Source organism: Cnephaeus nilssonii (assembly GCF_951640355.1).
Source record: "Cnephaeus nilssonii genome assembly, chromosome: 10".
Lineage (NCBI taxonomy): Eukaryota > Metazoa > Chordata > Mammalia > Chiroptera > Vespertilionidae > Cnephaeus > Cnephaeus nilssonii.
The window spans coordinates 93,200,947-93,273,035 of record NC_137081.1 but is presented as its reverse complement, the minus strand read 5'-3'; the positions used below and the strand labels follow the sequence as shown (position 1 = coordinate 93,273,035).

The window sequence follows — 72,089 nt, the reverse complement described above, 5'->3', positions numbered from 1 at the left end:
TGCCCATGCCCTGTCCCTGCCCTGCCCCTGCTCCCTGGTGGAAGGATCAGGAGGGCCTTGCAGATTCCATCTGGCAATGTTTTGGAAACAAACAGGGCAGGACAGAGAGGAAGCAGACATGCTTGAAATTCCAAAAATGCAACCCTATCTCACCTCCAGGACTCCGGGGCTGGAAGAACAAACCAACAATCTCCCATCCCTCCCAAAGGCAGGTGGGAGCCACCCAGCACCCTGCCCGCCTGGGCTGCCTCTCCAGGTCCCCGGCAGCCTGTGAGCCAGTGGCCACACCAGGGTACCCGGGCTGTCTCTAAGACGCAGCCTCGGGGAGCCCACCCCAGGGCCGTCATCTCCAGGAGGGCCCCTGCCCCCGCTCTCACCCAGACACAAGGAACCAGGAGGCAGCTCTCCCCAGGCCCCTCCCGGTGACACCTGACCAACCCTGCTGAACCCACCTCCTCCCTAAAGAAGGCCCATGACGGCCACAGGAGCCACAGCAGTGGGAGGGCTCACCGCCAGGAGACACCTGTCTGTGTGCGGTGGGAGGGCTGTCTCTAAGACCCTGCTGGACCACAGTGCAGCGGACCTGGGCTCGCAATAGTAGGAGGAAGGCAGACAGAATGACAGACAGGAGCAACGGACAGGACATGCAGGCAGGACCCCACAGGGTGGCAGCTGGACACAGCCATCCTCTGTGCCCCCGCTGTGGAGCCCTCAGCACTTTCGCCTCGGCTGGGGATGTGAGAAGCAAAAGACATGTGTTGACCTCACCTCCAAGTCTGATGGCGGTGGTTCCAACTATAAAGGTAAAATAAAATGTCTTTATTTTCCTCTACTCACTACTCTCAGCCTCTTCGTCAAATCTCTTTGAGGCACAGCTAAGCACTCAAAACCCCAGTCACACTGCACAGTGTCCATGCCCGCTCACTCTGCGGTGCATGTCCCACCTGGCAGGGCAGGGTAGGGGGGAGCCCTGCTCCCCAGGCACAGCTCCCCCTGCAGAGGCCAGGCAGCCTCCTTCCTGGGTGAGGGGCACTCGGGGGGGGAGGGGTTCCCACCACCCTTGTGGGCAGCAGCTGCTCCCCCGCACTCAGCCCTCCTGGGGGTCCACAGCATTCTCGGCCACTGATGGCTAAGGAGAGGTACATTGTGTATTTTATGTTTTGAAGTTTTTAAATATATTTTTATTGATTTCAGAGAGAAAGGGAGAGGGAGAGAGAGATAGAAACATCAATGATAAGAGAGAATCATGGATCGGCTGCTTCTTGCTCGCTCCACACTGGGGATTGAGCTCACAACCCAGGCATGTGCCCTTGACCGGAATCAAACCTGGAACACTTCAGTCCAACGCTCTATCCACTAAGCCAAATGGGCTAGGGATATATATTTCTTAATTTAAAATTGTGAGATAGTGGACATTGATAAGATATAACCATGGTATGCTGGTAAATGTTAAACAACCAAGTCTCCATCAATAAAGCTGAAATGTAGTACTTGCCAATTTCCATGGTGTAAATATTCTCACAATGGCCAGTTTAAAGCTACCAACATCATGTCCTGAACATAGAGCTGGGGGTGGGGGGGTCGTGCACAATTAGCTCTCACCAGCAGGTGAGAGACATGGCAGCCCAGCTCAGCACACCACTGGGAGAGCACCATAAAAGGTTCTCAGCAAGTTTTAAGAGAATAACAGAATCCTAAAGTCAAAAAGTCTGAGAACCACTGCTCTACATCACCCCCGACTTAAAATATGCAAATATCCAACAGCACAGGACAGAGAGGCAGAGGACCTGGTCCTTCCCGTCCCAAAGCTCCGGCCTCACAGGATCCGCATGGAAGACTCTAGAAAGTGATATGGGAGTTTTGGACTGGAACACAGGGTGTTCCCCTGGGCAGGATGGCTTCCCTGGGTTCTTTATCCACAGGAGTTGAAGAATGAAACCACGGCCATGGATGGAAGATGGTATAGCAAAGGTGGAAACTCATTGAAGAACTGGTAGCCCTGCGCACGAATCCGTACGCCAGTAGGTTGCTGCTGCCCTCCTGTAGCTCTCCCCTTCCCCCTCCCTCATAGCTTGCTGCCCTGCCCCCTCCTGTAGCTCTCGGCTGCCCGCTTATAGTTCACTGCCCCACCCTCCTGCAGATCCGTGATCTGGTCGTTACACGGTTGGTCATTATGCCTCAAGGCGTAACAGATAATTAGCATATTCCTCTCTTATTATATAGGACTAGAGGCCTGGTGCACAAAATTCATGCACGGGGGGGTGTCCCTCAGCCTGACCTGCACCCTCTCCAATCCGGAAGCCCTCAGGGGATGTCCTACTGACGGCTTAGGCCTGCTCCCCGTACTTCTCTGCTGTCTGCAGGGCCTGCCTGCTCCACACCGCGGCGAAGGTCAAGCAGGCCATGTTGGGTGCTGCCTTCGGGCTGCACTTCACTGTTCTCCAGTTGCTGAGGCTTTGCTGGGTACTGCCTGAGGCTGCACTTGCCTGCTCCACAGTTGCCACGGTGAAGGCCAAGCAGGCCATGCTGGGAGCTGCCTGCCCTGAGGTCGCCTTGGCGACAGCCAAGTAGGCTGTGCTGGGAGCTGCCTCCTCTCTGCTGTCTCCAAGGAGATGATGAAGTTAATCTGCATACTCACTCCTGATTGGCTGGTGGGCATCGTGAAGTGATGGAAATTTGCATATTTCTCTTTTATTAGTGTAGATAAGTACAGACTCCCATATGGGGAGGGGAAAAGAGTCCCACTGAGTTCCTTTTCCACAGCTTATAAAGGCTGCAGTTTTTGTGCCTCGTATCCCCTCTGATTGGTCAATATTCCCTTTGATTTTGTCATTATAGCAACTCCTGAGTTCAAAGGTCAAACATGACATGGGACATGTGAGGCCCTCCTTCTTTATTTTGTAAATATAGACCTTTTGCTACTCCCAGTTCCCTTGTCTTATGGAAATGTAACTTCTGCCTCTCCAAACTTCCCTGTCTTATGCAAATGTGCCCTTTTGCAACTCTGTAGCCATGTTTTTTCCATGGACCCCCTTAATTTTAAAAATTCCCTAAACCTGTCTATTTAACCCAAAAAATTCCTATTTCAATCCCCACTCCAAATAGGAAACCCCAACTACCACTGGGGACAGGGGATGCCAGGTCTTTCTGGCTGCTTCCTGCTGGCAAAGGGGTTGTTTGGGGGCGGCAGTCAGGGTCCCATTGGAAGCGGGCGGTCTAAGGGTCCAAGGAAGATGGATGTAGCGATTCCATGCAGAAGACTAGTTGTAGCTTTAGGGCTTCTAGATGGGAGGATATGAGACAACAAAGGTTAAACAGGCAATGGTTACAGAGGAGTAATAACAAGCAGTATAAGCAAGGTCTGAGAAGGGAGCTAGCTAAGAGGGATGCATTATGTCTTTAATTGTTGTGAGGCCTTTTCCTTTAGCAGAGCTGCTTGTAGCAAGAAGTGTTCGTTATGGTGCAGACTGTGCCCTGCTCGATCGACGGCTTCTCTGTGAGTCAGTCTTGGATATCTGAGAAGTGGTCCTGATTTGATGGGTGGTAGTGGCAGCATAAACTGTCCTATGGACTATGATTCAGCCCATTTTACTCTAGGAGGAAAGTGGGATGTATATACCAGAGGCCTGGTGCATGAAATTCGTGCATGGGGGGTCCCTCAGCCTCGCCTGCACCCTGTCCAATTCGGGACCCCTCGGACATCCCTCTTGCAATTCAAGACTGCTGGCTCCTAACCGCTCACCTGCCTGCCTGATTGCCCCTAACCACTCTGCATGCCTGCCTGATCATCCCTAACTGCCCTCACCTGCAGGCATGATCACCCCTATCCACTTCTGCCTCGACCCCCACCACTGTAGCTTTGTCCGGAAGGACATCCAGAAGATGTCCAGTCTAATTAGCATATTACCTTTTTATTAGTGTGTATATATATATATATATATATATATATATATATATATATATATACTAGAGGCCCGGTGCACGAAATTCATGCACGGAGGGGGGGTTCCCCCAGCTCTGCCTGCACCCTCTGCAATTTGGGTCCCCTACACCTTTTTCTTATCTAGCTAACCTATTCACATTTTTTAAAATTAACTGAAATATCACCTACTCTAGGAAATCCTTGAACAAATGTCTTTACAATCTGTATTAAGCATTTTCATAGTATACCATTCTTTTTCTTTAACAGCTCCTTAGAGTGGATGCAATGTGGTTTTCATTCTTTCATCTGAATTTTTTCTTCTTGCTCTTGTAATAGCAAAGTTTATCCAATTTACATTTTGCCTTCAAGGATTTGTATTTGGTTCAGTTTCTAGTTGGCTCTCTGCTTTTTTTTTAAGCAATACATTTGGGTTGTGATAGTAAGCCTCACTTGTAATCAAGCCTGTAGGTCTCTCTATCTGAATATTTCTATAATACCTATCACTTTAGCATACCAGAGATTGTGTTCATTTATAGAAAATAACAATAAATGTCACCTGATCATTTGATCTTCTAGTAATATTTTATAGCAAGATGTATTATTCTAGTAATTTAACTATTACAAAACTGAGGCGTACAGAAATAAATCACTTTGAACAATAAAGAATGACTCAAATATCAAAGCCTGGTACACTTAGGGCCTCCCTTGTCCTGTGCCTCAGATATCATAGCATAGTACACAGTTCACGTGGAACTCAGCTTCCTTTAAAATAGGAAGGGATGCCATACTCATGAAGCAGCTGATTTTTATTTAAGGGCCTCACTTGTTCTGCGCCTTTACAGAGGGGTGAGTAAGGGCTGAGGGAATTTGAGGAAACCCAGACAGAATTCTCCTCCTAAAAGATTTTGCTGCCAAAACCGGTTTGGCTCAGTGGATAGAGCGTCAGCCTGCGGACTGAAAGGTCCCAGGTTCGATTCTGGTCAAGGGCATGTACCTTGGTTGCGGGCACATTCCCAGTAGGGGGTGTGCAGGAGGCAGCTGGTCGATGTTCCTCTCTCATCGATGTTTCTAGCTTTCTATCCCTCACCCTTCCTCTCTGTAAAAAATCAATAAAATATTTAAAAAAAAAAGATTTTGCTAAGCTGGCCACCGGGTCTGCCGGGCATTTGTCCAATTAAAACCCGGACACACGGCAATAACAAAGGCACTGGTCTCCTACTGCTAATGCGTGGGGATCAAACCCCAGCCTGCAGGAACTCACCCCCGCAGTCAGGACCAGGCCGCTGGGTAGACCTGGGCTGGTGATCCTAACTCTGGGGAGAGGGAGACTTCCCGTGGCTGCAGGCTAGAGGGGAACAGGTCCCTAGAGCAGGTTGGTCAGCAGAGCGGCTTCTTCGCCTGGGATTGCAGGGTAGCTTGGCCAGGCTCTGCCTGGCCTGTTCTCCCCATGATCACGGGGTCAGCTTGTCTTGGCCTGTTCGCCCCATGATCATGGGGGTCAGCACGGCCTGGCCTGTTCTGTTCTCCCCATGATTGTGGGTCAGCTCGGCCTGGCCTGTTCACCCTGCAATCGCGGGGCTGCTTGGACCTGGGCTCTTGGCCCCATGATCGCAGGGCGGCTCAGCTTGTCCTGTTCGCCCCATGATCGTAATCGCAGGGCGGCTTGGACCCGGGCAGGTGGTGTGGCTGCCTGCCCCGGTCCCCATCTCAGCTTGGATCCACCGGTGGCTTCAGGCGCTGCCCCCCGCTGCCTGGCCCTGTCCCCAACTCCATCAGCCGCATAGGGCCTCTGCCTCCACCGCCTGCATATGCACATTTACCCGCCATCTTTGCTGGGTTAATTTGCATATCACTCCTGAATGGCTGTGGGTGTAGCGAAGGTACGGTCAATTAGCATTTTTCTCTTTTATTAGTGTAGATCCTAATATATTTAAAAACCCTGGGTCCATCACATCCACAACGACTGGGAGGCTGAGGGAGCGGGAGCTGACCAATCAGTGGAAGCAGGGACTGGCAAGCAGCTGGAAGGCAGGCCTCTTGGTCCCTCCTCCCGGCCCTCAGACTCCAATCAGTCGGTGGTGGAGGCGGGAGGAACTGGGGACGGCTCCCTTAGCAGTCCTGCAGGCGCAACCTCAAGAGGACAGGACAGGCACCAACAGACCAGCGCCGCCGGCAGGATCCCAACAGCGCTGCCCGCCTCGTGGAGCTCGGCCTCGGGCACTGCAGCTGCTTCCCCTCCCTAGACGCTCCATAAGGTCACTGGAGCCCACCCGCCAAGGCGAAGTGTGATCACTGCACACGGAAGAAACGTAGTAAATTAATAAAAAACGATGACCAAGGGCCCGCCTCCACGAGCTCACGGGAGCCTCTGAGCACTGGGCACCCCGACTATTTTAGGGGCTTCAAGTGAGCAGGGGACACAGAGGGGTCAGGAAACCTCCCTGGAGGTCGGGCTGTCGGTCTGATGGGATCCATCCGTCCTGCTGTCTGCCAACAGCCGCCTCCGCGGAGAGTGGGAGAACAAAGGGAGGGGCGGTTCTGCAAACCCCCGAGGGAATTAGGGCCCCAGGTGCTCTGCCCCGACCGCTGACACTTTCGGTTTCTCCCCCAGTCAGAGGTCCCCACCCCACACACAGACCCTGGGCGGGCGCCTGGCGCAGCCGCCTCTCCATGTATGCCTGTTCGTCTTTGTGTCTGTCTGTGTCTGTCAGCCTGTCCCCGAGCTTGCCTCCACTTCTAGAGCTAAGCTTCTGGTATAGCGACAACCCGCGAACCCTCATCCCTTTCCTGTGGCAGGATACTTGCCCCCACAGACTACACCTCTTCCACCCTCCTCCCTACCCTGTGACCGCTGGGTACCTGGCGCCAGTGCCGCCCACATGCCTGCCCCTGTGCCCGGCTTCGCTCTCTTCCCTCGCCCGGCCCGTGCCCTGGGGCCTGCTGCTGGACCTGCTGCCCCCTCTTGCCACTGCCCGGGGTACCTCTGGCCTTGAATCTTTGGTGCCGATGGATCAGATTCTGATTCACCAGAGGGCTGCGTGAGTGGAAACGCTCCTAGGCTGGGAGACATGTAATCGGTATGAACTGCACTGGGGGGCTGGACAGCCCAGGGTCAGGCGGCTAAAGAGAGCAACTGTAGCTGAAACCGGTTTGGCTCAGTGGATAGAGCGTCGGCCTTCAGACTCAAGGGTCCCAGGTTCGATTCCGGTCAAGGGCATGTACCTTGGTTGCGGGAACATCCCCAGTAGGGGGTGGGTGTGCAAGAGGCAGCTGATCGATGTTTCTCTCTCATCGATGTTTCTAACTCTCTATCCCTCTCTCTTCCTCTCTGTAAAAAAATCAATAAAATATATTTTTTTTAAAAAAGAGCAACTGTGTGCACAGCTGTGCTGCGGGCCGCCGGCCCCTTCCCATCTGTCTGGTGGACTCTGGAGACTGAGAGATGGAAGTGCAGTCGCCACGAGGCAACACCATTGGCCATGTGCTGCAGACCTGGCATCCCTTCCTCCCAAGTTCTCCATTCAAGATACGGATCGCCATAGGATCCTGTGAGTGGTGGGGCCCTGCTGGACCTGTGGCTGTGGCACAGAAACCAACTTTGAGGTGAAGACTCCAGGTGCTCCAAGAAGCCCTCCTGTATCAGATGGCTTTGGCTTGCAGTTTCCCTGGATCTGGATGTGAAAGTGAAGGCTGTACTGCTAGGAGCCACATTCCTCATTGACTACATGTTCTTTGAGAAGCGAGGAGGCACTGGGCCCTCTGCCATCACCAGTTAGGCGGCATCTCAGGGTGAGGACCATCACCACAGCCAGACCTCAAGATGGTCACCTGGCCTGGCCTGGCCCCTCCTCAGAGGCAGCCCTTTCCTCCATGTGCACTGCAGAGGACAGACAGGGGTGCCTAAGAGGCTGGGGCCATGGTGCCCCATCCCTACCCTTCTCCCCTGGCCTCCTTCACTGTGGCCCCCACAGAAGGGTGTGTATGAGAGCCCTTCCCTGGATACCTCTCACCTCTGTCTCTGCCATCCCTCAGCACACAGGCATATCGGCTTTCAAACTGGCCCTACTCACTTCCTCTCACCCCCTTCCAGGGCCTCTGCTCTGGATGGGGCCTTTGGAATCCAGGGCTCTGGGGTTTTACAATGGAGCTGGGGTGGGAAAGGGTAAACAGCACCAAAGATGGCTGACACGGCCACCCACCTCTGCATCAGCTGGACCAATTAGTTCAGCCTCAGAACGTGACACTCAGAGGGGATCCCTGCTTCCAGCAACAGCTCTAGGGCCTCGGCCGCAGTTCCAACCTCCACTCCCCCTTAGACCCCCCAACAGCTGGTACTTTCTGCAGCTGTGTGCCTTACTTAACCACCCCTTCCTCCCTGTTCCTACAGAGGAGGCTGCATCTTTGTATGTTATCCTATGTAATAAAAGAGTAATATGCAAATTGACTGTCACTCCAACACACAAGATGGCCGCCCCCATGTGGTCAAAGATGGCTGCCCCCATGTGGACACAAGATGGCCACCACAAGATAGCCAGCAGGGGAGGGCAGTTGGGGGGGGGACCAGACCAGCAGGGGAGAGCAGTTAGGGGTGATGAAACTGGCAGGGGAGGACAGTTAGGGGTGACCAGGTCAGCAGGAGAGGGCAGTTGGGGGTGACCAGTCTGGCAGGGGAGGTCAGTTAGGGTCAATCTGGCTGGCAGGGGAGCAGTTAGGCATCAATCAGGCTGGCAGGGGAATGGTTAGAGGGTGATCAGGCTGGCAGGCAGAAGCGGTTAAGGGCAATCAGGAAGGCAGACAAGTGAGCAGTTGGGAGCCAGCAGTCCTGGATTGTGAAAGGGATGTCTGACTGCCCATTTAGGTAGGATGGGGCCTAAACGGGCAGTCAGACATCCCTCGAGGGGTCCCAGATTGGAGAGGGAGCAGGCTGGGCTGAGGGATGCATGCACGAATTTCATGCTTCGGGCCTCTAGTATTCATATAAACTTTGGTAACATTTTGGGCGGGGGAGGGGAACGATGACCAAGACAATGCCGCAGTCAACATCCGGAGTCCGGCTCAGGACAATGGAGAGAAGGGAGAATTCCATAAGTTGGCCGATGCCAAGATATTTCTGAGTGACAGCCTGGCGTGTGACAGTTGTGTGACCTCAGAGGAAGGAGTCCAAGTTTCTCAGCAGTAGTAAGGACAAGTGAGCAGTGGGCAGTAAGGAGCAAGGGGTTCTGGACTGTGAGAGGGATTTCCAACTATCAGCTAAGGCCCATTCCTGGGAATGGGCCTAAGCTGGCAGGCGGACATCCCCTGAGGGGTCCCGGACTGCTAGAGGGTGCAGGCTGGGCTGAGGGACACTCACCTCCAGTGCACAAATTTTGTGCACTGGGCCTCTAGTGTGTGTGTGTGTGTGTGTGTGTATATATATATATATATATATATATATATATATATATACACACACATATACAATTGAGATTATTTGACCCTGAATTGGGCTGCTTATAACATACTTAGTAGTTAGGGATTTGGGGAGCCAGTATAGTTGAGAAAGTTGCTATGCCAGAGATACAGAAAAAGGGCTATAAGTAGGAGCATCTTATGGTTTCTGGGTCTCAGCAAGGGCAGAGAAGGTCTCCTTCAGGTACCAGCCTAGGGTTCAGGTGACACTTATAAAAAGACAGAATAAGAATTATTAAAAAGATAAAAACACTGATTATCTAGAAATACCAGAGTATGTTACTTATCTGGCACTTATTAACTCTTCAGAATCCCTTCAAAAGAGAAGTTTCAGATCCTTTAGAGACTCACATGAGTAGAAATCTAGTGATTCAGTTGATGGCAATGCAGCTTTGTCCTCCTCCTGTGCTGGCATTCAAGGCCCACTCGAGTCAGACGGATCTAGGAGTCGATGCTGCTGACCTGTGGGGAGACGTGAAGCCAGTGCCTGTAAAAAGCCCTTTTGGGCTGTTCAAAGGCCTGCCCAAATAAATGAGGGCTATCCCAAAAATCCTGGGGCAGGACTGTCCATGTTAGCTGACGGCTTTGATTATTGGGATCTTTTACGGCGAACAGGGACTATGAGTTACTATAAACCACTCTGTGTCCTCTGGAGGCTGGGCAAGTAAAGTATGAGGGTTAGAGACATTGGCTGGGTAGGAATCACTGCCTTATTTACTAGTTACTAGTCCTGAACTAGTCCTCCCCCTCTGTTAGGCTCTTGTACTCCTAAGATGGGGCTATTGTAAGGACTATGACAAGGTTTCAACAAACCTTGGGCTTCTAAAACAGATGGCCTATTAGAATATTGAGTCCTTCTAGAGTCTCAGGGTTGAGGGGACAGTGTTTCTGGTGTGAATGTGAGGCTTTTTGCAGGGTCAGGAAGGCGTGGGAAAGGAACCACGTACCCCAGCTGTGCCCTAAAGGCTGAGAAAAAGATCTCTTTCTTGGCTTCCCTACCTGCCTGTAAGGGCTACAGCCCCTGAGGGTGGTTCACCAGGGTTTGGGAGGAGTACAGAGAAGGTGGCTCCAGCATCGGGGAGGAAATTAATTTCCTTGCCCCCCCCCCCCCACTGTCAGGCTTCCCCGGGGCTCCTGGGGGGAGGCGCCAGTCCTCTGATGAGCCGGGTTGGGAGACCCCGGGCCGAGTCAGTCCTATTGGGCCAACTGGGTCGCCAGCCCCACCCCAATAGACCTCCGTCTCCAGGGGCAGTCCGACCTCCAGTGGTTTCCTTGGCCGGCAGGACAGGGCTTCGGGGCCCTAATATGCCCCTTGGGGCAATTCCGGCACATAAGTCCAACCTGTCTACAGTTGTAGCAGGTGACCGGGACTGACCATTCGCCTCCGGCTCAGACTGGGGGCTCCTGCTCTCCCGAAGCGCGGCTATTATGATTGTCTCTGTTTCTGTAGCCTTAGCCTGGTCTCTCCTCCTGGCCTCTGTTATAGAACACAGAGGTGGCAATCTTCAGGAGATTCTCTAAAGTATGCTCAGGACTAACAGCCAATTTCTGCAATTTTCTCCTGATGTCTGGGACAACCTGGGTAATAAATTTGTCCTTTGAAATTAGTTGTCTCAATTCTGAATCTGGGGTGATGTTGGTACGCTTAGCCAATGCCTCCCTGAGCCTTTCTAGAAAAGCTGAGGGGTTTTCGTCAGCCCCTTGATTCATGGTGGTTAGTTTAGAGTAGTTGACAGGCTTTGTTTGACTACATTTGAGGCCCTCTGTAACACAGAACTGGTAGTGCTTTATTTTCAACCTCTCAGTTTCAGGGTTCAATTGAAGGTCCACAGGGGGAACTGCCTCTTGTCCTGTTAAGAAATCCCTGTTTCTTTCCTCAGAGTCCCCTGTTCCCCCAGCATAAATAAGAAAATGGTCATTCCCAAATTCTCTTGCTTTTTCTAGTATGTTTTGCTTTTCAGTGGCTGAGAGGGTCAGGTTTAATATGAGCATGATGTCTCTATATGAGAGATCAAATACTTGAATGAGGTTTTGGAAGACCTCAATATATTTGTCAGGGTCTCCTGAGAACTTTCCTAGACCACTTTTTTTTTTAATATATTTTATTGATTTTTTACAGAGAGGAAGAGAGAGGGATAGAGAGTTAGAAACATCGATGAGAGAGAAACATCGATCAGCTGCCTCTTGCACACCCCCTACTGGGGATGTGCCTACAACCAAGGTACATGCCCTTGACTGGAATTGAACCTGGGACCCTTGAGTCCGAAGGCCGACGCTCTATCCACTGAGCCACACCGGTTTCGGCCCTAGACCACTTTTAATTTGTCTCATGTTCTGGGGTTAGAAGGGGATCTGGGGGGGGGGGGGAATGGCGGCAGAATAGATTGATAAGTCCTTAGCCTTGTCCCAGAACAAATAGAAAGAACAGCAGTGGGTCGCATGGGGAGTGTTTGTTGGTGAGTTAAGGGACAGCTATACTCCAGGAGAAGGTGGGGGACTGCTGAAGGAGGCTCCCCTGACCGGGCAGCCCCCACTGCTGCTGGGTTCCCTCCAGGAGCCACCGGCTCCGACAAGGAGACCGCGCCATCTTGAAGGGAAAAGTGGATGTTATCGGAAGCCTGAAAATCTACAACTATGGCACCCAACAAACAGCTGCGAACCTCAGAACACCGATACCCAATTGGCACAAACATGCAGATACAGAGGAGCTCTACACTCCACCACGGAAAGGTCAGATTTCTCCTGGGAGAAGGTGAGGTCTCTGCTCCTGTCAGGAGAGAGAAATGCATGCACTGCGGGAGCTGGAGGACCGGGGGAAGTCTGCGCCTAGAAAAATCCGTGCCAGTTGGGGCTGGCGTGATCCGTAAATGTGGAAGGGGGTCCTCAGAGAGGCTAACAGGAGGGATCTCTAAAAAGCAACCCATTTTGATATGACGCAAAAGGACAGCCTAAAAGTTTTAACAGTGGGCCGGCTGCTTAGACCCATCTTTTACTCAAGAAACTAATTTTTTTCTTTTTTCCTCACTTGATTTTACCTTTTAAATTATTACATTTTTATTTTCAATCAGTATTATTACTACTACTATTTTAACTGTTTTTTAAAGTGTTATTTTATTTTCTCTTTATTTTACTTGGGGATTAGTGTTCTACATTCTATTTTCATCTTTCCTTTAGCATCGTTTTATTCTAACTCAACTTTACCTTTATGCCATCACTCTCTTCCTAACTTTCCCCTTTTGTTGTCCTGTTTCCCTTACCCTTTTCCTGCTTTAGATTTTCCCTATTCTTTCTTTTTACCCCCTGTTAAAATTTCACCCTACTTATATATCTAATTTCCAATCCCCTGCTCCAAGTCCATACACACCTCTCTCTTCTCTGTCTTCACTATTAAAAAAATTGTTTTTCTCTCTGTCCTTTTGTTGTTGTTTGAATGTTGATTATATTGATTTTTTATGCTTGTTTGTGAGATTGTTTTGCTTATTGTTTTTTGTTTTGTTTTGTTTTGTTTTGTTTTTCTTTGTTTTTTGCTTCTGTTTTACCTCGCCTCACTTGATATTAGTTGTTGTTTGTAGTTTGTATTCATCTCCAGGTATATGTTGCTGGCATTTGTTGGGATTAGTGGCTGTTTTATTGGAGTTCTCTCCCCATATATCTAGTTTGTTTCCCTCTTCTTTCTTATTCTCTTTCTTTTCTCTCTTACTTTTTTTTCCTTTTCCCAATTTCATTTTTGCACTCCTTTTTTTTTCTTTTCTCCTCTTCTTTCTCTCCTATCCCCTAATTTGTCATTCTCTGGTGGTCACCTTTATTTGGGGTTATTAATATCGTGAATACATTTCTGTTCAGTGCCTTGTGCGTTGTACCTGGTTGTGTTGTATTTTGTACCTTTAAATCAATGCAGGAGAGAGAGAACTACATAACCAGACATCCGGAGAAGAGAGACTATGGGGAGACAAAGAAGCAGCCTGCATATGAAAGAAAACAGGCATCACCAGAAGAGGAAGTAAATGAAATGGAGGCAAGCAACCTGTCAGAGAAAGAATTCAGAGAAATTGTAATAAGGTGGTTGAAAAGAATGGAAGACAAATTCGACAATATGAGTAAGAACCAAGAGGAAATGAAGAAGAACCAAGAAGAAATGAAAAATGACATTGCTGCTGTAAAGAACTCAATAGAAAGTATCAAGAGTATACTAAAAGAAGCAGAGGACCGCATCAGTGAGCTAGAAGACAAGGTAAGAAAAAATACCCAAGTAGAGCAGCTTCTAGAAAAAAAAATTAAAAAGCAGGAGGAGAGCATAAGGATACTTTGGGACAACACGAAACAAAACAACATCCGCATAATAGGGGTTTCAGAAGGAAAGGAAACTGAGCAAGGAATAGAAAACCTGTTTGAAGAAATAATGACAGAAAACTTCCCTGATATAGGGAAGAAAAAACCCACACAAATCCAAGAAGCTCACAGAGTCCAAAGCAAAATGAACCTCAGAAGACTGACGCCAAGGCACATTATAATTAAATTAGCAAACACCAACAACAAAGTAAAAATCTTAAAAGTGGCCAGAGAGAGACAGAAAGTTACCTACAAAGGAACCCCCATTAGACTAGTGACTGATTTCACAAGAGAAAATTATCAGGGGGTCCCCTCCGGAGCTATGGGCATGGACAGCGAAATCTCGCCATCTTGAAAGGGAAGGTGGACTTTGTCTGAGGCCTGAAAATCAACAACTGCGGCAACCGCCCAACAACTGTTTGCCCCAGAGCACCAATCCCAGGAGGCACGAATGCTTGGACTCAAAGGCACTCTTCACTCTACCACGGAAAAGTCAGATTTCTCCAGGGATAGGGTGAGGTTCTAGTCCCTGCCGTAGAGAGAAACGCCCGTGCACACGCACACGGTGGGAGCTGGATGACCAGAAAGGTCTGAGCCGGGAGAGGTCTGTGGCTGTTGGGGCCGGTGTGATCCGTGATTGTGGAAGGGGGCCTCAGAGCTGCTAACAGGGGGGAATCTCTAAAGAGCAACTGGTTTTGATCTGATGCGGAGGGATAGACTGGGAGTTTCAGGGGTGTGCAGTCGGCTTGAACTTGCCCACCAGCCTCTGCAAACTGGTATTGAGTGCCATAGAGGTAAAAAGGCTAGAGAGGCCTTAGAGTCCTGGAAGTCAACCCTGAAACACTGCCACCCAGAGGCTGAATTACAAATTGACTCTGGTCTAATCCTACATAATAAAAAGGTACTATGCAAATTACATCACTCCGCTACGCCCACGATTGGGCCGGCTGGAGGCGTGGGGGGCGGGACTCAGAGTGGCCGATTGGCTGGCAGGAGGAGCGGGGGGGGGCGGGGACTCGTGAGTCCCCGCCCCCCCCCCCCCCCCCCGCTCCTCCCGCCGGCCTAAACAGCCGGCGCTGAGGAAGGACCTATGGGGCTGGTAGAAGGAGCGGGTGGTAGTTGACCACCGAGGGCATCTTCAGCAGCCGGATGCAGAGCTCGGGGTCCGTGCTCTCCAGGTTGGCCTCCGTGGGGTCCGCGTCGCACCCATAGTGGCCGTGTGGGGACGCTGGCATCGTAGCCCCAGCAAGGAGGCCAGCTTCCCAAGCCAGGCTGCGGAGGGAGGGAGGGCCTCTGGGCTGGGAGCACTCCCCCACCCCAGCGGACAGGGCTCGGCAGCAAGCAAGCAGCAGAGAGCTACCAGCGGTGGTGGGTGTGGTGGCCTGGCTTCCAAGAGGCTGGCTTCAGCTGCTGTGGCCTGCGCTGAGGTGGCTGGTGGTGGGGGCAACTGCGGGGGCGAATCCGAGGCTGGGGCACTGGGAGACGTGGGACTGCAGCCCAGAAGGCGAGGCTCCGAAGGACCTGGTCACCGACCCTGGCATTGAAGCCGCCTCCTACAAGGTGTATCCTAGCCTAGGTGTGTGGGAAGCAGGTTCAGGAACCTCTCCCTTTGCGGCGCCAGAGCCCAGGCCTGCCAGCGCCCCAGAGGAGACCCCCACCAGGATCGGGGGCGTGACCAGTCTCCAAACCAAGGTGGCCATTAGCCCAGGCCTGCCAGCACCCCAGAGGAGACCCCCGCCAGGATTGGGGGCGTGACCGGCCTCCAAACCGCCAGTGACCCTAACCCAGGCCTGCCAGCACCCCAGAGGAGACCCCCGCCAGGATCGGGGGCGTGACCGGCCTCCAAACCTCCAGTGACCCTAACCCAGGCCGGCCAGCACCCCAGAGGAGACCCCCGCCAGGATCGGGGGCGTGACCGGCCTCCAAACCGCCAGTGACCCTAACCCAGGCCGGCCAGCTCCCCAGAGGAGACACCCCGCCAGGATCGGGGGCATGACCGGCCTCCAAACCACCCGCAGCCCTAGCCCAGGCCTGCCAGCACCCCAGAGGAGACCCCTACCAGGATTGGGGTCATGGCCAGCCTTCAAACTGTGGCGGCCCCTAACCCAAGGAGGCCTCCTGGCCGAGGACACCCAAGTCTGTTCTTGACCTAGAGCCGGGCTCTCCCTGCAAGGGACTCAGAAGCCGCCAGAGCCCAACTGCCAGTCTCGGGGAGGTGGGAGTGCGTCCACTGTTCACCAAAAAGTAGGACCATCAAACCGTTCAGTCTCAGTGCAGGCACAGGTCCGTGGCTGACGGGGTGGAGGCCAGACCAAAACAAAACAGCAGAAACACCCTGCCCACCTGGGCGGGTGCAGCTGCAGTCCACGTGGCCTGAGCAGTGTAGAAAGCACTACCTTCTCCCAGGTCCTGCGCTGGCACCACCGCCTCGCTCACCCTCAAGCCCCCCTGAGTCCTGACAGCGAAGTGTGCAGGGCATCCTGCAGGAGTTGTGCTGTTCTGGGTGCTTTTGCCCAAAGACACACTTTGGGATGAATTCAGAGCCACATCTCACTTCCCATGAGACTGGAAGAACCATGTAAAAGGATTTTGACAAAAGCTTTCCACATCTCTGTTTATTCTTTTGAATCCATAAAACGACCTTAAAAAAAGCATTCGGGCCACCTAAGAGAGAATGCACTTTCTGGCCAGAGCACGCAGGATTCTTTTGCCCAACAGGTTAAAGGAAGCAGAGAGCTGGCACAGTGGAAATGGCCCTGGTGCCCTGAGGAGACCTGGGAATGGGGTTGCAAAAATTCCTTAAGCCTCTTGCCACCTTCTCCTTTGCAAACCACACCATCCAGATCCACCAGGACTGGAGGCAACTGGGAATCACAGCCGTGATTTGGGACGTGGTAAGCAAATCTTGAGGGGCCTCTGAAAACATCTGCAATTCATTATAAGACTGGTCTTCATTTAAAAAGAAATAAAAGAACAGCTTTGTTGAGATATAACCCATATTCTGTACATGTCACCTAAAGTGTACAATGAACTGGTTTTTTAAAGGAAATTAATTCAGAGTGGTACAACCATCACCATGCTCAATTTTCAAATATCTTCATAACCCATCCCCTCCAAAAAAAACTGCTACCCACTGGAATCACTTTCCTGATCATCTTCCCCAAAATAGATTGCCTTTTAAGGGTGGGTAAAGGAAAGTTGAGGGAAGTTAAAACACTGCACAAAGGATATTGTAAGATGACAAAGCCCAAAGTGAAGATCATGTGTTTTCTTTAAAAATATATATTTTTTTTAAATTTCAGAAAGGGAGAGGGAGAGAGAGATAGAAACATCAATGATAAGAATCACTGATCAGCCGAAACCGGTTTGGCTCAGTGGATAGAGCGTCAGTCTGCGGACTGGAAGGTCCCAGGTTCAATTCCAGTCAAGGGCATGTACATTGGTTGCGGGCACATCCCCCGGTGGGGGTGTGCAGGAGGCAGCTGGTCGATGTCTCTCTCTCATCGATGTTTCTAGCTCTCTATCCCTCTCCCTTCTCTCTGTGAAAAATCAATAAAATAAAAAAATAAAAAGAATCACTGATCAGCTGCCGCCCACAGGCCCCGTACTGGAGATTGAGCCCGAAACCCAGGCATGTGTGCCCTTGACCAGAATCAAACCTGGACTCTTCAGTCCACAGGCTGATGCTCTCTCCATTAAGCCAAACTGAACAGGGCCATGTGTTTTCTTCAAGTTCTGCGTGGTTGTAATGGTCCCCAAATCTATACTAATAAAAGGGTAATATGCTAATTAGAGTGGTTGTCTTCCAGACATCCTTCCAGACAAAGCCGCAGTGCCTACAAGGGCCGAGGCTCAGGCAGCCATTATCAGCTGCGAAGCGCTGAGGCTCAGGCCAGCAGTGGCAGCAGCATTGGGGTTATGGGGGTGGTGCCCCCAGAGGGAGGCCAGACTGGGGCCAAGGCACAGGCAGTGTGGGGTGATCAGGCTGATAGGGGAGGGCAAGGTAGGGGCAATCAGGCTGGCAGGAGATCAAGGTAGGGGTGAGCAGGCAGGCAGGCAGTGGGGTTAGGGGCAATCAGGCAGGCAGGCAGGCAGGTGAGTGGTTAGGAGCCAGTGGTTCCGGATTGTGAGAGGTATGTCCAACTGCTGGAAGTTGGACATCCCCTGAGGGGTCCCAGATTGAAGAGGGTGCAGATTGGGCTGAGGGGCACCCCCCCCCCAGTGCACGAATTTCGTGCACCGGGCCTCTAGTAAAAAATAAAGGAACACCAGAAATTAAGACACCTCCTGCTTAAAAATCAAGACTGAATTACAGAGGAACCAAGATGGCGGCAAAGTTAAACAACTAATCTGCTGCCTCGCACAACAATTTCAAAAATACAACTAAAAGACAAAACGTCTACTACCCAGAACCACGGGAAAGCTGGATGAGTGGTAGATTTACAACTAAGGAGAGAAAGGAGCACAAATGTTGAAAAGCTGAGGTAGGGAGGCGTGCGAATCGGGCTGGCGGCGGGAGACTGGGCGCGCAGCTTTTCTTCAACCCGCAGGGAGACAAGCTCCCGATCACTCTGAAATCCAGTTTCTGGGGACTCGCAGGGGACCCAGACACCTACGGAGAGAAGCTGGACTCTCAGCCATCGGGTCAGAAAGTGAGAGTGACTTTTTTGCAGAGGTGCGCCCAGCAATCATTGTTTTACTGCGCTGGAGCGCGGGGTGCAGGGACTTGGAAACACGGAAAGGCAGAGACGGCTGACGCCAGCCATCGCCATTTGCCATGCCCTAGCCTAGTGACGCCCTGAGACCCCGCCCAGCCCTGAGGCCCCGCCCAGCACATTCTACAAACCCGCCCAGGCTCCACACAGCAGCTTTTGCATACAAATGGCCTGTTCTGTGGCAGCTTAACCAAATAAACTGCAGCTCCAGTCAGACTGCTCCAAAACCACCCAAGCAAAGGAGGAGAAAACTAGTTCTTGCTGTAGCTCCTGCTGGGGGACACACAGTTCACAAGGGTACACCAAGAGTGTCCACCTCAAGTAACTGGGAGGCTGACCCATTGAACCAATAGGTCATCTAGTACACAAAGCCACCCTACCAACTCAGGGAAGCAGTGAAAATGAGGAGACAAGGAAACAGATCACAAACCAAAGAAACGGAGGAGAACAAGCAATTGGACATAGAGTTCAAAACCACGGTTATAAGGTTTTTCAAGAATTTCATGGAAAAAGCTGATAAATTCAATGAGACCCTCGAGGATATGAAAAAGGACCAACTAGAAATTAAACATACACTGACTGAGATAAAAATAATATTATACAGAGACCCAACAGCAGACTAGAGGATCGCAAGAATCAACTCAAAGATTTGGAATACAAAGATGCCAAGGACACTCCTCCAGATAATCAAGAAGAGAAGAGAAGAGAATTCAGAAAGTTGAAGATAGTGTAAGAAGCCTCTGGGACAACTTCAAGCGAACCAACATCAGAATTATGGGGGTACCAGAAGAAGAGAGAGAGCAAGATGCTGAAAACCTATTTGAAGAAATAATGAATGAAAACTTCCCCCACCTGATGAAAGAAATAGACTTACAAGTACAGGAAGCACACAGAACCCCAAACAAAAGGAATCTAAAGAGGACCACACCAAGATACATCATAATTAAAATGCCAAGGGCAAAAGATAAAGAGAGAATCTTATGAGCAGCAAGAGAAAAACAGTTATTTACCTACAAGGGAGCACCCATATGATTATCAGCTAATTTCTCAACAGAAACCATGCAGGCCAGACGGGAGTGGCAAGAAATATTCAAAGTGATGAATAGCAGGAACCTACAACCAAGACTACTCTACCCAGCAAAGTTATTCAGAATTGAAGGGCAGATAAAGAGCTTCACAGATAAGAAAAAGCTAAAGGAGTTCATCACCACAAAACCAGTATTATATGAAATGCTGAAAGGTATTCTTTAAGAAGAGGAAAAAGAAGAAGAAAGATAAAAATTATGAACAACAAATACATATCTATCAACAAGTGAATCTAAAAGTCAAGTGAATTAAAAATCTGAGGAATAGGATAAACTGGTGAACTTAATAGAATCAGAGGCATAGAATGGGGGTGTATTGATAATTCTCAGGGGGAAAGGGGTGTCTGTGTGGGGAATACGGGAAGAGACTGGACAAAAATCATACACCTATGATAAGGACAGCGGGGGGTAGGTAAGGGCAGAGGGGGGGTGGGAACTGGGTGGTGGGGAGATATGGGGGGGAAGGAGAAACAATTGTAATCTGAACAATAAAGATTCATTTAAAAAATTAATAAATAAATAAATAAATAAATAAATAAATAAATAAAAGACTGAATTACAACACTGAGGAGCAGTGAAACGCAGGGAACTGCAACACTGTCCGGACTGGGAAACAGGCCAAACAGAACAACAGAGGAAGTGAATGACCTTAACTACTGCACATTTTTTTATTTTATTACATTTTTAATTTTTTATTTTCATTTTTTGCATCATTTACTTAAGAAACTATTTTTTTCTTTTTTCCCCACTTGATTTTACCTTTTTAATTATTACACTTTTATTTGCAATCACCATTATTACTACTACTATTTTACCTTTTTTATTATATTTATTTTTGGGTCTTTTTTATTATTATTTTTAAGTGTCATTTTATTTTCTCTTTATTTTACTTTGGGATTAGTGTTCTACAGTCTATTTCCACCTTTCCTTCACCATCGTTTTATTCTACCTCAAGTCTACCTTTATGCCATCACTCTCTGCCTAACCTTTCCCCTTTTGGTGTCCTGTTTATCTTAACCCTTTCCTGCTCTAGATTTTCCCTATTCTTTCTGTTTACCCCCAGCTAAAATTTCACCCTACCTATATATCTAATCTCCAATCCTCTGCTTCAAGTCCATACACATGTCTCTCTTCACTGTTTTAACTAAAAAAAAAAAAAATGTTTTTCTCTCTGTCCTTTAGTTGTTGTTTGCTTCAATGTTGATTATATCGAATTTTTATGCTTTTTTGTGAGATTGTTTTGCTTATTCTTTTTTTGTTTGCTGTGTTTTTGTTTGTTTTTTACTTCTGTTATCCCTTAGCTCGCTTGATCTTAGTTGGTATTGTAGGTTGTATTAATCACCAGGTACTTGTTGCTGGCATTTGCTGTGACCAGTGGTTGTTCTATTGGAGCTTTCTCCCCATATATATAGTTTGTTCCTCTTTTCTCTCTTAGTCTCATTCTAGTCTCTCTTATTCTTTTTTCTCATTTCCCCAATTTCATTTTCAACACTCCTTTTTTCCCCCCTTACTTTCTTTTTACTCTTCTTTCTTTCCTATCCCCTAATCTACCTTTCTCTGGTGGTCACCTTTATTGGAGATTATCAATATCGTGAATACATCACTGTTCAGTGCCTTGTGTGTTGTACTGGGTTGTGTTGTATTTTGTGTCTTTAAATCAACGCAGGAGAGAGAGAACTATATAACCAGACATCTGGGGAAGAGAGACCATAGGGAGACAAAGAAACAGCCCACATAAGAAAGAAAAGCAGGCATCACCAGAAAAGGAAGTAAACGAATTAGAGGCCAGCAACCTATCAGAGAAAGAATTCAGAGAAATGGTCATAAGGTGGCTGAAAAGAATGGAGGACAAATTCGACAATATGAGTAAGAACCAAGAGGAAATGAAGAAGAACCAAGAAGAAATGAAAAATGACATCGCTGCTGTAAAGAACTCAATAGAAAGCATCAAGAGTAGACTAGAAGAAGCAGAGGACCGCATCAGTGAGCTAGAAGACAAGATGAAAAAAAATAGCCAAGTAGAGCAGCTTCTAGAAAAGAAAATGAAAAAGCAGGAGGAGAGCCTAAGGGAACTTTGGGACAACACAAAACAAAACAACATCCGCATAATAGGGGTTACAGAAGGAAAGGAAACTGAGCAAGGAATAGAAAACCTGTTTGAAGAAATAATGACAGAAAACTTCCCTGATATAGGGAAGAAAAAACCCACACAAATCCAAGAAGCCCACAAGTCCCAAGCAAAATGAACCCCAAAAGACCGATGCCAAGGCACATTATAATTAAACTACAGGCCTGATGCATGAAATTCATGCAAGGGGCTCAGCCCTTGCAGCCATAGTGGCTTACCTCGGCCCTGGCAGTCTCAGCTTTGGAAGGTTATCCGAAAGTCGTTTGGCTGTCTGGTCTAATTAGCATATTACGCTTTTATTATTATAGATTGGCAAACACCAACGACAAAGTAAGAATCTTAAAAGCGGCCAGAGAGAGACATAAAGTTGCATACAAAGGAAACCCCATCAGACTAGCAACTGATTTCTCAAAAGAAACTTATCAGGCCAGAAGGGAATGGAATAAAATATACAAAGTCATGCAAGGGAAGGGTCTCAATCCAAGAATACTGTACCCAGCAAGGCTATCAATCAAAATTAAAGGTGAAATCAGAAGCTTCACAGACAAAAAATAGCTAAGGGAATTTATCACCACCAAACCAGCAATGCAAGAAATGCTAAAGGGTCTGTTGAAAAAAAAACTAGAAAACGAAGAAGAAACACAGGAGTATAGAATAAAAATGGTGACAAATAAGTACCTATCAATAATAACTTTAAATGTAAATGGAGTAATGCCCCAATCAAAAGACATAGGGTAACAGATTGGATAAGAAAACAAGACCCATATATCTGCTGTCTGCAAGAAACCCACCTCAGAAAAAAAGACGCACACAGGCTGAGGGTGAAAGGATGGAAAAAGGTTTTACACATGAATGGAAATGAAAAAGTAGCTGGGGTAGCAATATTTACATCTGACAAATTAGTTCTCAAAGTGAAAGACATAACAAGAGATAAGGAAGGCCACTTCATAATACTAAAGGGAGAAATCCAACAAGAAGAAATAACTCTGGTAAACATATACACACCCAAAACAGGAGCACCCAAATACATAAAAAATACTCCTGGAGGATATCAAGGGAGAGATTGACAGCAATGCAATCATAGTAGGAGACTTTAATACCCCACTATCACCATTGGACAAATCCTCTAAACAAAAAAAACAGCAAAGAAACATCAATCCTAAATGACTCACTAGACCAGGTGGAATTAATTGACATCTTCAGAACATTTCACCCCAACGCCACAGAATATACATTCTTCTCAAGTGCACATGGGTCATTTTCAAAGACAAATCACATATTGGGTCACAGGCAAAGTCTCTTCAAATTCAAGAAGATAGAAACCATATCAAGCATCTTCTCAGATCACTGTGGCATAAAACTGGAAATCAACTACAATAAAAACACTCCAAAAAAATCAAACACATGCAGACTAAACAGCATGATATTAAACAAGGACTGGGTTACCAGAGAGATCAAGGAAGAAACAAAAAACATCATGGCAACAAATGACAATGAAAACACAACAATCCAAAATCTATGGGACACAATGAAAGCAGTCTTGAGAGGGAAGTTCATAGCTCTACATGCCTACTGCAAAAAAAACAAAAAACAATGGTAATAAATTACCTAACCCTACAACTCAAAGTATAAGAAAGAGAGCAACAAGAAAAGCCCAGTGTAAGCAGAAGGAAGAAAATAATAAAGATCAGAGTGGAGATAAACGACATTGAGACCAAAAGAATATATACAAAAGATCAACAAAACCAAGAGATGGTTCTTTAAAAGGATAAACAAGATTGATGAACCTCTAGCCAGGATCACCAAGAAACAAAGAGAGAGGACCCAAATATAATCAGAAATGAAAAAGGAGAAATAACAACAGACCCTGCCGAAATACAAAGGATTGTTAAAAAATACAATGAACAACTCTATTCCAACAAACTGGACAACCTGGAGGAAATGGACATATTCCTAGAAAAATATAACCTTCCAAAACTCAATCAGGAAGAATCTAAACAGCTCAATAGCCCAGTAACTATGGAAGAAATTGAAGCAGTCATCAAAAGGCTTCCGGCAAACAAAAACCTGGGGCCAGACGGATTCACAGGGTTTTACCAAACATTCAAGGAAGAACTAAACCTATCCACCTCAGACTATTCAAAAAAATTCAAGAGGAAGGAACACTTACAAGCTCCTTCTATGAAGCCAGCATCACCCTAATACCAAAACCAGATAAAGACACCACAATGAAAGAGAATTACAGGCCAATATCCCTCATAAACATAGATGCCAAAATCCTCAACAAAATTCTAGCAAATCGGCTCCAGCAGTACATCAGAAAGATCATACACCATGACCAAGTAGGATATATCCCAGAGATGCAAGGATGGTACAATATCCGCAAATCAATAAACGTGATACATCACATAAACAAATTGAGAGATAAAAATCACAGTCATATCAATTGATGCAGAAAAAGCATTTGACAAAATCCAACACCCTTTCATGATAAAAGCTCTCAACAAGGTGGGAATAGAAGGATCATACCTCAACATAATAAAAGCCATATATGATAAACCCAGAAGCTAACATCATACTCAATGGGCAAAAACTAAAACCATTTCCCCTAAGAAAAGGAACAAGACAAGGATGCCCACTCTCACCACTCCTGTTCGACATAGTACTGGAAGTATTAGCCATTGCAATTAGACAAGAAGAAGAAATAAAAGGCATCCAAATTGGAAAAGAAGAAGTAAAGCTGTCCTTATTTGCAGATGACATGATATTGTACATAAAAAAACCAAAAGACTCCATCAAAAAACTATTAGATTTAATAAATGAATTTGGCAATATAGGAGGATACAAAATTAATGCCAAGAAATCTATGGCATTTCTATACACCAATAGTGAACTTACAGAAAGAGAAAATAAAAAGCAATCCATTTACCATCACCAAAAAAATTAAGATACCTAGGAATAAACTTAACTAAGGAGATAAAAGACTTACACGCAGAAAACTACAGGACACTGTAAAAAGAGATAGAGGAAGACGAAAACAGATGGAAGAACATACCATGTTCATGGATTGGTAGAATCAACATCATTAAAATGTCCATACTACCCAAAGCAATCCATAGATTCAATGCACTCCCCATTAAAATACCAACGGCATATTTCACAGACCTAGAAAGAACTCTCCAAAAATTCTACTGTAATAAAGAAAGACCCTGAATAGCCACAGCAATCCTGAGAAAGAAGAACAAAGTAGGTGGGATCTCAATACCAGATTTCAAGCTATATTACAAAGCCACTGTTCTCAAAACAGCCTGGTACTGACACACGAACAGACATATAGACCAATGGAATAGAATAGAGAATCCAGATATCAACCCAAACCAATATGCTCAATTAATATTTGACAAAGGAGGCATGAACATACAATGGAGTCAAGACAGTCTCTTCAATAAATGGTGTTTGGAAAATTGGACAGATATATGCAAAAAATGAAACTAGACCACCAACTTACACCATACACAAAAATAAACTCAAAATGGATACAGGACTTAAACATAAGATGGGAAACCATAAAAATACTAGAGGAATCCACAGGCAGAGTAATCTGAGACATATGCCAAAGCAATTTCTTCACCGATACTGCTCCTAGGGCAATGGAAGCTAAAGAGAAAATAAACAAATGGGACTACATCAAAATAAAAAGTTTTTTCACAGCAAAAGAAACGATCAACAAAACCACAAGGAAGTCCACTGTATGGCAGAATATATTTGCAAATGGTATCACTGATAAAGGTTTAATCTCCAACATCTACAGACAACTTATACAACTTAATAAGAGGAAGATAAATAATACAATAAAAAAAATGGGCAACAGACCTAAATAGACACTTTTCGAAAGAAGACAGAAGGAAGGCCAAGAGACACATGAAAACATGCTCAAAGTCACTAATTATCCTAGAGATTCAAATCAAAACGACAATGCGGTACCATCTCACACCTGTCAGAATGGCTATCATCAACAAATCAACAAATGACAAGTGCTGGCGAGGATGTGGAGAAAAAGGAACCCTCGTGCACTGCTGGTGGGAATGCAGACTGGTGCAGCCACTGTGGAGAACAGTGTGGAGTTTCCTAAAAAAGCTAAAAATGGAGCTCCCATTTGACCCAGTAATCCCACTCCTAGGAATATATCCTAAGAAACTAGAAACACCAATAAGAAAGGATATATGCACCCCTATGTTCATAGCAGCACAATTTACCATAGCTAAGATTTGGAAACAGCCTAAGTGCCCGTCAGCAGATGAGTGGATTAGAAAACTGTGGTACATCTACACAATGGAATACTATGCTGCTGTTAAAAAGAAGGAATTCTTACCATTTGCAGCAGCATGGATGGACCTGGGGAGTATTATGTTAAGTGAAATAAGCCAGGCAATGAAAGAAATATACCACATGATCTCACTCATTCATGGAAAATAAAGAACATTACAACCCGATGAATAAAAAGATAGATACAGAGGCAGTAAAGCACTGAACAGATTGTCGAATTACAGTGGGAAGGCTGGAGAGTGTTGAGGAGTGGGGGAAAGAAATCGACCAAAGGACTTGTATGCATGCAGATAAGCACACCAATGGACACAAGACACTGGGAGGGGGGGAGGGTTGAGGGCATATGACAAGGGGTAGGGGAGGCCGGGGGAAGGTCAATGGGGGGAAAAAAGGAGATATATGTACTACTATATGTAATACTTTAAACAATAAAAAATATTTTAAAAAAGGAAAATTTAAAAAAAAAAGGGGGGGGGGGCGTGATCTGGGCTAAAGTACAGCCAGATCCTTCATCTGTCTTGGGGCAAGCTAAGATGGCTCAGCCCTGGGCGGGGGCGTGGCTTCTGCCTTCTCCCTCAGTGTACTTGGTTGTTATTGCCAGGAGCCAGGGATTAGTTTACAGTTCTTGAATAAATCTGGCTTGTTCCTTAGGGTAAAGATAGTTTGAACATATGGGACTTCTGACCATTTCCTATTTTTCCTACAAAAATATCTAACTATAGGATGGCGTTATAATTAAATCTTCCCTCTGTGGGCCAGCTTTCACTATTCTCTAGTTGGTATTGAGGCCAAACCTAAGGGCTGGAAAAAAATCAGGCGTTTTTTCTTTAAGGTTTGTGGGTCACACTTATCCCAGCTCTTGGGGATACCTCCTAACGGACTGTCTTTGTCGTGGAGAGAACACGCTTCCCATCTGAAGGAAAGAAGAAGAAAGAAGCACACAGATGTCTCCGGTATCCGTTGTGCTTGGACAGACGTCCTTGCCAGGGAGGCCGCGGGCTCCCCTCTCAAAGTAGGAGTGGGCGCCGGGCCGTGCGCCGTGGCAAACAAGGCCGCAGGGTGGGTCCACGCCGCTCCGGGCCACCTCCTGCCCCCCTCGCTCGTGGAGGAGGCGTGCAGACCCGTGTCCTGCTCTCAGGCCCCTTGTCTGTGATTAGAAAGGGCCTGAGTGGCTGTGAGGTGTTTGAAGCACCCACTGGCCTGGGTGCTTGGAGTGCCTGCTGAACGGATTTGCGAGGGTGTTCGCTAGGCTGAGGACTGGAGAGTTTGCACAGAAGCCTGAACCCTGGTTTGCCCACGTCCCAGGGCCTGAGGCAAGTAAACAGCGCCCGCCCGCCCCTTGCACAGCGTGCCCTCGTCATTAGAGGAGTCATCCTCTGCCTGGTTTGGGGAAAGGATTTAAATTCCCTGCTCTCCGGCTTGATTCTTAGTTTTAACTGAGCCTTAATTTATGCTGTTTTACTTCCAAACCTTAAAAATGCCACCTCACGGGCTTCACTTTCCTTTAAACCAGGCAGTTTGGTTGGTCCCCAGAAGCGCCCGGGAGAGGGACCTGCTAGTTGACTTTGCAGGGAACAATTTAGGAAAAAAGTATCTCTTCTAGCTTTTATTAATGGTGAATATTGGTGGAAGAGATTTTTATTTCCCCTCTTTTAAGCTCAGAATTTACCCCTGAATATTTAGTGCTCATCTGTTCATTTCAGTCAGGTATGCTGGAAAGGGTACCACCTTCTATATATACTTTTAATAATTCCCTGAAGTTCTACAAACCCCTTTTAGTTCAAACATATGACCTGCTTAGAAGCCTGGAATTTAGAGTAAGTCAGAGTCCTTTCCATGGGTTTTTCTAAAGATTTAAAGGCACCAAAGTAAGGCAATGGCTGTCCAATGACAAAATTCAAAAGTGGCACGTCATAAATTTGTTTGAAATGTAATTGATAAAACCTTTACTTTATAACAGTCTGGGACAACAACCTTCCAGGACAACACACAATTTGTATATAGCACATGGCTTATTGCAGGCGTGTATTAAACTTTAAAAACAACTTATAAATCCCAATAAATGAAACGCAAAACACCAACGTGTCACTGGCAGACACAGAGAATTATCGCACTTGCCCTATGTCCCTGACTGGACATGTGCTATTTCTGAAAGTGTCCTGTTTGGCTCTGAATCTGTGTATGTTCTTTTCAGAAGCAGACTGAAACCTCTATAACATTCAAAGTATGTATCTACATAGAACATTATTACTCATTTTTATTTGGCAGAGCTTCCTCGTGCAATTTCAAGTACATTGAATCTGTCTAATTTAGTTAAAAAATATTTCTTTTTAGGACGAGGAAATAGATCCTGTGCCACCCCAGGGCCCTCAGGGTGTCACAATGTTGTCTCTCAGTTAAATTCTTTTTTAAAATATATTTTTATTGATTTCGGGGAGGAAGGGAGAGGGAGAGAAAGATGGAAACATCAATGATGAGAATCATTGACTGGCTGCCTCCTGCACACCCCCTACTGGGGATCAAGCCCGCAACCCAGGCATGTGCCCTTGACCTGAATTGAACCTGGGACCTTTCAGTCCACAGGCCGATGCTCTATCCACTGAGCCGAGCCGGATAGGGCTCTCAGTTAAATTCTTGAGAGCTTACACTCAGAAGAGCTGCCAAAATATACTCAATCTGAAGATTATCAAATTTAAACTAATATTAAACTTTGGTCCAGACCACAGAATTAATCCTTTTCAATCTTGCTAATAAATTGTAATATTCTAGTAATGCCACAGAAGCACAGACATATACAATATGCTTTTGGGGAGAAACCAAGATGGCGGCATAGGTAAGCACCTAAATTGCTGCCTCGCACAACAATTTCAAAACTACAACTAAAAGACAGAATGGACACCATCCAGAACCACAGGAAAGCTGGCTGAGTGGAAATTCTACAACTAGAAGGAAAGAGAAAAGCACACGGAGAATCAGAGGAGCTGCAAAGGGCTGAGGTACGAAGACAAGCGCACAGAGAGGAAGGGCGGCTGAGTGCCTGGCTGGCTTTCTCTGGCGGGAGGGGGAAGTAAACTCCCAACTGCACTGAACCCCAGTTGCAACTGCACTGAACCCCAGTTCCGGGCGACCCTCTGGGGACTCAGGCTCTTACAGGGGGAATCTGGACTGTTAGGCAGAAACTTAGGGGAGCCGCGAAAGGCAGAAGTCTGGAGGCGCGTGAGCGAAGAGAGGACTGACTGCTGACTGCGCCGCTGGCTTTCCCTAGCGGTTGGGAAATGGAAGCTCCCCCACTATGCTGAATTCCAGTTCCGGGGGGGGAATCTGGGAATCCAGATTCATTGGGGGCAAAACTGGACTGTCTGGCAGCAGGCGAAACTCAAGGGCAGCTTTCTCTCAGAGGTGCTTGCAGCGATTACCAAAGGACACTGAGACCCGGGGGCCTCATAGGGCAGGGCTGACGGGAAGCCACGACTGTCTGCTCAGCCTTGAGAATCTGCCCCATCCTAGCTGAGCACAGAGGCTTTTGCAATTTTGCAAGTCTTGTCTCATAAGGCTGTCTCCAGCACAGAAGTTCTCCTGGTGTAGACACAGCTGATCCTCACAGCCAATTGGCCTGGAGGTCAATTCCTCCCAGTGACACCAACAACAATCAAGACTTAACTACAAGACTGTACACACAGTCCACAAAGGAGTGCACCAAGAGTGTCCACCTCAGGTAACTGGGGAGGCCGACCCACTGGGCCATATAGGACACCTACCGCACAAAGCTACCCTACCAACTCAGGGAAGCAGCCAAAATAGGGAGACAAAGAAACAGATCACAAACCAAAGAAATGGAGGAAAACAAACGACTGGATATAGAGTTCAAAACCACGGTTATAAGGTTTTTCAAGAATTTCCTAGAAAAGGCCGATAAATTTAGCGAGACCCTCGAGGATATAAAAAGGATCAACTAAAAATTAAACATACACTGACTGAAATAAAAAAATATTATACAGAGACCCAACAGCAGACTAGAGGAACGCAAGAATCAAGTCCAAGATTTGAAATACATATTTGCAAATGTTATCACCGATAAAGGTAAAATTTCCAACATCTACAGGCAACTTATACAACTTAATAAAAGGAATATAAATGATCCAATAAAAAAATGGGCAATGGACCTAAGTAGACACTTTTCAAAAGAAGACAGAAGGAAGGCCAAGAGACATATGAAAACATGCTCAAAGTCACTAATTATCCGAGAGATGCATATCAAAACGACAATGAGGTACCATCTCACACCTGTCAGAATGGCTATCATTAACAAATCAACAAATGACAAGTGCTGGCAAGGATGCAGAGAAAAAGGAACCCTCATGCACTGCTGGTGGGAATGCAGACTGGTGCAGCCACTGTGGAGAACAGTATGGAGCTTCCTCAAAAAACTAAAAGTGAAACTCCCATTTCACCCAGTAATCCCACTCCTAGGAATATATCCCAAGAAACTAGAAACAATAAATCAGAAAGGATATATGCACCCCTATGTTCATAGCAGCACAATTCACCATAGCTAAGATTTGGAAACAGCCTAAGTGCCCATCAGCAGATGAGTGGATTATAAAAATGTGGTACATCTACACAATGGAATACTATGCTGCTATAAAAAAGGAGTTCTTACCATTTGCAACAGTATGGATGGAACTGGAGAGCATTATGCTAAGCGAAATAAGCCAGTCAGAGAAAGATAAATATCACATGATCTCACTCATTTGTGGAATATAATGAACAACATAAACTGATGAACAAAAACAGATCCAGAGACAGAGAAGCATCGATCAGACTGTCAAACCTCAGAGGGAAGGTAGGGGAGGGTGGGGTAAGGGGGAGAGATCAACCAGAGGACATGTATGCATGCATATAAGCCTAACCAATGGACACAGACAATAGGGGGGGGTGATAGCATGAGTGGGGGGAATAAGGACACATATGTAACACCTTAATCATTAAAGAAATTTCAAAAAATAAATATAAGTATGTAATTTAAAAATAAATTATTAAGTATTAGGACAGAAAAAAAAAAAAACTCTGGACTGAGCCCTAACCAGTTTGGCTCAGTGGATAGAGGGTGGGCCTGCGGACTGAGGGGTCCCAGGTTCGATTCTGGTCAAGGGCATGTACCTTGGTTGCTGGCACATCCCCAGTAGGGGGTGTGCAGGAGGCAGCTGATCGATGTTTTTCTCTCGTGGATGTTCCTAACTCTCTATCCCTCTCCCTTCCTCTCTGTAAAAAATCAATAAAATATATATATTTTTAAAAAATAGTGTGGGACTTGCCCTAACCGGCTTGGCTCAGTGGATAGAGCGTCGGCCTGTGGACTGAAGTGTCCCGGGTTCGATTCCTGTCAAGGGCACATGCCCAGGTTGCGGGCTGGATCCCCAGTAGGGGGTGTGCAGGAGGCAGCTGATCGATGTTTTTCTCTCGTGGATGTTTCTAACTCTCTATCCCTCTCCCTTCCTCTCTGTAAAAAATCAATAAAATATATTTTTTTAAAAACTCAGGGCTGGGCTGAGTGGCTTTACCTCCCACAGCCCGCGCCGGCGGCTAGAAGGCCCGTCTTTCCCACTGGATGCTCCGTGGCCACTGTCCTTGGTCTGCTGCTCGGATTGGGGAGCCCAGCCTGGTCCAGGCCTCGCTCCTTTCGGGGAACCGCCCCCAGGTGGTCGCTGCCCTTCCTTGTTAAGTCAGTTGGTAACTCAGGTTCAGGGTGAATGTTCCCCAATTTAGTTCTTATTTTATTTTATTGTTTAAAGTATTACAAATAGTAGTACATACGTCTCCTTCCTTTTTTCATTGACCTTCCCCAGCCTCCCCTAACCCCACCTCCCTGCACATGCCCTCACCCCACCACCAGTGTCTTGCATCCATTGGTTATGCTTATATGCATGCATACAAGTCCTTCGGTTGATCTCTTACCTCCCCCTCCCCCAGCCTTCCCACTGTAATTTGACAATCTTTTCGATGCTTTACTGCCTCTGTATCTATCTTTTTGTTCATCAGGTTATAATGTTCTTTATTATCCATAAATTAATGAGATCATGTGGTATTTTTCTTTCACTGACTGGCTTATTTCGCTTAGCATAATGCTCTCCAGTTCCACCTATGCTGCTGCAAATGATAAGAAGTCTTTCTTTTTAACAGCAGCATAGTATTCCATTGTGTAGATGTACCACAGTTTTTTAATCCACTCATCTGCTGATGGGCACTTAGGCTGTTTCCAAATCTTAGCTATGGTGAATTGTGCTGCTATGAACATAGTGGTGCATATATCCATTCTTATTGGTGTTCCCAGTTTCTTAGGATATATTCCTAGGAGTGGGATTACTGGGTCAAATGGGAGTTCCACTTTTAGTTTTTTGAGGAAACTCCATACTGTTCTCCACAGTGGCTGCACCAGTGGAGTATGAGGGTTCTGCATGCCCACCAGCAGTGTATGAGGGTTCCTTTTTCTCCGGATCCTCGCAAGCACTTGTCGTTTGTTGATTTGTTAATGATAGCCATTTTGACAGGTGTGAGATGGTACCGCATTGTCGTTTTGATTTGCATCGCTCGGATAATTAGTGACTTAGAGCATGTTTTCATGTGTCTCTTGGCCTTCCTTCTGTCTTCTTTCAAAAAGTGTCTATTTAGGTCCATTGCCCATTTTTCATTGGATCACTTATCTTCCTTTTGTTAAGTTGTATGAGTTCCCTGTAAATGTTGGAGATTAAACCCTTATTGGAGATAACATTTGCAAATATGTTCTCCCATGCAGTGGGCTTTTTTGTTGTTTTGTTGATGGTTTCTTTTGCTGTGCAGAAGCTTTTTATTTTGATTTAGTCCCATTTGTTTATTTTCTTCTTAGTCTCTCTTGCCCTAGGAGCTGTGTCTGTAAAGATATTGCTATGACATATGTCTGCTATTTTGCTGCCTATAGAGTCTTGTAGGATTTCTATGGTTTCCCGTCTTACATTCAAGTCCTTTACGCATTTTGAGTTTGTTTTTGTGTATGGTGTAAGTTGGTGATCTAGTTTCATTTTTTTGCATGTATCTGACTAAATTTCCCAGCACCATTCATTAAAGAGGCTGTTTAGACACAATTGTATGCTATTTCCTCCTTTGTCAAATATTAATTGAGCATAATGGCTTGGGTCAATTTCTGGGTTCTCTGTTCTGTTCCATTGGTCTATATGTCTGTTCTTGTGCCAGTACCAGATAGTTTTGATCACCATGGCTTGGTAATATAGTTTGATGTCTGGTATTGTGATCCCTCCAATTTTGTTCTTCCTCAGGATTGCTGTGGCTATTCAGGGTCTTTTTTAATTCCAGATGAATTTTTGGAGAGTTTGTTCTAGATCTTTCAAATATGCCATTGGTGTTTTAATAGGTATTGCATTGAATCTATAGATTGCTTTAGGTAGTATGGACATTTTAATGCTGTTGATGCTATCAATCCATGAACATGGTATGTTCTTCCACTTGTTTATGTCTTCCTCTATCTCTTTTTACAATGTCCTGTTGTTTTATGAGAAAGTTCTTTTACGTCCTTGGTTAAGTTTATTCCTAGGTAATCTTAATTTTTTTGTGTGTGTGCAATATAAATGGGATTGTTTTTTTCATTTCTTTTTCTGTGAGTTCATTATTGGCATATGAAAAGGTCATAGATTTCTGGGTGTTTATTTTGTATCCTGCTACATTGCCAAATTCATTTATTAGGTCTAGTAGTTTTCTGATAGGGTCTTTGGGGTTTTCTATGTACAGTATCATGTCATTTGTGAATAAGGACAGTTTTACTTCTTCTTTTCCAATTTGGATGCCTTTCATTTCTTCTTCTTGTCGGATCGCTATGGCTAGCACTTCAGTACTATGTTGAACAGGAGTGGTGAAGGTGGGCATCCTTGTCTTGTTCCTGTTCTTAGGGGAAATGGGTTTAGTTTTTGCCCATTGAGAATGATGTTGGCTGTAGGTTTGTCAGATAGGGCTTTTATTATGTTGAGGTATGATCCTTCTATTCCCACTTTGCTGAGAGTTTTTATCAGGAAAGGGTGTTAGATTTTCTCAAATGCTTTTTCTGCATCAATTGATATGATTATGTGATTTTTGTCTCTCAATTTGTTTATGTGGTGTATCACATTTATTGATTTGCAGATATTGTACCATCCTTGTATCCCTGGGATAAATCCTACTTGATCGTGGTGTATGATCTTTCTGATGTACTGCTGGATCCAATTTGCTAGAATTTTGTTGAGGATTTTAGCATCCTCAACATATTGGCCTGTAGTTCTCTTTATTTGTGGTGTCTTTATCTGGTTTGGGGATTAGGATAATTCTGGCTTCATAGAAAGAGCTTGGAAGTGTGCCTTCCTCTTGAATTTTTTGGAATATTTTCAGGAGGGTAGGTTTCAGTTTTTCTTTGATTGCTTGGTAGAACTCCCCCTCTAAAGCCATCCGGATGAGGGCTTTTGTTTGCTGGAATATTTTTGATCGCTGCTTCAATTTCTTCGGTAGTTATCCACCTATTCAGGTGTTTTTATTCTTCTTGGTTGAGTTTTGGAAGCTTGTATTTTTCTAGGAATATGTCCATTTCATCTAGGTTGTCCTGTTTGTTGGAATACAGTTGTTCATAGTATTTTTTTATAATAATTTATATTTCTGTGGAGTCTGTTGTTATTTCTCCTCTTTCATTTATGATTTTGTTTATTTGGGTCCTCTCTCTTTGCTTCTAGGTGAGCCTGGCTAGAAGTTCATCAATCTTGTTTATCCTTTCAAAGAAGCAGCTCTTGGTTTTGTTGATCTTTTGTATTGTTTCTTTGGTCTCTATGTCATTTATCTCTGCTCTGATCTTTATCATTTCCTTTCTTCTGCTTATGCTGGGCTTTTCTTGTTGCTGTCATTCTAACTCTATGAGTTGTAGGGTTAGATAATTTATTACCATTTTTTCTTGTTTTTTGAGATAAGCCTGTAGAGCTATGACCTTCCCTCTCAAGACTGCTCTCACTGTGTCCATAGGTTTTGGATTGTTGTGTTTTCATTGTTGTTCGTTGCCATGATGCTTTTTATTTCTTCCTTGATCTCTCTGGCAACCCAGTCATTGTTTAATAGCTTGCTGTTTAGCCTCCAGATGTTTGATTTTTTTATTGTTTTCATTGTAGTTGATTTCTAGTTTTATGCCATTGTGATCTGAGAAGATACTTGTTATGATTTCCATCTTCTTGAATTTGAGGAGACTTTGCCAGTACCCAATATGTGGTCTATCTTTGAAAATTACCCATGTGCACTTGAGAAGAATGTATATTCTGTTGCTTTGGGGTGAAATATTCTGAAGATGTCAATTAATTCCATCTAATCTGGTGAGTCATTTAGGATTGATGTTTCTTTGCTGATTTTTTGTTTAAAGGATTTGTCCAATGGTGATAGTGGAGTATTAAAGTCCCCTACTGAGACTGTATTACTGTCAATCTCTCCCTTGATATCCTTCCGGAGTTTTTATGTATTTGGGTGCTCCTGTATTGGTGCATATATGTTTACCAGAGTTATTTCTTCTTGTTGAATTGCTCCCTTTAGTATTATGAAGTGGCCTTCCTTATCTCTTGTTATGTCTTTCATTTTGAGATCTAATTTGTCAGATATAAGTATTGCTACCCCAGCTTTTTTTTCATCTCCATTTGCCTGAAAAACCTTTTCCCATCCCTTCACTCTCAGTCTGTGTGAGTTCTTTTTTCTGAGGTGGGTTTCCTGTAGACAGCAAATATATGGATCATGTTTTCTTATTCAATCTGTTACCCTATGTCTTTTTCTTGGGGCATTTAATCCATTTACATTTTAAGTTATTATTGACTAGAGGGCTGGTGCACGAAATTCGTGCATGGGGGTGTGTGTCCTCAGCCCAGCCTGCACCCTCTTCAATCTGGAGCCCCTCAAGGGATGTCCGACTGCCCGTTTAGGCCTGATCCTATTGGAATCAGGCCTAAGCGGGCAGTCGGACATCCCTCTCACCATGCAGGACTGCTTGCTCCCAACTGCTCACCTGCCTGCCTTCGTGATTGCCCCTAACTGCTTCTGCCTGCCAGCCTGATCACCCCTAACTACTCCCCTGCCAGCCTGATTGCCCCTAACTGCTCTCCTCTGGAGGCCTGGTCACCCCTGACTGCCCTCCCCTGCAGGCCTGGTCACCCCAACTGCCCTCCCCTGAAGGTCTGGTCCCCCCCGCCAACTGCTCTCCCCTGCAGGCCTGGGTCTCCTCAACTGCTCTTCCCTGCAGGCCCAGTTGCCCCCAACTTTCTTCCTCTGCTGGCCTGGTCATCCCTAACTGCCTTCCCCTGAAGGTTCGATCGCCCACAACTGCCTTCCCTTGCAGGCCTGGTCCCTCCCAACTGACCACCCCTGCTGGCCTGATCGCTCACAACTGCCCTCCTCTGCTGGCCATCTTGTGGTGGCCATCTTGTGTCCACATGGGGGCAGCCATCTTGTGTGTTGGATTGACAGTCAATTTGCATATTATTCTTTTATTAGATAGGATAGAGGCCTTGTGCATGGGTGGGGGCCGGCTGGTTTGCCCTGAAGGGTGTCCTGGATCAGGGTGGAGGTTCCCTTAAGGCATGGGGTGGCCTGGGCAAGGGGCCTGTAGTGGTTTGCAGGCTGGACCCTCCCCCTGGCGACCCAAGTGGAGGCCCTGGTATCTGGGATTTACTTATTTTCTATAATTGCAACTTTGTAGCCTTCAGTGGAGGCCTGGGCTGGCCAGGTTGTGCAGGAAGCTTGGCTTCCTCCATTGCCGGGGAAACCCAAGCCTCATGCTCGCTCCGTGGCTGCAGCCATCTTGGTTGGGTTAATTTGCATACTAATTCCTGATTGGCTGGCGGGCGTGGCTTGTGGGTGTGGCAGAGTGATGTTAATTTGCATATTGCCCTTTATTTAGATATGATAGGTACTTGTTTGTCACCATTTTTATTCTTTACGCTGTGTTCCTTCTTTGCTTCCTATTTCTTCTTTTTACAGCAGACCCTTTAGCATTTCTTGCATTCCTGGTTTGGTGGTGATAAATTCCCTTAGTCCTTTTTTTGTCTGTGAAGCTCCTGATTTCACCCTCAATTCTGGTTGATAGCCTTGCTAGATAGAGTATTCTTGGATTTAGACCCTTCCTTTGCATGACTTTGTATATTTCATTCCATTCCCTTCTGGCCTGATGTGTTTCTGTTGAGAAATCAGTCACTAGTCTGATGGGGGATCCTTTGTAGGTAACTTTCTGTCTCTCTCTGGCCGCTTTTAAGATTCTTACTTTGTCATTGGTGTTTGCCAATTTAATTATAATGTGCCTTGACATCGGTCTTTTGGGATTCATTTTGTTTGGGACTCTGAGCTTCTTGGATTTGTGTGAGTTTTTTCTTCCCTATATCAGGGAAGTTTTCTGTCATTATTTCTTCAAACAGGATTTCTATTCCTGGCTCAGTTTCCTCTCCTCTGGCACCCCTGTTATGTAGATGTTGTTTCATTTTATGTTGTCCCAAAGCTCCCTTAGGTTCTCCTCCTGTTTTTTAAGTTTTTTTCTAGATGCTGCTCTGCTTGAGTATTTTTTTATACCTTGTCTTCTAGCTCACTGATGTGGTCCTCTGCTTCTTCTAGTCTACTGATGATACTTTCTATTGAGTTATTTATAGCAGCGATGTCATTTTTCATTTCTTCTTGGTTCTTCTTCATTTCCTCTTGGTTTTTACACATATTGTCAAATTTGTCTTCCATTCTTTTCAGCCACCTTATGACCATTTCGCTGAATTCTTTCTCTGACATATTGCTTGCCTCCATTTCGTTTACTTCCTTTTTTGGTGATGCCTCCTTTTCTTTCATATGCAGGCTGTTTCTTTGTCTCCCTATGATCTCTCTTCTCCGGGTATCTGGTTATGCAGCTCTCTCTCTCTCTCCTGCATTGATTTAAAGGCACAACATACAACACAACCAGGTACAACACACAAGGCATTGAACACAAATGTATTCTCAATACTAATAACCCCAAATAAAGGTGACCACCAGAGAAAAGAGAATTAGGGGATAAGGATAAAAAGAGGAGTGCAAAAATGATATTTAGAAAAGGGGGGAAAGTAATAGAGAAAATAAAGAGAATAAAAAGAAGGGGGGAAACTATTTATATAGGGAGAAAACTCCAATAGAACAACCACTAATCCCAAAAAATGCAAACAACAAACACTTAGAGATTAATGAAAACTACAAACAACAACTAATAACAAGCGAGGAGAGGAAAAACATAAGCAAAAACAAACACAAAACAAAAAAAAAAAAGAGAGAGAAACAATCTCACAAATAAGCACACAAAAAAACAATCTAATCAACAATCAAGCAAACAACAACAATAGGACAGAGAGAAAGCAAGGCAAAATAAAACAAAAAAAAACCTAGAACAAAAACAAAACAAAACAAATAACAAAGAACAAACAAACAAAAAAGGGCAGAAAGAAAAAATTGGATAGTGAAGAAAGAGAAGAGAGAGGTGTGTATGGACTTAGAGCCAGGGATCGGAAATTAGATATATAAGTAGGGTGAATTTTTAACGGGGTAAAAAGAAGGAATAGGGAAAATCTAAAGCAGGAATAGGGTAAGAGAAACAGGACACCAAAAGGGGAAAAGTGAGGAAGAGAGTGATGGCATAAAGGTAAAGTTGAGATAGAGTAAAATTATGCTGAAGGAAAAATGAAAATAGAATGTAGAACACTAATCCCAAAATAAAATAAAGAGAAAATAAAATGACACTTTTAAAAAAAAAAAAAAGGGGGGGGGGGGTAAAATAGTAGTAGTAGTAGTAGTAATAATACTGATTAAAATTAAAATATAATAATTAAAAAGGTAAAATCAAGTGAGGAAAAAAGAAAAAAATAGTTTCTTAAGTAAAAGATTTTTTAAAAAGTGCAGTAGTGAAGGTCATTCACTTCCTCTCCTGTTCTGTGTGGCACGCCTGTTTCCTGGTCAGGACAGTATTGAAGTTCCCTGCGCTCCACGGCTCCTCAGTGTTGTAAGCCAGTCCTGATTTTCAAGCAGGCAGTACTTCTTTGTTTCTTATACTCCTTTATTTGTGTTTACACAAGCGTCAATTTGTGATTCAACTCCTGGGTGGCAGTGTTTCTGGATTGACATCCGGGGCTATAAGTCCTCTCTAGCCATTATTTCGATTTTGTTTTCTCTGTCACACTTAATACCGGTTTGGGGGAGTGGGTTGCCCCAGAGCTGGTTCTCTGATTGTTACTTCCCGCTCTGATCCCCAGGTTCCACAAAAACAACTTTCCCCTGCAGCCTCTGAGAGTGTCCCCAATTGGGTGATCCTATGTGCTGGGCTTAGTAATCAAAAGCAAGGATTTAAAGAGGAAAAAAGAGTCAGAGTAAGTGCAGAACTCACGACTTTTACCTTCTGGCACTGCAGGCAACTCTGTGAACATCTCTGTGCACTTCTTTTTTCCCCTGGCTCTAAGCAGCCGGCACACTGTTAAAATTTTTAGGCTGCTCTTTTTGCACCCAGTCCAGCTATGGGTTGATTTTTAGAGTTCCCTTCTGCTAGCAGCCCTGCAGATCCCCTTCCACATTTGCGGATCACACTAGCCCCATGGCCGTGGATTTTTGGGGCGCAGACTTCCCCCGAACCTCTAGATCCCGCTGTGCACGTTTTTCTCTCCAGCCTGGATCGCAGACCTCACCTTTCTCTGGGTGAAATCTGACCTTTCCGTGAGGAGGTGCAGAGCTTCTCCGCATCCCGTATTGGTGCTGCTTGGGGTCCGGTGATCCTGGGTTCGCAGCTGGTCCCTGGGTGGTGGTGGTGTAGATTCCCGGGATTTTTAGGCTTCCGATAACAGACACTCTCCCCTTCAAGATGGCGCGGTCTCCCCGGCAGAGCCGGTCGCTCCGGGAGGGATTTCAGCAGCAGTGGAGGGTCAGGGGAGTCCCATCCGGCCGTCCCCAACAGTCCCTTGGAGTATAGCTGTCCCTCACTCACAAATAGCCACTCCCCGAGCGACCACACTCTCCTTTGGTTCTCTCACTCACACACTATCTTGCAGTCTGCCGTCCCGTCAGCAGCCATCTTCTTTAATTCCCCAATTTAGTTTTATCCCCAGTTTGTTTCTGGGAGGAGGTGCAAGAAAGACCCACCTACCTTTCCTCCTGCCGCCATCCTGGGAACAAGCTACTGCTGCTGGGGCGTGCATTGTGGCCCCCAACCCCCTCCAGGCCCAAGCGGGCTCTAGGCAAACTGTAAGGGGGGGGGGGCAGGGAGGCAGCCATCCAGCCACCCACAGTTTGATTGTTTATAAAGTGCAGAACAAAGTCTATCAAAGGCAGAATAAAGCAAACAAAGTTCAAGAATAAAAATTCACTTGCTGAAAATGTTAGACATTCCAACTTCTATATCTACGGGCTTAAATCCACTCCGTCCAAACCCTGGCGGTTCCACTGTTTCATATATACTCTGTGCAATTCTGGTTGGTGATGAGTTGAACAGACTTTCAACAACTGAGCTAGTAGACAAGTATGTGAATGTTGAGTCATGATTTGTACATCTGAAGCATGATATGGCCTGTCAACTATAACTAAAAAATAAAGGCTACGTGAACTGTAAGCCTTGAAATAGCTGCCACCCAGGAAAGCACACACACAGTTCCTCATGGCCGTGGCTGCAAGTGTGGGCGCCTGGGGAGTGGGGGGCTGGGCTTTCCTTCCCCCGCAGGTGGTCCAGGGGGAATGAGAGCCTGCAGGAGCAGGACCCGCAGACACCACTCCCGATGGCAGAAAGGCGGCGTGCCCAGGGCAGGCCGAGGGAGGCAGGCACGGGGAAAGGGGGACTGGGTGCTGGCAAAAATGCAGAGACAGCCTCCCTCCCTGGTTAGAACAGGTCTCAGGTCACGTCCCCTGGTGCCCAGAGAATCCTCCAGAGGCCTGGAGGGTGCGCCCAGCAGAGCGGCCTGGGGCAGAGGATGCCCTCCTCCACGGCCCAGCCCCCTCTCCCTAGGCACAGGGGGCTTACTTGCCTTCCTACCACCCACACCCCAGCCTTCAGGAGGTGCTGAGGGAGTCGGGGTTGGCCACTCAGACATCGGATGAAGTCTGAGGAGCACAAATAGTCAGGAACACCTTCGCTGGGGGCCTAGGCCAGGGCACCTGACTTCCCTGAACCTCGGTTTTATTATCTGTAAAATGGCACTACACACCTTCATTTCTCTCTCGGCATCTGTGCACAGACTTAGAGCAGCACCTGGCACATGGGAATCACCAGGTAGTAGCATCACTGGTGCCCCATTCACAGAGGAGGAAGCTGAGGCAGAGAAGCCAGTCATTTGTCCAAGGCCACACAGCTGGGTCTGAACCCGGGTCCGGTGCTTTCCCTGTCACGGGGAGTGCAAGGGGATCCCTCATGGGCCTGGGAAGCTTTGCGTCCCTGCTGCCTCCAGGCTCTGTCCTGGGCAGGGGGTGTGGAGGAGGCACACAGGGCCTGGTGAGCAGAGGAGGTGTGGTGGCTTTGGTCCCACGACTACTGACACTTGGATTGCCAGGCTCTGGGGCTGGCTCAAGAGGGGCCCCAGGGAAGGCCATCGGCTCCTCTCACACCAAGGCCCTCAACCACCACAGCCCCATCCTCACAGAAGGCTGCCACAGGATAGCACCCCCAGGACGCTCTAGACACCAGCTATGCACAAGAGCCAGTCACTCCACGGCCTCGGTGTTCCCCTCTGTAAACTGGGGCAATAAAAGTGTCATCTATAAGGCACTTCTCAGGATAATGTATGCTAATGTGCCTAAGCTTGCCAAGGTCAGAGCCCACCAGACTAGGGCTTAATGTCATTCAAGTTCCATCTATTCTCTTTTGTGTGACCTAAAATAGGTGTATTTCTCTGATTTCCTCCAGACAGGCTTTCTCCAAGGATCCACAGACTGGGGGTGGGAGGGTGTCACTGGATGCCCCCAGCCTGTGAAGAGGACACGGCCAGCATGAGTGACAGGCAACCCCCTTACATACAGACATACGCCCCCTGCCAGTGACCAGGAGAGGGCGACAGGAGCAGCGCCTGGCTGGCCGGCGGCTGTGGATTTAATTACCTGAGCCACGGTCAAGCTTGTTGGCTGATACTAAAGCAGTTTTTACAAAGAATTGAGCGGGTGGAAGAGGCTATGCAGATGGTTCTGTAAGAGGTTGAACATGCCTGGTAATGACAGTAAGATGATTGTTGACTTAATTTTATTGTCCAATCAGTGCTTATTGAGCATCCACAGTGTCTGAGGGAGGCCCTGCCCTCAAAGCTGACACCCCACTGCTGTCTGAGACACTCAGGCCTAACAATGGTAAACAAGTCTGCACCCTCTACAGCAGGACACTTGCAAACGATTGTGTGTGTGTGCTTTAGGTTAATCATGTGGGTTTCTTCCTGTATTCCTAGAATAAATCTTATTTTGTCATGGTATAGTGTCATTAGATTTAAATTTCTACTGTTTCATATTTTTGTGTTTATATTCAACAGTGAACCTTTTATGTAGCTGTGTGCATGCATCCGTGTGTAGGTGTTGACTTTATCAAGTTTCGACATCAAGGAAATTTAAGGGAAATTACTTACTAAAAGTGTGGTAGACTTTGACTATAAAATTGTTTGGATCAGATAATACAATAGAAAATAAGTATTATAGGGGCTTCTGGTCAAGTTGGCAGACTAGGTAAATGCTGTACTCACAGCTTTCTACAACCATAACAAGTTACAACTAAACTACAGAACAACCATCATCCTGCTGGTGAGAGGCAGGGATGCAGAATGGGCTGGCCCCACAGCCACGGGGGCAGGTGAAATTGGGAGGGAGAGCTCGTCTGCAGTGGTCCCTCCTGAGGAGCAAGGGCTTCCCCGCCTGTAACCGAAAACGCTGGCTCGGCTGCTGGCCGCAACAAAGGCCAATCTTGTGAGAAAGGTGTGAGTGCACAAAGGTGTACTCAGGTGGCGTGACCTGGGAGAACACTAGACTTCCATCTCAAGACCATCCCCTTTCCCGCTCAAGCCCAAGGTTCTTGTAAGGATAGAAAGGGGAGGGCTTTTTTCTATCCAACTAGAGGCCTGGTGCATGAAATTCGTGTATGGGGGGATCCCCTCAGAACAGCCTGCACCCTCTCCAATCCTGGGCCTAAACTGGCAGTGGGACATCCCTCTCATAATCCTGGACCTCTGGCTCCTAACTGCTCACCTACCTGCCCGCCTGATCGCCCCTAACTGCCCCCTCTGCTGGCCTGGTCACCCCCAACTGCCCACCCCTGCTGGCGTAGTTGCCCCAAACTGCCCTCCCTCCATCAGACTGCCCCTTCCTGCCCCCCTGCTGCCATGGTTGCCCCCAACTGTCCCCCCCAAGCCAGCCTGCTCGCCCCTCACTGCCCCCCCTGCTGGCCTGGTCACCCCTCACTAACCCCCCTGCCGGCCTGGTCACCCCACACAGCCTGTTTGGTTTTCCGTTCAGTTGTTTCAGATGCGACAGTTGCTTAGCCTTTTATATATATAGATTACCTTGCTACCTTTCATTGGCTCAGGCCCTACCCATTCCTCCATCTCTTTAGCTTTTGGTGAGCTCGGCATAACAACCCCACCTGTGCCTTCTTGGCCCATGAGGGAGACTCTCTGGAACTATCTGACTGCCTGTGGCAGTGGGGAGGATGCTGCAGGGCCCACCCTCGGGAAGCCTGGAGATGGCATGGTCCTCAGTCTGCCTCCCATGCTGGACTGGTGCCTGCACATCCAGGGGAGCCAGATGGTATCTGTACTTGGTACCACTGGTCCTGGCGCACCCACATCCTCTGCACAGGCCTTGCACAGCCCACCTCTCCAAAGTGGCCAGACAGGCCCACACTCTAACTGATGGCTGCCTATGGGAACAGCCCCACACCAGGTCCCCAGCCCAGGGTTCCAGTGACAGATAAAGAAGTCCCCATAACTTCTGGGTGTAAAAACCAACAGGGATTATGGCTGAGTGAGACAGAGGCTGCTGAAGTCCCAGGCAGTTCCTCTTAAAGGGCCCACACATGGACTAACTCAAACTCACTCTGAGCTCCAACACCTTGAAAGATACCAGGGACATATGAGGACAAATTGAATTGTTTGGTTTCAGGGCAAGAGCTGGAGGGGCAGCTTTCTCCCAAATAGAAGTACTGGTACAGGCCACTGTTTCTTTGCTGAGCCCTCCCCCAACAGAGCATGTAGGCAGATGCCATATCTGAGTCTCCATCAACCTGGCTCACACTGTTTGCCCTGCCCTGGTGATTCTCTAAGATCCTGCCTAACCCACGCCAATTCCAGTAACATTTCTGTACAAACAGCCTGTCGATTAAAATCTCTCAAATGCCCACAAACCACAAACAAGCAGCAGCTGACCACAGCCTGCCCTGTATTCCTCGCTAAGCAGCCTCAAGGTTGGCATTAGCAACTGGAACTGGTTGCAGCTTGGCCTCTCCTTGGCACCTCCAAGCCCAGCATAGGCAGCAGCCATCTGTAGATCATTTTATAGCTCATGTCTGGTGGCCCCAGGCAGGAATCAAGCAGTAGCTAACCTTGGCCTGCACCTCCCAGGAGACCTCAGAGTCAACATACATGGTGGCCAGCTTTAGACCACACTGAAGCACCACCCAACCACCTCCCCAAGTGACATATCCAAGGGGTTGCCTCATCAGGCACCAGAGTCCTGCTAAGTGAGCCCTGTTCCCTGGGGTCAGCCCCTGCACAGCAGCTGCTCCACAGTAGACAAGCCAGTCTTCAAAGATGATTGACCTTGTGTTAAACACCGCCCCCCCCCCATTGATGTACCAGCAGCAAGCAAGCCTTAACTACAACAGGAGGGTACACACAGCCTACATGCAGGGCACACCTGAACCACCAGGCTAGGGTAACTAGAGAGGCTCCCAGGAGACCTACTACACAAGGCCACTCGACCAAGATGGGGAGATATAGCAGCTCTATCTAATACATAGAAGCAAACAAAGGGAAGCTACTAAAATGAACAGACAAGGAAACATGTCCCAAATAAAAGAACTAAACAAAACTTCAAAAAATAAGTAAACATGCCGAAACCGGTTTGGCTCAGTGGATAGAGCGTCGGCCTGCGGACTGAAGGGTCCCAGGTTCGATTCCGGTCAAGGGCATGTACCTTGGTTGCGGGCACATCCCCAGTAGGGGGTGTGCAGGAGGCAGCTGATTGATGTTTCTCTCTCATCGATGTTTCTAGCTCTCTATCTCTCTCCCTTCCTCTCTATAAAAAAATCAATAAAATATATTTTAAAAAAATAAGTAAACAAAATAGAGACAAACAGCAGCAAAATCTCAGACAACTCTATGTTGCCAATACATCTCTTAGGGCAAAGGAAAAAAAGGAGAAAATAAACAAATGGGACTGCATCAAAATAAACAAGCTCCTTCACAGCAAAATAAACCATGGACAAAATGAAAAGGGGGCCCACTGCGTGGGAGAAGATATTTTCCAAAGATACATCTGATAAGGGTTTAATATCCAAAATATACAAAGAACTCATATAACTTAAACAAAGGAAGATGAACATTCCAATTTAAAAAATGGAGAAAGGCCCAGCCAACATGGCTCAGTGGTTGAGCATTGACCTATGAACCAGGAGGTCACGGTTCGATTGCTGGTCAGGGCACATGCCTGGGTTGCAAACTTGATTCCCCAGTGGGGGGCATGCAGGAGGCAGCCGATTGATGATTCTCTGTCATCATTGATGTTTCTATCTTTCTCTCCTTCTCACTTCCTCTCTGAAATCTATAAAAATATACTAAGTAATAATAATAATAATGACAGAATACTTCCCCTACCTGGTGAAGGAAACAGACATACAAGTCCAGGAAGCACAGATTAACAAACAAGATGAACCAAAGAGGCCCACACCAATATACATCATAATTAAAATGTCAAAGGTTAAAGACAAAGACTTTTAAAAGCTGCAAAAGGAGGGAGAAACCAAGATGGTGGCATAAACACCTAAACTGCTGCCTTGCACAACAATACCAAAACTACAAGTAAAAAACAAAATGTACACCATCCAGAACCACAGAAAAGCTGCCTGAGTGGAAATTCTACAACTAGAAGGAAAGGGGAAAGCACATTGAGACTCAGAGGAGCTGCAAAAGACTGAGGTATGGAGAAGCGCACACGTGCGGAAAGGATGGGTGGCTGACTGCATGAGCGGCTGAGTGTGTGGCTGGCTTTCTAAAGCGGGAGGGAGACAGAAGCTCCTGACTGCACTGAACTCCAGTCCCAGGCGAGACTCTGGGAACCCAAACTCGTTCAGGGGGAATCTGGACTGTCAGGAAAAGAGAAAGCACACTGAGACACAGGGGAGCTGCAGAAGCCAAGGTCCAGAGGCACGCGCAGAGAGGATTGATTGCTGAGTGCACGGGCGGCTGAGTGCGCGGCTGGCTTTCTAAAGCGGGAGGGAGATGGAAGCTCCCGACTGCACTGAACACCAGTTCTGGGCGAGTTTCTGGGAAACCAGACTCATTCGGGGAGAAACTGGACTGTCTGGCAGCAGGCGAAACTCAAGGACGGCTTACTCTTAGAGGTGCTTGCAGCGATTACCGAGGGACACTGAGACCCATGGGCTTCATATGGCAGGGCTGACAGGAAGCCAAGGCTGTCTGCTCCGCCCTAAGACTCCGCCCCATCCAAGCTGAGCACAGAGGCTTTTGCAAGTCTTCTCCAGCACAGAAGTTCTCCCAGCATAGACACAGCTGATCCTCACAGCCAATTGGCCTGGAGGTCAATTCCTCCCAGTGATACCAACAACAATCAAGACTTAACTACAACAAGACTGTACACACAGTCCACAAAAGGGTGCACCAAAAGTATCCACCTCAGGTAACTGGGGGAGGCTGAGCCTCTGGGCCATATAGGACACCTACCACACAAAGCTACCCTACCAACTCAGGGAAGCAGCTAAAATGTGGAGACAAAGAAACAGATCACAAATGAAAGAAATGGAGGAAAGCAAACGACTGGATACAGAGTTCAAAACCATGGTTATAAGGCTTTTCAAGAATTTCCTAGAAAAGGCCGATAAATTTAATGAGACCCTCGAGGATATGAAAAAGGACCAACTAGAAATTAAACATACACTGACTGAAATAAAAAAATATTATACAGAGATCCAACAGCAGACTAGAGGATCGCAAGAATCAAGTCAAAGATTTGAAATACAAAGAAGCAAAGATAAACCAGAAAAGAAAAAATAATCTAAAAATTTGAAGATAGTGTAAGGAGCCTCTGGGACAACCTCAAGCATACCAACATCCGAATTATGGGAGTGCCAGAAGAAGAGAGAGAGCAAGATACTGAAAACCTATTTGAAGAAATAATGACTGAAAACTTCCCCCACCTGGTGAAAGAAATAGACTTACAAGTACAGGAAGCGCACAGAACCCCAAACAAAAGGAATCCAAAGAGGACCACACCAAGACACATCAAAATTAAAATGCCAAGAGCAAAAGACAAAGAGAGAATCTTAAAAGCAGCAAGAAAAAAACAGAAGTTACCTACAAGGGAGCACCCATATGATTGTCAGCTGATTTCTCAACAGAAACTATGCAGGCCAGACGGGAGTGGCAAGAAATATTCAAAGTGATGAATAGCAAGAACTTACAACCAAGATTACTCTACCCAGCAAAGCTATCATTCAGAATTGAAGGGCAGATAAAGAGCTTCACAGATAAGAAAAAGCTAAAGGAGTTCATCACTGCCAAACCAGTATTATATGAAATGCTGAAAGGTATTCTTTAAGAAGAGGAAGAAGAGGAAAAAGGTAAAGATAAAAATTATGAACAACAAATACATGTCTATCAACAAGTGAATCTAAAAATCAAGTGAATAAAAAATCTGAGGAACAGAATAAACTGGTGAATATAATAGAATCATGGGCATAGAAAGAGAATAGACTGACAATTCTCGGGGGGAAAGGGGTGTGGGGGTGCGGGAAGAAACTGGACAAAAATCGTACACCTATGGATGAGGATAGTGGCGGGGAAGTAAAGGTAGAGGGTGGGGTGGGAACCTATGGGGGGGAAAAAGAGGAACAATTGTAATAATCTGAACAATAAAGATTTATTAAATTAAAAAAATAAAAAATTTGGCTCTCAAAAGAAAAAAAAAAAGCTGCAAAAGGAAAGCAGTTATTTACCTAAAAGAGAGCTTCCATAAGACTTTCAACTGATTTCTCAACAGGATATTTGCATGCCAGGAGATATTTGCATGAAATATTCAAAGTGATAAAAAGCAACAACTAAGATTATTTGACCCACAGGCTATCATTTAGAATTGAGGGAGAAATAAAGAGCTTCCCAGAAAAGAAAAAGCTAAAGCAGTTCATCACCACAAAACCAGTATTACAAGAAATGTTAACGGGACCTCTTTAAAAGGGAAAAAAAGAACAAAAATATAAATAATAAAATGGCAATAACTACATACCTATTAATAATGATTTTAAATGTAAATGGATTAAATGCTCCTATCAAAATACACAGAGTGATGAATACAAGTAATGGATAAGAAAACAATATCCATACATATGCTGTCTACTAGAAACTCACTTCAGATTGAAAGAAACACACAGACTGAAAGTAGCAGTATGTTCAGTGACATAAGCCAGACAGAGAAAAATAACATTTCATTAATTTGTGGAATCTAATGAACAAACTGAAGTCACCAGCAAAATATAGACTGATATATAGAGAGCAGGCTGACAGCTATTCAGGGATGGGGGCTTGGAGAAGATGAAGGGATTGAGCAAAAAAGAAAAAAGGAGAAAGAACTCATGGACACAGACAAAAGTGTGGTGATTGTGGGGTGAGGGGAGTGGGGGAATGAAAGTGAGGATAGGGGAGATAAATGGCAATGGAAAATAAATTATATTAAAATAAATTTAAAATATAATTTAAAAAGTTAAGTCCAAAAAAAAGCACTGGTCAGCTTGAGATTGTGGAAGGAAATGGAAACATTTAACTGGTTCACTTCAAAAATGGACTCTTTAAACACTTCAAGGATCTAATAAAGAGGAACAATTAAATAACTCCTCACCTACAACAGAAGATGGAAAGTCAAGGTGACAGGCTTGGCAGAGGTGGCTTAAGAAGTTGCAAGGGAAGTGGATGCTGCACAGGCAGGCTCCCAGGACTAAACTGGAATTACAACTAAAATACAGAAAAACTTCCCGAATAATCAACTGAAGACTTGCTGGAGAGAACCCTGATAATCAAAGATGGAAAGTGGAAACCACATAGAGACTGGTAGAAAGGACAGAGGCGTGAAAGGGCTGGCTGGGCTCCCACAAAAAGCAGCTAAAGTTCGAAGAGATATCTCAGCTGCAGGGAATTCCCACTGAGAACTCTGGGGTCTGAACCCCAGGCTGGGCCCCCCAGCAGAGAGTACCAGAACTGAGAAGGGTACCCACATAACATCTGGCCATGAAAAGCAGCAGGGTTGCTGTCTGCCAGGAAGAGACGGCTGGCACCCTCTTAAAGGGCCAACACACAAACTTTAATGTGGAGCCACTCACCTTATGGTCCAGCAAAGGGAGGGCTGAGTGGACTGAAGCTGTGTGAGCAGAAGCCAGGATCAGAGGCTCTGGTATAGAGCTCAGAAGGCAGAGACCCCAGTTTCCTATGTTGAGTCAATCCTTCACACTGCAGAGGTTACCATTTTCATGCAAAAATTTGCTATACAGGTGGCTTTCCCGGGGGAAGACAGTTGACCCTTCCTATTGGAAAACACCTTGCCCCACAGTTTCTGTTGCCTATTAAGATACTGAGAATAACAATTAGCCTCCAGACAGAAGCAATAGCCCCACCCTGTTGGAAAAAAACACTCTCGACATCTGTGGAGTATTTCCTGAAGGCAATTCAAGATGGAATCATATCAGTCTGTAGGCAGAGGCAGTCTCTGGAAGATTTGAGTCTTTGCATGATCCAATTAGTCAGAAACAGCATTTCAAACTGTCATGCACTAGAGATTGAGAGGCATAGAAGATCTACCTAATACATAGTCACAAACCCAAACAGGCAGCCAAAAGGAGGAAAGTCAAGGTGAGACAAAGAAACAATCCCCAAATGAAAGAACAAGAGAATTCTCCAGAAGAAGAAATAAATGAAACAGAGATAAGAAATTTATCTGATATAGAGTTCAGTAAAATGATGGTAAAGATGCTCAACAGCATGAGAAAATATATAACAACTATGAAAACAGAAATAAAGAATGACATAGCACAAATAAAGAACACATTGGAAGGAATACACAGCAGATTAGGGGAAGCTGGGGATCAAATCAGTGAATTAGAAGACGGGGTTGAAAAAAATCACTCAATCAGAGAATCAAAAAGAAAGAAAACAATTAAAAAACAGGAGGACAGCTTAAGAGAGCTTTGGGACAACAAGAAACATAACAATATTTTAATAGCAGGAGTTTCAAAAGAAGCAGAAAGGGAGGAAGGGATAGAGAACATGTTTAAAGAAATAATGAATAAAACTTCCCTAATCTGGTTAAGGAAAAAGTCACACAATTTCAGGAGTCACAGAGAGTCCCAAGCAAGAAGAATGCAAACAAACAGGCCCACCCCCAGACACATCATAATTAAAATGCCAAAAATTAGAGGGGCAAGATGGCGGCGGAGGTGAACGGCTGATCTGCTGCCTCGCATGGCAGTTATGGAAAAACAACTAAAAGATGGACTGGTGAGCGCGGCGACTCCTGCTCGCGTCTCCCCAGACCGGGCGGCGGCTCCTCTCAGCCAGCACCGCAGCCGGGGCCATGAGCTCGTGGGCGCCGCGGCAGCTGCTGTGGCGGCGACCGCGGAATCGGCGCAGCGGCTCTCGGTGAAGGAAGAGACCATCTTTCTGCGAGACGGGCTCACCCGCGTCACCGACCTGGCCCAGCTCCCCACTGAGATCCTCGGGGCCCCGGAGACCGCCAACACCGACTTAGAGGATTCTTAAGACTTCCTGTCTTACACTCAAGTCCTCTAGCCATTTTGAGAGAGGAGGACCAAGAAGGCAGCAGAATCAAACAAAGGAACTTCGCACACAGCAATTTCAAAGTTAAACAAAGGAACTTCGCCGCGCACAGAGCGTCTGCCACCCAGAACCACAGGAGAGCTGGCTGAATGGTGGATTTACAGCTAAGAGAGTAGAGGAAAGAGCGAACTCTGGAGAAGCTGAGGTGCGGAGGCGCGTGGGTCGGGGGAAGGGACTTGTGGCTTTTGTTCCAACCCTAGGGGAGATTAGCTCCCCAGACGCCTGCGGGAAGAGGCTGGACTCTCGGCCTTCCTGTCGGAGAGTGGGAGTGACTTCCTTGTGGAGGTGCGCCCAGCAATCAGTGTTTGCTGCGCTGGAGTGCGGAATGAGGGGGCTTGGAAACGTGGAAAGCAGAAAAAGCAGACTTACAGCCAGAGCGGTTCGCCTCGCCATGGCCTGGTGGCGCCCTGAGGCCCCGCCCCGCCCTGAGACCCGCCCCGCCCTGGGACCCGCCCCGCTCGTTTTGCAGACCCGCCCCGCACGTCATGCAGGCACACCTGGGCTCCAAGCAACGGCTTTTGCATGTGGGTGGCCTGCCCTATGGCAGCTTGACCAGATAAACTGCGGTTCTAGTCGGACTGTTCTAGGGACGCTCAGACAGGAGGAGGAAACTGCAGTTTCTGCCGTAAGTCCTGCTGAGTGGTCTCAGGTAGTAGCTGACCTACACACCATTGGAGACCCAGAAACGAGGGCATCTAGTGGTCAGTGTGAGATGACACCAGATTTCAACCACTCGCATAAAGGACACATTCCAGAGGCAGAATCAATGAGCGCCAAAGCCTTGCTGCACCAAGACCCGGCCCATAAATCTGTCTCCTACACAGCAACTCTTCCTTTATAGACACAGAGGATCTGCACGGCCAATTGGCCTGGAGGACAATTCCTCCCAGCGACACCAACAACAATCAAGACTTAACTATACAAAGGAAGACCAAGACGGAGGCATAGGGCGGAAGCCTGATTGCTGCCCACCACAACAATTTTGAGTCTACGACAGGAGAGCGGAGCAGACACCATCCAGAACCACCGGAGGGCTGACTGAGCAGACGCTCTACAACTAGAATAAAAGAGAGGGGTACTCGGGATGATGCTGATGCCGGCGACCCAAAGATCACACTTTAAGAACTACGGCTCAGACGACACAGTGGCGGCCTGGAACGTGCTCGGCGCAGTTCCCCCAGCGGTCTCCGGCTGAGGGGAAGGCCCCACTCGCTGCCGAGCACGGACAGACGAGCCCCTAGGAGTCATGGGGTGGGAGACTCCGCGCTTGCTGACCTCCGAGTCCTTCAAGAATCTCAACGCCCCGGAAGCGGCCAGGTGCGCACGCTCGGTGACTGGCCACCGCTGCAGACCCAAGGGCCGACGCAGCCACCCCGGACCAGCCCGCTGCCGCGCACCGGGCACACCGGAGCTTCGCCGAGCCCGCCGCCCAACGAGTTCTGCGGCGGCTGCCCTGGAGCTCTGAGAAAATGGCCGAAGGAATTACTGAGATGGAATTGACCAACAGGAAATGGGATCAAGAAGACGAAACCCCGCTGGGTCCTGGATCCGGGTGAAGCCGCGTGCCCCTGGGTCTGGGTGAGGCTGGGAACTGGGTCAGGGTGAGGCTGGGCCCTGGGTCCGGGTGAGGCCACGTGCCCCTGGGTCCGGGCGAGGCCATGCGCCCCTGGGTCCGGGTGAGGCTGAATCCTGGGTCCGGGCGAGGCCGTGCGCCCCTGGAGCCGGGTGAGCCCTGGGCCCCGGGTCCGGGCGAGGCCGTGCGCCCCTGGAGCCGGGCGAGCCCTGGGCCCCGGGTCCGGGCGAGGCCGCGGGCCCCTGGAGCCGGGCGAGCCCTGGGCCCCGGGTCCGGGCGAGGCCGCGGGCCCCTGGAGCCGGGCGAGCCCTGGGCCCCGGGTCCGGGCGAGGCCGCGGGCCCCTGGAGCCGGGCGAGCCCTGGGCCCCGGGTCCGGGCGAGGCCGCGGGCCCCTGGAGCCGGGCGAGCCCTGGGCCCCGGGTCCGGGCGAGGCCGCGGGCCCCTGGAGCCGGGCGAGCCCTGGGCCCCGGGTCCGGGCGAGGCCGCGGGCCCCTGGAGCCGGGCGAGCCCTGGGCCCCGGGTCCGGGCGAGGCCGCGGGCCCCTGGAGCCGGGCGAGCCCTGGGCCCCGGGTCCGGGCGAGGCCGCGGGCCCCTGGAGCCGGGCGAGCCCTGGGCCCCGGGTCCGGGCGAGGCCGCGGGCCCCTGGAGCCGGGCGAGCCCTGGGCCCCGGGTCCGGGCGAGGCCCTGGGCCCCGGGTCCGGGCGAGGCCGCGGGCCCCTGGAGCCGGGTGAGCCCTGGGCCCCGGGTCCGGGCGAGGCCGCGGGCCCCTGGAGCCGGGTGAGCCCTGGGCCCCGGGTCCGGGCGAGGCCGCGGGCCCCTGGAGCCGGGTGAGCCCTGGGCCCCGGGTCCGGGCGAGGCCGCGGGCCCCTGGAGCCGGGTGAGCCCTGGGCCCCAGGTCCGGGCGAGGCCGCGGGCCCCTGGAGCCGGGTGAGCCTGGCCCCGGGTCCAGGTGAGGCCGTGGGCCCCTGGATCCGGGTGAAGCAGTGCCCCTGGGTCCAGCCGAGACCAAACCAGAGGGAGTCGGACCTGCATTACCACCATTTGTCCACCATCCAGAGCTGAGGGGTCAGTGCCGACATGTACTCATAGGGAACCGGTGGACATTGATATTGGGTCTCAAAAGAACTGTTGGTCCAGAAAGAAACTCACTACAGACTGATTCATTTGCCTGTCAGCATAACTATTATTGCTCGTCGCACATTCAATTCTTATAAGTATATCTATAGTGACACATGATTTCGCTCATCTAGGGGAAATGATGAACAACATAGACTGATGAACAAGAACAGAACCAGAAACAAGGAGGCATCGATCGGACTATCGGGCCTCAGAGGGAGGATAGGGGAGGGTGGGGGGAGGGGGGAGAGATCAACCAAAGGTCTTGTGTGCATGCATATGAGCCTAACCAATGCTTAAGTTCAACAGAGGGTTGGGGCATCCAAGGGGAGGGGTGTGGGATGGGAATGGGGGGATGAGGACAAATATGTGACACCTTAATCAATAAAGAAATTTAAAAAAAAAATAAAAAATAAAATGCCAAAAATTAAAGACAAAGAGAGAATCTTTTTATTTTATTTTTTATTTTATTTTATTTTTATTTATTTATTTATTTATTTTTGCGGTATATCTGCTTTATTCAAACTGTTGGACAGAGCTCCCACCATGGGAGCTGAGCCGTGAGGCTGAACTATGTGGGGATGACCAGGTATCAGAAGGTAAAAGGAGCTCAGCTGAGCAGCAGGAGCAGCATTCGGGACAGGCCAAGCAGGAGAGGCCAGGCCCCATAGAGCTCAGCTCCATTCATGGCCTCTGCATAGAACCTGGCCACCTCCTCGTTGGGGTTGCCCTGGGCCAGGTCAAACCACATCTGGATGCAGCGGCCACTGCCTTGGCTGTAGTTGCTGACTTTGTAGGAGTAACTCCAGATTTCATTGCAAGAGCAGCAGGCGTGGGGAAGTAGAAACAAAACGGTGGCAGGCAGCCTTCACTGGGCTCTCATTAGACCCGAGGTCCAGTTCCAGCCCTTGTGCCAGTCACTCCTGCAGGTGTGGGAGGTGCGGCAGTCTTCCCACCAGCTCTCACAGTCCTCTTCGCACAGGGGCACGTTCAGGATCCGCTCTTTGTGCCAGCTCTGGTTCACCTCCTGGATCCAGGGCCCCAGGCTGGGGGAGCTCTCATACAGGCAGGAGTCCTGGACGAAGTGGCGCTTGCAGGCGGGTTTCATGGGGCCGCAGTGGTCCCAGCTGAATCTGTGCACTGCCGGTGGGAATGCAGACTGGTGCAGCCACTGTGGAGAACAGTATGGAGTTTCCTCAAACAATTAAATGTGGGGTCTCAAAAGAACTGTTGGCCCAGAAAGAATCTCACTACACACTGATTCATTTGCCTGTCACCATAACCATTATTGCTTGTCTCATTTTCAGTTCTTATAAGTGTACTAGTAGCCCATTTGCAGGATTCAATCCTGCAAGCGGCCACTTCAGCCGCGTGCACTGCCGCTGCCGCAGCCTTGGGGCCACCACACCTGCAACCGTGCGCCACTGCCACCCGCCTTGCTCCGCCCCGCCGCGCCCCACCCCGCCCCGCCCCGCCCCGCCCCGCCCCGCCCTGATGGCGGGTGGCCAGTGGAAAACTGCTGCTGGCGGAAAACTGGTGCCGGCAGCCACGCAATTGGCCACCCCGAGTTCTGCCACCAGCGTCTTCCGCCGGCCGCATGGGTCCTTCTGCAGCGTTGGCCGTTTAGGCTGGCGGTAGGAGCGGGGGGCGGGGACTCGAGTCCCCGCCCCCCACTCCTACCGCCAGCCAATCGGCCACCCTTAGTCCCGCCCCCCGCGCCTCCAGCCGGCCCAATCGTGGGCGTAGCGGAGTGATGCAATTTGCATATTGCCTTTTTATTATGTAGGATTTCTAATAGCACATGATCTCACTCATCTAGGGGAAATAATGAACAACATAGACTGATGAACAAGAACAGACCCAGAAACAAGGAGGCATCGATCGGACTGTTGGGCCTCGGGGTGAGGGTAGGGAAGGGTGGGGGTAAAGGGGGAGATCAACCAAAGGACTTGTGTGCAGGCATATGAGCCTAACTGGCAGTTGGGGACAACAGGGGGGAGGGGGCATGTGTGGGGAGGGGTGTGGGATGGGAATGGAGGGACGAGGACAAATATGTGATACCTTAATCAATAAAGAAATTTTAAAAAAACAATTAAATGTGGAACTGCCATTTGACTCAGTGATCCCACATCTAGGAATACATCTTGAGAATTCGGAAATACCAATCAGAAAGTATGTATGCACCTCTATGTTTATAGCAGCACAATTTACAATAGCGAAGATCTGGAAACAGCCCAAGTGCCCATCAGTAGATGAGTGAATAAAAAGTTGTGGTACATTTACACCATGGAGTACTATGCAGCAGTAAAAAAAAAAGAAGAAGAAGAAGAAGAAGGATCTCTTACCATTTGAGACAGCATGAAGTGACCCTAGAGAGAGTATCATGCTAAGTGAAGTCAGTCAGTCAGAGAAAGACAAGTATCACATGATCACATTCATATGTGGAATCTAAATAACAAAATAAACTGATGAACTGAGTGGGTCCAGAGACATGGAAGCATGGAATAGTGTTTGGAATCTTAGAGAGGAGGCAGGGGAGGGTGGGTGGAAGGTAATAAACCAAAGAACTTGTATGCATATATGCATGGCCCATGGACACAGACAATAAGGTGCTGAAGGCCTGGGGGGGGCGGGCTGTGGGGGGGGGAGGGGACCTATGTAATACTTTCAACAATAGAGATGTTTAAAAAAATATATCCCAAATAGCAGGTCCAGTAGGTAATTGCAGCAGGAAATAAAATCTGCAGAGGTGAACTCCACTTTTTAAAAAATCATTTCTTTATCTATACTAATAAAAGCCTAGGTGGTATCTTGCCCTTGCATCATCACAAGATGGCCACACCTATGTCATCACAAGATCAGGGGAGAGCAGTTGGGGGCCATCAGGCTGGCAGGGGAGGGCAGTTTTGGGCAAGATCAGGCCAGCAGGGGAGGGCAGTTGGGGGTGATGAGGTAGGCAGGGGAGGACAGTTGGGGGCAATTGGGCTAGCAGGTGAGCAGTTAGGTGTCAATCAGTGCTTTTTAGCCGTTCCAACAGGTAAACTACATATGTGGCTCAGCCCTTGTTGAGCCCCCCAAGCTTTACCAACCTTGTGATGAAACTCTTGTAATTATGATATGTTGGAATTGGTTTCCGGCATCTCACTCTTTTTTTTATTTTTTGCACCATTAATATTGGTGCTTCCAGGGTTCAAACCCCAGTTCAGGCGGCCATTAATATTGGAGCCCCTGGGTGGGCATCCATTAATGCCGGGGTTCTTGTCCCAGCATTACAAAGGGTTCAGCAATCTGGAGAAAGGAGCTGATGCATAGATAAGGAGTCCAAGGACGAAAGATAGTTTTGAAAGGCATTGGGGGTCAGAGGAGCTTCAGCTAAAGGAGCTAAAGACTACCCCTTGACTCAGGATCCCATGCTACGTATTAACACAATTTGTCCTAAGGCAAGGTAAAGACATACACTTCAAAGGGTAGGGTTTCAAAGGGTAGGGTTTACAGAAGCATTGTCAGATTTAGGAATTTCCTACAGCTGTTCAGGTGTTTGGCCAACAGGAGGCAATAACATGCAGATTAAGATGCCCTGAGCTGTCTGGCAACAGACAATCCTATTCAGGTTTGGGGGAGGTGCCATTCAGCCATCCCAGATGATTCAGCCCTGCTAACATGTTGGAATTGGCTTCCAGCAAATCAAGCCAGCAAGGGAGCGGTTAGGGGGCGATCAGGCTGGCAGGCAGAAGTGGTTAGGGACAATCAGGCAGGCAAGCAGGCGAGCAGTTAGGAGCCAGATGTCCCGGATTGTGAGGGGGATGTCACTGTGGAATCGGGCCTAAACAAGCAGTCGGACATCCCCCGAGGGGTCCCAGATTGGAGAGGGGGCAGGCTGGATAGAGAGACACCCCCCAGTGCATGGATTTCGTGCACCAGTCCTCTAGTTTTTTTATATTTCACTTAACCTTTTTAATTTCTTCTTTTTTCTTTCATATCTCTTATTTTTCTCTTTTCTTTTCTTACTCTTTTTCTGTGTCTTTTTTTATTTTTTCCATTTTCCTTTTCTATTCTACTTTATTCATTACTAGAGGCCCAGTGCATGAAAATTTATGCACTGGAGGGGGGTCCCTCAGGCCGGTCTTCCCCCTCTCACAGTCCAGGAACCCTCAGGGGCTGGAGGCAACCCAAAAATCAGGAGAAGGTAACACCCCCATCACACCTCTGCTGCTGCCACTGCCAGCAGCAAAAGCCTTGGCTGACCCTGGTTACCTGAGCCTCGGGCGGCCCTGGGCGGCAGGCAGCCAACATCAGAGGCTTGTCTGCGCCTCAGGCCGGCCCTGGGAGGCTGGGGGCTGAGGGGACTGGGGGACTCTGGAGTCAGGCACACAGAGTGGCCGGACCCGCCTGGGGAGGGCCCAGCTGTGCCACGCGCCTACCGCCCCGGGATGGCTGAGGAGACTGGGCACCACCATCTTGTGGCTGTGGGTGCTGCCATCTTTGAGGGCGTGGCAGTCAATTAGCATATTCCCTCCTTATTGGCTGTCGGTGCCACCCTCTTTGTGAGAGCATGGTGGTCAATTCGCATATTCTCTCATTAGATAGGATGATTACTTTTTTAAATTATTTTTTCTTTTATTTGTTATTCTTTTTTAAAATATATTTTATTGATTTTTTTTAACAGAGAGAAAGGGAGAGGGATAGAGAGTTAGAAACATCGATGGGAGAGAAACATCAATCAGCTGCCTCTTGCACACCCCCTACTGGGGATGTGCCCACAACCAAGGTACATGCCCTTGACTGGAATGGAACCTGGGACCTTTCAGTCCACAGGCCAATGCTCTATCCACTGAGCCAAACCAGTTAGGGCTGTTTTTTATTCTTATCATTTTTCTTATCTCTTCCTTCTTTTCTTTCATATTCTTTTGTAATTTCTATTTTTTTCCCTAATTCATTTGGTCTCTTGCCTTTCAGTATTCTTTATTTAATTCTTTTGGTGTTTTGTTGTTGTTGTTTATAGTATTGTTTTCGGTGTGGTCTTGTTTTGTCTGGTTTGGTTCTGCCAGCACCTAGATAAAAGTTGGCATCACAAAGCAGCACAGTCAGCCGCCATGGGCTGAGCATCCCGCGAATGGGACAAGAGCAATCAAAACCAAATGACAAAGGGAGGGCCCACAGTCCACACAAGGGACATTCCTAGAGCTCACAGCTTGGGATATCGAGGAGACTATACAACTGGGTCCCACATGACACCCACTACAGAAGGCCACCCCACCAAGACTGCGAGTCATAGCAGTCCTATCCAATTCACAGACACAAACACCAAGAAACAGCAAAAATGGGGGAACCAAGAAACAGGCCCAAAAAGAAAGAACAGAAAGAATCTCAGGATAAAGAGCTAAGTGAAAGGAAGACAAGCAATTTATGAGAATTCAGAGTAATGGCTATAAGGATGTCAAGGAACTCAGTGAGAATTACAATGAACTTAGTGGGAAGTACCACGGCATGAAACAAGAAATAGAAGCCATGAACAAGAACCAGCCTGAAATGAAGAATATCATATCTCATATCAACAATACACTGGAAGGGGAAAAAAAGCAATAGGTTACATGAAGCAGAGGATCAAATCAGCAAAATAGAAGACAAGGTAGAAAAAAATCACTCAATCAGAGCAGCAAAGAGAAAAATATAAAAAGCAGAATTGAATGTGAAATAGAGCTTCCCAGACCAAAAAAATAAAAATAAAAGGGATAAAGGACTTTCTTACCACCAAACCAGCATTGTAAGAAATGTTAAAGGGATTGCTTTAAGTAGAAGAAGGAGGCGGGAAAGGGAGAAGGGAGGAATAGGCATAAAGAATTAAAATGGCAATAAATAAATATCAATCTATATATATAAAGAGGTAATATACAAATTTGTCCAGGACACCTTTACAGTCACGACTGGCTCCAAGCCTTAACAGTCACGACCGGCACAGCTTGGAGCACACCCCACCCCAGTGGACACACACAGGGGTGGGCGCCTGCTCCGAGCAGCCGCAGCACAGCTCAGAGCACGCCCCCAGCCCGAGGACACAATGCAGGAGGCCTCTGCGCATGAGCTGCAGAGGAAACACCTTTTCTGACTGCTCATTGGCTAAGCTCCCGTACGCCACTCACACTGTTCTTGGTAACTTGGGTAATAAGAACCCAAGAAGGTGATCTAGGGTTTTCCCACCACACTCCTGGAGGAAAAAACGAAGGCCCGCTGCTGGAGGATTAAGAAATGTCATATCCTGCCCTAGCCGGTTTGGCTCAGTGGATAGAGCCTCGGCCTGCTGACCACAATGTCCGGGTCCAATTCTGACCAAGGGCATGTACCTACATTGCAGGCTCCTCCCTGGCCAGGGCCCAGGTCAGGGCTCATGCAGGAGGCAACCAATCGAAGTGTTCCTCTCACTTTGATGTTTCTCTCTGTCTCTCCCTCTCTCTTCCACACTCTCTAAAAATCAATGGAAACATCCTCAGGTGAGGATTAAAAGAAAAAAGAAAGAAATGCATATCCTATGAAAGACGCATCTTGAAAATGCTTAAAGAAACTTGTCATTTTTTCTTGGTGAAGGGACTGGAGTCTGTGTTGATGAAAGTACCTTGGTGGCTGTGGTGACTGGCAGTGGCAGCAGCAGCGGGGTGATGGGGCTGGTGCCTTCCCCTGATCAGCCCGGTCACCTCCCGCAGAGGGAGGCCAGACCTCAGCTTAGGCCCACTCCCCATGAGGAGCGGGCCTAAGCCATCAGTAGGACATCCTCTGAGGGCTCCCAGTCTGTGAGAGGGGGCAGGCTGGGCTGAGGGACCCCACCCCCACCCCCAGTGCATGAATTTTGTGCACTGGGCCTCTAGTAATAACCATAAATGAAAATGGCTGAAACACTCTAATCAAAAACCATAGGGTGGCTAAATGGATAAGAAAACATGATCCATATATATGATGTCTACAAGAGACCCATCTAAGAACCAAAGATTCACACATGATGAAAGTGGAGGGATGGAAAAATACTCTATGCAATTAGAAACAAAAATAAAGCTGGGATGGCAATACTCATATCTGAAAAAAAATACTTCAGAACTGTAAGATGAAACAGAGGGCCGGAGACCAGGGACCAGGACACAGGCTTTATTGGAGAGAAGACCCTGCCGGCTCCCTTCCAGAGGGAAAAAGAGAGGGCGTGCGGGGTGAAAGCACCTTTTGAGGGGAGGAAAGGAGGGGACGGGGCTTAGGGTACTCAGCACACGCTGATTGGTGGTTTCATGTAAGGCACATGGTTAGGCACCTAGGGACTTAGGAATCGGGGGCTGAGGGTATTTGGCAGGTGCTGATTGGTGGTTCAATGTACAGTCCATATAAGGTGTTCAGGAATGTTCGGGCTGCAGGTGGAGTTTACGCCATACTCCATCCATCAGTTGGGGGAAGGGAGGATCTATCATTCCAGGCTTTTGATATTTTTTTTTTAATTGAGAGTCCGGGCAAGGTCAGGGGGTGAAGGTCCATCTTCCAGCTGAGAGGGGGCGTCGTTAGGGGCGTCTACCCGGGGTCTCAAGGATTCTGGTGTTAGGTTCTGAATTCAGTGCCAGATAGATCTCTCCCACCTTCTGGTTGGCGAACGCCTGCATTCTGTTCTGCAAGAAACTAGTGAAACAGCGCATGAGACAGGGTCCAAAGAGCAATATTAAAAGTATAAATACCAGTGGGCTTAATAGTGGGAGGAGCCAGGGGGTAAGTGAGCAAAAAACAGGTAGTGTTTTCCGTGCTGGATGAGGGGTGCAGCAGCATGATTTCCCCAAGAGACTGGTTGGTGAAGTCTCGAGAGCGATCTTGTTGAGTGACTTGGGAGGTGAAAGCTGGTCCTGAGGCTGCCACAGCGTCACTTGTCTGGTTTTGCTGCTTGTCTGGGTCTGGAGCTGAAGTACAACAGAGGCCTATATGTTATTTTTAGGGGGAAAAGAGTAGGGGTTTCAGTTGCCTCACTAGTGATATGAAAGGGGAGAATAGGTTACCCTGGGGGTGAGGTTCTTGTTTTCCCAATTTTGCCCCTTGCTGGGCATCCACATGTTTCTTGTAGGTCCTGAGACAGGGTTTCAAAATGGATGAGCAGTGGTTAAGCTCCCTGTAGCAGTTCCAACCCCTGCTGTGATGCCGAGGGTTTAGAGGAGAGGGATGATCTGGACTGCCCTTTTGTGTCAGATATGATGGGTTACGGGACAGGTAAAGACTGATTATTGGGGCTACATTGGGTGAGAGATAGACGAGAGTACAGGTTCCTGTCCAGCTGATGGGGAGACAGATGTATGTGTTTTCCTAACAGGGGAAGAAAAATCCCTGATCATAGAGACAAGCTGAAAGGTGTAAGGAGAAGTTTCTAGTTCCGCACTCCAAGCTGAGAGGGTGGTCACCATGGCACTGCCAATAAGGGTGACAGATGAGTGATTGAGATTGTACTGCAGTGAAAGTGGGAGGGAAAGGGAAGGAAAGGAGTAGTGAAAGCCGAGGACCTGGATGGTTGGATAAGAGGTTAGCCCAGGGGTCCTCAAACTTTTTAAACAGGGGGCCAGTTCACTGTCCCTCAGACCGTGGGAGGGCCGGACTATAGTTTAAAAAAAAACTATGAACAAATTCCTATGCACACTGCACATATCTTATTTTGAAGTAAAAAAAACAAAACGGCAAAAACACCCGCATGTGGCCCGCGGGCTGTAGTTTGAGGACGCCTGGATTAGACACTGAATATTCTGGTTTAGCTTAAGAAGTATCCAGCAACCTTGTCCTGCCAGGCTTGGAGACTGAAGCCTCACTTTCTTGCTGAGAGTAACTTCTTTCTTTCTTTTTTTCTTTCTTTCTCTCTTTCTTTCACATTTCTCTGTTCCATCTCATCACATGCACAACCTTCACAAAAACCTTCACAATTTCAAGTTAGCCTTCAAACCTTCTTTCTATGCCCTTCAAAAATGCATAACCATGCCTCAGACCTTCTATTAAGTATTTCTAAACATGTCTAGCAATCAATGTTTCAGTATTGTGTGCTAGAAAAGGCAGCGAGGGAGGGAGCAGGCTCCGTAGCCCGTTCCCAGGCTAGCCAGGCCTCTAGCCGCTTGAGTCCCAAATGGCCACATTCTTCCTACAGATAATGATCATAGAGGAGATAAGGAGATAAGGCGTTTACAGTCCCAGGAATGGCTTGGCCTTTTGGGGTAAGAGAGTGAAACTGAGGTAGGTGACTGTGGTTTGGGACAACTGGGTTTTATGAGGGGATGCATGGTAGCCCTGGCCGGGCACTGAGGTAGAATGAGAAAAGAGTGAATGGGGGAATTTAGTAAGATGCAGTGTAGACGTGAGGTGGCTAATGGCTGTGAGACTGATCCGTCAACCCCCATAATAGAGACTGAGGAGGGGACAAGGGTCCTAGCCAATTAGGAGAGGGCAGAATAAGTGGTCCCAGTGTCAATTAAAAAGGAAATCGGCTTACCTGCCACCACAGTCATTACCCGAGGCTTTGTCCTGGTGATGTAAGTCTGTGGGGCCCTGTCAGGGCCTGGGCAGCTTCTTCGGTGGCCAGTCCCAGGAGGTCTGGGAGCTCCAAACCGGATCCAGAGGGCGGCCATGCTGGACTGGCTGAGGTCCGACCCAGAGGGGCCAGACTACAGTCTGATTTCCAGTGGCCTTCCTTCCGCACCTTGGGCAGGGCCCAGGCGGGGGTCTCGGGTTTGAGCAGGACTTGGCTCAGTGTCCTTCCTTGCTGCAGTTGAAGCATGGGCCCGGAGGAGGCTGAGCCCCTGACTTACCCGCGGTTGGAGGACCGGCACTCCGTTTGGGGTTCGTGAGAGCAGTGAGTAGGAGCTGGAAGGCCCCCTACTAGGCCTCTGCCTTGGCCTGATCTCGCCTTTGTTTTTGGATTTGGGTCTCCTTGTCTCTATTATTAAAGACCTTAAAGGTCAGGTTAACGAGGTCTTTTGAGGGGTTTGTGGACCTGTATCTATTTTTGAAGTTGCGGCGTATGTCGGGGAGTAAAGGTGGTCGGGTCAGTGGAAAAAGAAACCAGAGATGCCTCTCAATCTGTGAGGCTGGACATAGAGAATGGGACGTGGACTCAAAGAGTGTACCCTCAGTTCCTGCTGCCTCCCTCAGGGGTAGAGTGGACGTGGGAATAGGAGAAGCTGTTGAGGAACTCAGTCTTTGGGTGGCCTGAGAATGAGTGTTGGATGGGAAAGGCTGTTCTGGAGCTCACGTTCTCAGGATTTGGGCTCAGGGACTGGGGAGAAGGCGGCTGCTGGTTAAGAGGGTCTGAAGAGAAAGAGCCTAGGCCAGTGATGGCGAACCTATGACACACGTGTCAGCACTGACACCCGTAGCCATTTCTGATGACACGTGGCTGCTGAGGCGGCCGCATGCTGAGGATGAAACATTTGCTGCTCCGGAGGATGAAACATTTGTGACTAGAGTCTTGCCAAGACTCTAGTCGCAAATGTTTCATCCTCCCCTATTAGACACTCTGTGCCGGAGGTCTGTAGGCCAAAACAACAGAAGTTCGGCACAGAGCGTCTAGTTCTGGGACTTCCGGTTAAGCCGGGATCTTTGCCCTCCCTTCCGCCGGCAGAGCAGGGAGCAGCGGAACGCAGCGGGGGACGCATCTCTGGGGGCCCTGCCATTACCAGTAACCAAACAACAGTTAACCACAGCAACCATTATCTACTGTTCTGGGGTGTCATGGATTTCTAATCCATCATTACTGAGATAAGTGAGGGGGAGGCTGGGAGAGGCGAGGGTTTGTGGCGTGCTATGGGTGCCGTTTCCCGCCATTAGAAATAGCGGCAGCCATTTTAATTCACATAAGGAACACCATCTTGCTCCATAGTGCAGACTCCATTTCACCACTATTACTGTTGTGCATCCTTATTAACCCCTATTTCTGCTTATTAACCCTGACCTTTCCTAAAAGACAGTTATATGCACCATTTTGTGGTTAGTTAGGCTAGTTAACCCCTAATTGCCTGCAGGCCTAACAAGCTATCTATAATTCTATCTTCTGTCACTGCCCCCCTGATGGAGAACCCAAAAAATAAAAAACTAAGGTTAAGTAAAGGAAGTGGTAGTAGCAGTGGCCGACCCTTTCAAGAGACATGGACCGAGATGTATGGCTTTATAGAACAAAATGGCAGATCATTTTGCGTTCTATGTACTGAAACAGTAGGAAGCAGAACATGGAATATAAATAGACATTTTGAAACTAATCATTCCCAGCTCTTGGAAAAAAGTGAGGATGAAAGAAAGGAATACATTTCCAGGCAGCTACACCTTTATAAGAGCCAATCTAATTCCATCCTTAAATTTATGAAAGGCTCTACAAATTTAACATCTGCAAGTTTGAGCATTGCTCACTCTGTAGCTCAGCATGGAAAAGCGCTCAGTAAGGGAGAATTTATTTAAAAAAACTCTCCTAAGATGTGCACCAGTTCTATTTCACGATATGCAGAATAAAGATGCAATTATTAAGAGAATATCTGAGTTACCACTCAATAGAAATATCATAAAAGACCGAATAATGAGACTGAACACAAACGTACAACATCAATTAAAGAGAGACATAAGGAAGTGTAAATATTTTTCAATCTCTCTTGATGAAACTACTGATGTCACATCACATACTCAGTTGGCCATTATTGGTCGATATTCTGATGGTCTCACAATGAGAAAAGAGTTGATAAAGTTAGTATCAGTGTCAACAAGTAAATCAGGAAGCAAAATATGTAAGGTTGTTATACAAACATTTCGTGACCTAAGCATTGATATCTCTCAAGTTGTGTCAGTGACGACAGATGGGGCACCAAATACGGTGGGGGAAAAAGTTGGATTTGTCAAATTGTTTACAGAAGCTATTGGACATCCGATTGTGCCTTTTCATTGTATTATCCATCAGGAGGCTTTATGTGCCAAGGCAGGATTCACCGACTTAAACGACTTAATGTCAGTTGTTACAAAAATAGTTAATTTAATAGCTGCTCGCCCCCTTCACAAGCGAGAATTTTCGGCACTTTTACTGGAGGTTGATTCCACCTACAATGGACTGCTGATGTACAATAATGTAAGATGGCTGAGCCGAGGCAAAGTTCTTGAGCGCTTTGTGGAGTGCTTTGAAGAAATTAAGGTATTTCTTGATGCTAAGGATCTGGGAAACTTTCCTCAGCTTAATGATGATAAGTGGGTCAACACCCTGATGTTTTTTAAAGATCTCTCTGTTCATATTAATGAACTGAACTTAAAGTTACAAGGTTTTGGCAAAAGTATTGACGTTATGTTTGGATACATAAAAGCTTTTGAAAGTAAAGTTAAAATTTTCAAGCGAGATGTAGAAACTAAAACTTATAAGTATTTTCCTCGAGTAACAAAGTATTTTGAGAAGGCCAGTGCAGCTGTACAAAATGAAATGGAACTCTTGCATATGAAGTACCAGCATGTTTTAGACTCGTTACTTGACCAGTTTAGTGATAGATTTAGTCAATTTAGAAGTCTAGAACAGACCATGAAAATAATTAAGTATCCTGATGTAGTAGTGTACAGTAGTTTGGAATTAAATGGTTTCCAATGGATGCAAATTGATGATTTGGAGATGCAACTTGCAGAATTTCAAGACAGTATCTGGGCTCAGGTGTTTGTCGACTTGAGGTCAAAGCTTGAGAATCTGGAAAGGTGCCGCTTGGAGAATCAAGAGGAGTGCCACTATGAACAGGAAATTTGGAGTGCCTGGAACCGACTACCAGACACTTTTAGCACCCTGAAAAATATAGCAATGGCTTTACTCACAATTTTTCCCTCTACATACTTTTGTGAGGCCTTATTTTCAGCATTAAATAATATCAAAACCAACAAAAAAAACAGATTGACAGATGAAGTTAGTAGCGCTTGCTTGGGCCTGAAGTGTACAAAATACCAACCTTCAATTGAAGATTTAGCCAATGAAATTCAGCAACAAAAAAGTCACTAATAGGCAGGTTAGTTAAAGAATTTCCCCTCCCCCTCACTTATCTTAGTTCACGGCACCCCACACAAGCTAAATAATATCAAGACCAACAAAAGAAACTGACTGACGGATGAACAAAGAAGTCACTAAGCAGGTAAGTTAAATATTTAGTTTTTGGTTTATTAAATACAATTATATATAACAATTATACATTTATGTTATTTAAACTATAAATATCGCGAAATAATGTTTTTTCCTCAAAGTGACACACTACCCGAGTTATGCTCAGTTTTTTGGCGAAGTTTGACACACCGAGCTCAAAAGGCTGCCCATCACTGGCCTAGGCGTTTTTCAATTTCAGAAAGATCAGAGAGTGAGAAGGGAAATGGCCAGCCACCTGTGAATTTGTTTGCTGGAGGCCACGGGAGCGGAGATTAGGCGGAGAGCACACAGGTAGAAATGCCCCACCCTACCTCCCATAATGAGGGTGGGACCAGAAGGGGCTTTGCAGGGAGACTGAGGACTCAGGAAGCGAACATCCTGAGGGGCGGGAAGGGCGTGCAAATGCCTCCGCAGCAGCAGCAACAGCCGCTGGTCAGTGGGCGGGACCAGTGTGTGTTAAGGGGAAAAAATGGTTAAACGTACTCCCAGAGTCCTCCAAGGACTCCTGCACTCCGGCGTTGACCTGGGAAAAAGAGTGCTTAGTCAGAGAGGGACAGGTTCAGGGTTGTAAGGAGATGGCGGGATGAGACACGTGGAGAGAAACGATCCGCTGAGCTGGGTCAAAAGAGTCAGAAGACAGAGAAAGGGGTTTGAGAGGGCAAAGAGGACTTCACGAGGAGGACCTAATGGGTGGAACATGAGTAAAGCAAGGGGTGAGAGTGGGAGGGTGGATGGGGAGGGGAAGCCTGCTCGTAGGAATCTCTGAGGCTTCCTTGTCCGGTGGCAAAAATTATCTGTTTTGCGAGGGGGTTTGGAATGAGAGGTTCCCAGGACTGGAGGGAAGGGCCAACGATAAGTTGGGGAGGAAAGAAGAAGCGTCCTTCTTCTCCCTCAACCAACCCAAGAGAGAGAGACGAGAGAAGGTTCCAAGGTCGTCACCCCGAGACCTTTCCTGTAGAGATGAGCAGAGTTTTCCCGGCCAGGCACCTGGGCTTTCGAGAAGATGTGAAGCCAAGGAGACGGGAAAACTCCGAGGCCCTTCCAGGTCAAGGGAACGGGGTGGGGGAGCCCTGAAGCCTACCGGTAAGAAAGCAATGAGATTCCCACGTGTCCTGTTACGGCAGGGTTCGAGAAGTATTCTGAACGGGCCAATCAACTCAGAACCATGCCGCCGAGCAGAGCCAGAGCAGGAGTCAGAAGCTGGGGGCCCGGTCCGAGGATCATCCACGTTCACCCAGGTTCTTCGGCACCAAGATGAAAGATGGAGACAGAGGGCCGGAGACCAGGACACAGGCTTTATTGGAGGAGAAGACCCTGCCGGCTCCCTTCCAGAGGGAAAAAGAGAGGGCGTGCGGGGTGAAAGCACCTTTTGAGGGGAGGAAAGGAGGGGACGGGCTTAGGGCACTCAGCACACGCTGATTGGTGGTTTCATGTCAGGCACATGGTTAGGCACCTAGGGACTTAGGAATCGGGGGCTGAGGGTATTTGGCAGATGCTGATTGGTGGTTCAATGTACAGTCCATATAAGGTGTTCAGGAATGTTCGGGCTGCAGGTGGAGTTTACGTCATACTCCGTCCATCAGTTGGGGGAAGGGAGGATCTATCAAGAAGGCCTTAGAACCTGTTGTGAAGGAGGAGAAAATGGCAGCCGAGTAAGCAGACCTGCTGTGCACCTCATCCCTCGTTCAGACTGGAATACAACTAAATCAGAGAACATGCACCTGGAATTACCCCCTGAGGTCCAGCTGAGGAGGAGACTTTTACCAAGGAAGGACAGAATTGGAGACCAGTGGGAAGAGCGAGGCCTGGAGAGGTGCTGCCCCAGCTCCCAGGGAGGCAGCCAGCAGGCAGCAGGCCGAGGGGAGGGAGCTCCTGCTTCGGGGGACTGTTCTCTGAGAAGATGGGGGCTGGCCGCAGCCCGGAGCACCGGAGCCGAGACCCACGGCCCAGGTAAGATCCAGCCGTCAAAGGCAGCAGAGCTGCTGGCCATGGAGGAGAGGAGAGCTGATAGACCGAAGCTGGTCAGAGAGAAAGCCAGGTTCATTGTGTTGTTTTGTTTGTTTTGGTTTGTTTTGTGTGTGTGCTTTTAAAACTCAGAGCACAAGAGTTTTCATTTGCAGCTACATTTGCAAGGAGGGAGGTGCCAAAGGAGAGGCTGGAGTGAAGCATCAAGGGGAGACATGGAAAAGCAGCAGCCAGCAGTATTACCTCAAAGACTTCCAAACCGAAACACATTTTTCCTGAGAGGAGCTGGCCACTCCCAGTAGCCGCAGGGCAGGGAAAGGAGAAAACCCGCCCTGGGTGATACAGCCCGCCCCACCCTCAGGAGGCCTCAGGCCACACCCTGCCTTTGAGCTTTTCAGAGGAAACAAAAACAGAGGCCAAGCCTAAGGGTTGAAAGGTCTCAGGAGCATCAGTGCCTGGATCGGGGGAGGGGCTGTCCGCCCCACTGTCCTGGGCACCAGCTGGTGCTTCCCCACACGGGGAGCTGATAGGAGCTCCAGGTCTCCAGCCGGCCCCCCTGGTCCCCACAAAGGTGTGGGCAAAAGGAGCCACATGCTGACCTGACAAGCTCAGGGGAGGCCTGTGTGGCAGTCTTGCAAACTCAGAGACCTAAAGTAACCGCAAAAGATGGTCTGAAAATTAAACATTTAACTACAAACAGGTTACAGTGGGCAGTCATGTCCTAGGCCGATATTTTCCTTGACAACGATCAACTTAGATCTTTCCTGAGCCCATTTGCCTTTTTGCCTCTAAGATAACATATCTGTGAGATGTCTGGGTAACTTGTAACTTCCTTCTTTTGCTGGAGCCCCTGGGGCACAACCAAATGTGGTGGGCGCCAGGACAGATACTTCAAATTCCTTCATTATCATGTTAATTGTTCCTGTACCCACCTAAGTATGTGTCCATCATTTTACTTTTTATCCAATCCCAGGGGTTTCCCACCGTTTGACTTTATCCCACCTCCTTAATCCGTCACCAATGAATTTCATGTAACCCACCTCTGTCCCACCTTTGATGGCAATGTATAAATACAGATGTAACCCGCCATTCTCTGGAGCATTATCTCAATTCATTGAGGTTCTGCTTCCCGGCATATGTCGACAGTTTGGCTCAAATAAACTCACAAAATTCTTTACAGGTTTCAATAGGGTTTTTTCGTTAACACAGGACCTCTGCACGTGGGCAGTAGCTCCGGGACAGGGAAACACACCCGCCACATCCCCTGAAAGCTAAGCAGCACCTCCCCGCCTAAGGCCCTTTCAGAAACAGACTTTGGTGATGAAGATTGACAGCTGGCTTCCAGGCAAAGCTGGGCAGAGGCAGAGCCCAGGGAACCAGGGAAGTCTGCTGAGCAGCCCTGGGCCCAGGCTGCTAACAAACCTACAATCCAGGGCAGATTGGCCCCTCCTGCTGCAGCCACGGCTGTGAAGACAGACACACACGGCGGGTCAGTGGATCTCTCAGGCTTCAAGCAGGGTGCCTAAAGCCAAAGGACAGTGCCTGGCAGTGGTCAGCACCTACGTGCCTCGCAGGAAGCTCAGGAGCGTGGGGTCCAAAGCCAGCTCCCCTGGGGCACTAAACTCGCTGAAACAAACGCCACTTCCCTTTTTTCTTCTTCCTTTTTTCTCTTTCTTTGTTTGTTTTAAATTTATCTCCTGTATGTATCTACTTTATTAATTTGTTATTGTTCTAGTCACTGTTTTCATTCATATATCTAATTTTCCTCTTCCCTTTCCTACTCAATTTTTTTTCTTTTTTTCACTACTCAATTTTTTTCTTCCTTTCTCTTTTCTTTTTCTTCTGCTTTCCCAACATTTTTCTTTTTCTTATTTTATGTTTATCTGCTTTGTCCTCTATTATTCTTTTCAATATTTTTCTTCCTTACTTTTCTTTTCTTTTCATCCTCCATTTTAAACTGTTTTCCTTCCCCTAATGTCCTAATTCTTTACTCTTATTTTCTTTATTTCAGCTCTGCATTTACATATCCCCCCCCTCCCCGTTTTGTTATTCTTTGTTTGTGCTTCTTTTTTGTATGTTTGGGGTTTTTTTGTTTTGTTTTCTCCTCCTATTGTGTGTGTGTGTGTGTGTTTCTATCATTCTTGCTCTCTCTTCTCTTTCCTAATGCTCTCTCTCTGGTGGTTACTTTTGTTGGTGCTATAGGGGTCTTTTGTAGATTTTTTTTTTGTTCTTTTGTTTCATGTTTTGTTGTGCTATATTTTATTCTGTTCAGTCAGCACCTCCACAACAGCTTTCACGGTGTGCTTGGAGATGAGCCACATAGTCAGCCAGAGAGGAGACTCCATCCACAAATGGGAAAATAACATTCAAGACCCAACTACAGGAGCACCCAAATAGCTCAATTAAGAGGCTTTCCTAGATCACTCAGTTCAGGAGATCTAAGAGACTGCACCACTGGGTCTCACAAAACACCTAATACATAGACCATCCCACAATGCCTGGGAGGCATAGAAGTTATATCTAATACATAGAAGCAAAAACAAAGGGACAGAAAATGGGAAGACAAAGAAATAACCCTCAAATGCAAGAAAAGATGGAATTACTAGGAAAGGAACTAAATGAAATGGAGGCAAGCAATTTGTCAGATAAAGAATTTGGAGTAATGGTAATAAGGGTGCTCAAACAATTTAGTGAGACTACAAGCAACGTAATAAGAATTAAGTTCCTTAATGAGAGCTACACCAACTTGAAAAGAGAGGCTCAAACATTAAATAAGAGTCAATTGGAAATGAGAAACATAGAGTTGAAATAAAGAATACCCTGAAGGCCCTGATTGGTTTGGCTCAGTGGATAGAGCGTCGGCCTGCAGACTGAAGGGTCCCAGGTTCGATTCTGGTCAAGGGCATGTACCTTGGTTGCGGGCACATCCCCAGTAGGGGGTGTGCAGGAGGCAGCTGATCAATGTTTCTCTCTCATTGATGTTTCTAACTCTCTATCCCTCTCCCTTCCTCTCTATAAAAAATCAATAAAATATGTTTTTTTTAAAAAAAAAAGAATACCCTGAAGGATTCAACAGTAGACGAGAGGAAGCTGAGGACTGAATCAATTAATTAGAAGACAAGGTAGAAAAAACACCCATTCAGATCAGCAAATTTTTAAAAAGGCAGGAGGAGAATCTAAGGGAGCTTTGGGACAACATGAAATGTAACAACATTCACATTATAGAGGTACCAGAAGGAGCAGAATCTGAGAA

General features: G+C 47.4%; 2 pseudogenes across 2 annotated transcripts; one reads left to right on the top strand and one right to left on the bottom strand.

Moving 5' to 3' along the window:
• The first annotated feature begins 7,303 nt into the window (after nucleotides 1-7,303).
• Nucleotides 7,304-7,698, top strand: LOC307105895 (phospholipid scramblase 3-like; annotated as a pseudogene). Its single transcript has one exon. The product of its transcript is annotated as a phospholipid scramblase 3-like (transcript).
• A 46,651-nt stretch (nucleotides 7,699-54,349) lies between these two features.
• On the bottom strand, nucleotides 54,350-63,236 carry LOC307106081 (folate receptor alpha-like; annotated as a pseudogene). The gene is made up of 2 exons: nucleotides 63,221-63,236; nucleotides 54,350-54,879 (listed from the first exon to the last, which is right to left on the bottom strand). The product of its transcript is annotated as a folate receptor alpha-like (transcript).
• Between the last annotated feature and the right edge of the window lie 8,853 nt (nucleotides 63,237-72,089).